General features: G+C 51.7%; 1 protein-coding gene across 4 annotated transcripts; it reads right to left on the bottom strand.

The window, feature by feature from the left end:
- Positions 1–744: 744 nt before the first annotated feature.
- On the bottom strand, positions 745–50,181 carry MMD2 (monocyte to macrophage differentiation associated 2). 4 transcript variants are annotated; one of them, XM_060033205.1, is made up of 7 exons: positions 49,999–50,181; positions 17,213–17,294; positions 15,163–15,323; positions 11,234–11,308; positions 6,336–6,437; positions 5,456–5,525; positions 745–1,794 (listed from the first exon to the last, which is right to left on the bottom strand). In XM_060033205.1, exons 1-7 carry the CDS (start codon positions 50,043–50,045, stop codon positions 1,591–1,593), a joined length of 741 nt encoding a protein of 246 aa, XP_059889188.1. In that variant the 5' UTR covers positions 50,046–50,181; the 3' UTR covers positions 745–1,590. The 4 variants fall into 4 exon arrangements, with proteins under 4 accessions (XP_059889188.1, XP_059889189.1, XP_059889192.1 ...); XM_060033206.1 differs by lacking the exon at positions 745–1,794 and adding an exon at positions 2,096–5,100; XM_060033209.1 differs by lacking the exon at positions 745–1,794 and adding an exon at positions 2,096–4,935.
- Positions 50,182–60,948: the final 10,767 nt, after the last annotated feature.

The following is a 60,948-nucleotide window of genomic DNA, read 5'->3' as shown; positions in this document are numbered from 1 at the left end:
CCCCCAACTCCAACCCTGACCCCAAATGATGAGAAGTACTTGGTGGACTCCACAGGGCAGGCGTGCAGAACAGAGGCAGCTTCCAGGGTCTGGGAGTGTCAGTGTAGACACACACACACACACACACACACACACACACACACACACACACGCAAGAGGACAGAACATCCCCAAGGCATCTCCCAGCTCAGAACCTGCCTGCCTGAGGAATGTGTCGGACGATTTAATACCGGCTTGGATGTGGGATTCCAGCTGCCGGAGTCCTGAAATACCCTGGAATGTACGAGAACTAAGCATAAGGCATCTTGTCTTTGCCCACTTGACTCTGGTTGGGAGTCGTAGAATGAAGCCTGTAGAATGAGACCGATCTTGACCCAGAGAGTCTGAGATTCCAGGTCAGACCCCGGATCTAGGCCTGGATCCCTCCCAGTAAACGTCCCTGTGCCGGGTACAGATCGCTGGCCCAGCCCTGGGAGGGGGCCGAGGATAGGCCCCTGGAAGCCTTTTCTTTGGGCGACTGGGGGATTCAGAGGCTGGGGTGACCCAGTCACTCTGCCCAGATCCCTATCAAATTAGCCGAGGCCTTCTCTCTAGGGCTCATCGGAGGAGACTCCAAGGGCCGCTGATGGGCACCCGGTAAGAATCTGAACCACAAACCCTAAACCGGGAGCAAGTACACAAGTTCTTGGGGTCTGCCTGCCCCTCCCCATTCCCACCCCACCCCCAGTGAATGGCTCTCATAATTTCTCTGGACTTTTCGGCATGAGAACAAATGGCCAAGCGACAGCTTTCCCATCCCCAGCCACCCATTCCTCTGCACTGAGAACCAGCTATGGTGCAGTAGAGCGACAGGGGCTGCTCTGGGTACACTCGGTCTCCCCCCACGGGCCCAAACCGGCCCCTCTAGGGGATAAGCCTGCTCCCTGACATGGAGACACTGAACTGGTCTGGCCATGACCCCAGTGCAGAGCACACGGGGCAAGCAAGGCCAAGAGGTGCCATCATGAGTGCCAAGTCGATTGGTAGTGGCTTCCCAGAGCAGTCTTGGGAAGGATCCTGATACCACGCCACGCTGCAGTTGATTGGTGATGTCTGCCACGGTCGTGGATCTTCACCAGCCCTGATCTACAAGCTGGGTGACTTTCCCTGAGCAGGGGACAATTCCCCAGCCAGGACTTTGGTAGCAGAGAAGGAGGCCCTGGCCACCCAGGTATAACTAACCCACTAGACTCCCTGATAGATTTCTCAGGACCTTATAGGAAGCTCATATTGGCCCATCATTCCTCAATTGGCCAGGACCACGTCTGCCCCCTTTTCTGACGATGTTGTATTAGGAAACATTTGTCTAGAATAGAAACACATTACAGGGTTAATTTCTCCTCTGTAAAAATGATTAAATGCTTTCGTTCTCACCTAGGACCCAAGGGGTGGTCTGGCTGTCACCAGAAGTAACCTTGGACCCATCAAAAAGCTCTACCCATAGGAGGGAAGACGGGGGGCCTGGGCGCTGGGCGCTGGGCTCAAGTTCACAGAAGCACTCCCTGTGATGCTCTGCTCCAAAAGCCTAAAAGTCCTGTGCAGGCTGACACCTCATTTGGACACCTTGGCCTGCAGGGTGCTGGGCAGATACAGGTACCTCCAGATGGCATAGTAGTGGGTACCAGCACCAAATGCCACAAAGAGATGCCAGATGGCGTGGGCAAAGGGGATCCTCCCGTCACTCTTGAAGAACACCGTGCCCAAGCAGTAGAAGACCCCTCCGGTCACCAGCTCCCAGATGCCCTCGGTGTTGGGCTGTCGGCAAGGACAAGGGTGAGCACAGGTCAGACGAGCAGCCAGCAAGACCAGAATCACCCAGCCATTCCCCCACCACCCAAGGCGAGAAGACGCGTGGACGGTGAGGCAGCCCAGAGCCCCAGGCGGGGCATCTCAACACAGTGACGTCATCAGTTCTCCCCAAATTCATTCTCCAGTGTAACGCATTTCTATCAAAATCTCAAAGAATATGTTCTAGCTTTGTTATCTTTTCTAAAAAGCAGTCTATCTGGGTGTATCCCCAAAGAAGTGAAAGCAGAGACTCAAACAGGTACTTGTACATCCAAGTTCACAGCAGCATTATTCACAGTAGCCAAAAGGTGGCAGTAACCCAAGTGTCCATCACGAGAAGAACGGATAAACAAAGCGTTATTCACGTTACTTTATACAATGGAATATTATTCAGCCTTAAAAAGGAAGGAAACTCTGACACATGATACAACATGGACGGACCTCAAGGATGTTATGCAAAGTGCAATCAGCCAGTCCCAAAAGGACAGATACTGTAGGATTCCATTTACGTGAGGTCCCCGGAGGAGTCAAGATCATAGTCAAGAAGTAGAAGGGTGGCGCCTGGGGGGCTGGGGGTGGGGGAGGGGAGTTAGTGTGGAACGGGGACAGAGGTTCAGTTTGGGACGATGAGAAAGTTCCGTGGATGGATCGTGGTGACGGATGCACGACAAGGCGAAGGTACTTCACGCCCCTGAATTGTACTTAAAAGTGGTTAAGATCATAAATCCTACGCATATTTTATCACGCTTTTTTAAAGTAATACATACTCACGGCGAAAAATTGTAGAGAAAAATGAAGTGCAGCAAGAAAAAGGCAGCAGTCCCAGCCCTCTGAGGTGCGCACCATTAACACCTGGGTTTCTGTTGGTTATGGGGGCTCAACGAACAGGAGGGACGGAGGGAACGGGGAGTAAGAAGAGCCCACTGCCCCCTCTCCCTGAGCCCACTTCCCGCAGGTATCACCGCTCACCACCAGTAACGGTGTCTGCCGGTATCCTTCCAGAATTGTCTAGACACGCACGATATACCTACGGTCTGCACTTCATATACATGTACGTGTGCAGAGGAACTAATCATTTTAGAAAAGGGGGCTCGCACCATCCCTGCCGTCCTGAGACATCCGTTCCACGACAGAGTCTTGTGGAGATCAGGCTACATCCCCACGCGGAGGTCCATGCCAGTCTTTGGAACAGCTGGGTAGTATTTCATTGAACATACGTATAGTCACGCACCCAGTTCTCAAGCGGTGATACCTGAGTATTAAGGACATGTTACAGTAACACTTCCCAGTGCTTACTGTGTGCCAGGCCTCGTACACAGCGCAAGGGGCCTCACGTGAGGTAACTCATGCCATCTTCACAGCAATCTCACGAGGCAGGGTGACTATGTGACAGGCACGGACACACGCCCACGACAACATGCCAAGTGAGAAAAGCATGTCGTAGAACAGTGTGATCCCATTTTTGTAAAAGAAGAACAAACAAGTCGATACGTCCGCATATCCACGTAGACTTGCCTATAGATAAAAAATGGAGGGAATTCTCTGGCGGTCCAGTGGTTAGGACTCAGCGCTTTCCCTGCCAGGGTTCAGTCTCTGGTCAGGGAACGAACATCCCGCAAGCCAAGTGGTGCAGAAAAAAAAAAAAATGTAAGAGATACACAACGAACCATTAATGGTGGTTGCACCTGGGGCGTCACATTGGGGAGGGGGTGAGAGGGGGATTTCAGCTCTTTTATACGTTTTCAGACAGGACTTATTTTTTGCGGTGAGTATGTATTTAAATATACACTTACAATATATGTATATATGTATTTAAATTATGTAATACATAATTTGATGGATATTATGTAATTAATAGATACAACTTAAACGTACATATTTAAACAAGTAAACTTGGCGGGGGGAAGGTAATCTGTAAAAATACATACAAATCGCAGGGAAAATGTTGAGTAGGAAAACTAACGGGGAGAGATTTCACTGCCAAGTATTGAGATGCAACAAAAGCTAAAATAAGTGACATGGTTTGGCACTAGTATAAGAATAGGCCAACTTGTGAAACGGGACCCACGTACACGTATATGAAGCTAACATATGATAAAAGGAACATTTTTAAATGGTAGATAAATAACTGCCTAATCGTTTGGGGAGGAATCACCACATACATAAGAAACGGCGGTGGGAATACAGAGTTTAAAATTAAAAATTAAACCGTAAAGGAAACAGGAGAAAATATAGGTAAATACTTATGTAAACTTGGGAAAGGGAAGACCTTCCTAACCATAACACTTAAGGTAAAGCCATAAAAGTAAAAAAAAAAAAGGAAAAAAAAACATGCTAGATTTGACTACATACATTTTCTTTAAGAGCTATGTATGGATGCTAACACACTCAGAAATTTTTCACTTCAAAATATTTTCAACTTTAAAATAAACCACTACTCATAGATAAGAGATTAATTTAGACAAAGATCAATGCCTCAAATATATATAATGTAATGTCATTTAAATTTATAGGATACGTTATTTATTGGTCATTTCAAACAGATAACAGTCAATTTTAATTTTGGGGAAAAAAAAGAAATATCTATTTAAACACAAATTCCTCCAGCAAGATCTATAGGACATACGTCCTTTCTTCTTTCGAAATAATTTTATTAGCTATAATTGACGCACCATAAAATTCACCCTTTTAAAGTTCACAATCTAGTGCTTCTCGACTACATACATTTTTAACATCTGCCAACAATAATCATTTAAAAGTAAGAAGCTGTTACCTGGCCTAGGGAGGTACCAGCAGGCTGAGTTGACCGTGCCCATTTGACAGAAGGGACAACTGAGGCTCAGAGAGGAAAGGGGATCCACCCACGGCCACACAAGCTGCTGCTCTTCCATGGCTGGGGCCCTGAGGCCTCTCCCTGCAAGGCTCTCCTGCTCACAGGGCGAGGTGGTGCAGCCCAAAGATCCCGATACTCGGGGTTGGAGGTTACGGGGCCACATCCCAGCTCAGCCCCTTGAGGGCTGCATGTCCTTGGGCCAGTCACCTTCTCTCTCAGAACCTGAGCATCCTTGTTCATAAAACGGAGGTGGTCACATCCATCTCCAAGGACGCCTGGGGCGGGGAAGTAAGGTCCTGTGAGCAAGCTTCCTGCACGTCACAAGGGCTCAGGACGCACAGTAAGGAGGTCAACCTTCACGTGTCAAGAAGCAGCTTAGGGTGTGGAAGCATCAGAGGGGGTGTCAGAAGTCTGAGACTTGGCTCTGCCTCCATGGCCACCTATGTTATTATTATAGATTTAGTTTAGCGATCGGGTGCTTACTCTGCTCCAGGCACCATTCTAATCACTGTCCATGGGTTTTTCTTACTTGAGCCCTAAATAGGCGGGAACTGGAGCCCCGAGGGACTAACGAACTCATTGGAGGTGAAGCAGAGAGAGGAGGTGCCGTAGAACCGGGGAGCCGAGCCCTGGGGTGACCTGCACGTTCTCCTGCCTCAGCCCGCAAGTCACGCTGACCCCGGGCCTCAGTTCCCTCGTCTGCCAGAGGAGAAGGTTCAACCTGACAATCTCCAGAGTCACTGTGAGTCCCCGCCAGCCAGACCGGAGGCCCCACGCCGGGTGGGGGCAACTTACCATGGAAAGGATGACCAGGGCGGGGAAGAAGCCCATGACGACGTAGCAGAGCAGCTCCACGAGCTTGTACCTGCCAGGAAGACAAGCCATCTTGGCCTCAGGACAGCCTCCCCACGAGGGACAGCTCCCCGCTCGGGTTAGGAGGGGACACCCTGGCCGGAAGCATGACTCCGCCCTCTGCCCAGCACTCCTGGGCCCAGATTTCATCCAGCTACACCCAGCAGGTGCTGGCAGAGTTGGGTGGCCATGGGAGGGTCTGTTTCCCTCTCTGAGACTTGGTTTCCACATCCATGAAACGGCATTTGAGGATTGCAAATGCTGGGTGTAGCATGCCTGTGGGTGCTTCCCATGTGCAACCCAGGGCAGACATTACTATTCGATCCCCGCACCTTTCCGCACAAGGCCCAAGCAGCCACTCTCCATCCATCTGAGTGGCTGCACCAGCTGACACCTGTTTGCTGTCCCTGGAGTTTCCAGGAGTCTGTTATTCCCTTTGGCTTCAGCTCTAGCTCTGCTTCTTTCCCACACTTAATCCCTCCCAGCTTGTCACTCAGCAGGATGGAAGGAAGTGGGCAGCCCTGAGAGCCTCTCCCCCTTATCCGCTAACACAGCTTCGGGAAGGCAGGTAATACCTGACATCACTCAGTGGGTCTAGGAACCTACAACGCCTTTTTTTTTTTTTTTTTTAACTCTTCAGATTGACCCTATGGGCTGTGGACCTGGTGGCCATCAATGGACCTGAACACAGGGATGCCAGGCACAGCTGAGCCCTCATTCTTCTGGGGTGACCCTGGGGTCTCGTCTCACTGGGGGCAGGGAGGAGGCCCTGACGGAGGCAGCCCCCCCCCGCCTGAGGCCGCTCCCCCAAGCCCTGGCTTACCGCTCATGGAAGAAGAAGACATAGACGGTGCCCACAGAGGCCATGACCCAGACCAGCCACCGCATGTGCGAGGCCCAGGGGCCCAGCTCGCGAAGGTTCAGCCTGGGGGGGAGAGCCGAGGGCACAGCCTGAGAAGGTTCAGCCTGGGAGGGAGAGCCAAGGGCACAGCCTGAGGCGGGCCCTGGGATCCAGCCCTCCACAGCCAGCCCGTCACAGGAACACCGACCCCAGAGAACCCCTGTCCCCACGGCCCCATGTGTGGGATGCGGCCTCTCACGGGAGGACACGTGGACAGACAGAAAGGGAAACGGAAACAACAGGCAATTATTAGAGCAAAATTAGCACAACTGATAACGTCCAAGCATTGAAAGAAAAGGGCATCTCAAGCCAGTGGGCATATAAACAAGTAAAGCCTGTCTGGAGAACGTATCGGACTCTGAAGGCCACGTAGCCCGTGGCCCAGGCACTCCAGGTTCAGGGGCTGGCCAGAGGAACGCTGTTTTGCGAGCACACAGAGGCACAGAAAAGGACATTCATCCCAGCATCAGTCCCTGTAGGAAACGCCTGAAAACCACTCAAACTGGCCACCGAAAGGGGACAGGAATATAAGGTGAGTGTCCCTCCAGGCTGGTTACTAACGTACTGACTCTCAGCTCTACGGTCACCCTTTTTGCCGGCTGGGTTATTCACTGAGCTGGGCCTCACGAAGTTCTTCCTTTGCAACTGGCACAGCATCAAGTCTGTCGGTAGAGGCTGATGGAGAGACTTTGCAGAAGGAATTCCTTCTTTCCTTCCGGATTCCTGTGACTCTCTCCCCAGGCTCCCGGAAGGTGGGCTTTTCTCTCCACTGCTTGGCACAGGTGGTATCTCCAGGGCCAGGCATCTGTGGGTCCCAGCCTCCTCCAACCTTTGGCCTCTGTGTGTTTTCTCCAGCTGTTGGCTTAGACACACAGCCGGGGGCCCCGGACAGTGCAGGCCTGTGCCCCGCCCCACACACATGCATTCCTGTCCAGCACGCCGACCGTCTTCAGCCTGTGCAGCCGTCTGCACAACTAAACTGCACGGAAACGCTCCAGATTCCTGCAGAGAGGGACCCTGGTTCCAGAAGAGGGTGATCTTTCTCTTGCCCACCTCAATATTTATAACTCTACTGTGTTTGTTTTCCGAAGCACTGGGGAGGGAAGATTCTGTGTCACACTTGATCCTGCCAGTTTTTTCCATCCTTCGTGACATGGTCCTGCTGGCCTCGTGAATCCCGTGAATGACGTCTGCGTCCTCTGATTCTCTCTCTCTCAACCCCACATCCGAGCAACCGCCGAGCTCTGCCGACTCTTCCTCCTACAAAGCCCGCGAGCCAGGGCACATCTCCCCACCTCGGCACCTGTACCCCTCCTTCACGGCACAGTTGTGGTTCATTCCTTGTGTCAGTATCCTTGGGACAGTCAACGTCTGCATCCTCCGTGAGACTGTAAATCCCATAAGGAGAGAGAGTCTGCGTCTTTGCTCATAGCCGTATCTTCAAACACCAGCACGGGATGGGCACAGAGCCGGTGCCCGAGTGGTCACAGCCAGGGATAAAGAGTAGAAATCCAGGCACTGAATCAGCCAGGCGGGGGACAGTCAGAGGGCTATTCTAGAAATCTACATCGAGGAGAGTTACAGCAGCTGAGCACAAAACCTAGCTTTAGGGCTTCCCTGGTGGCGCAGTGGTTGAGAGTCCGCCTGCCGATGCAGGGGACACGGGTTCGTGCCCCGGTCTGGGAAGATCCCACATGCTGTGGAGCGGCTGGGCCCGTGAGCCATGGCCGCTGAGCCTGCGCGTCCGGAGCCTGTGCTCGACAATGGGAGAGGCCACAACAGTGAGAGGCCTGCATACCGCAAAAAAAAATAAAAATAAAAACCTAGCTTTACTCTAACTGGCAACATCCGAAAAGAAACCTGAGATCACCTGGCTCCCAACAACTACAGGTGGTGCCTGGGGGTGACACGGGGCCATCAGGAGGCGGCCTTGTGGACTGAGTGCCCAGCCACGGCTTCTGGCTTCTCCCTCCTGCTCTCAGCTTCTCCCGTGGCTCCCACCTACCCACTCCAGCAGCAGCCCCTCACCCAGGACCAACACTGCTTCTCGGAGCCTCCATATGCCTGCCCACCTGGCATCCGACAACCAGAAGCATCCTGGTCGGCAGGACAGAAGCACGTCCCCTCCTCCCGCAAAGCCCAGCTGGGTATGGGGCTGCCTCTGACGATGTCTCCAGGCTGACGGCAGCAGGGCTGATTTCCTAACACTCCCGAGAGTCGCTGATTTCCTGGGGAAAGCTGATGCCGGAAACCCTGGCATCTGCCGCTCTATATCCCCTCTCCCCCACCTTCAGTCACGCAGTCCACTCAGTTTCCTGTAAATGTCTTTTCCATCCATCCATCCGTCCATCCATCCATCCATCCTCTCGACTTCAAGGCCGCTACCAGGGCCCCAGCCATCACAATCTCTCTCCCAGGTCCTTGCACCAGCCTCCTCACACCTCCCTGCTCCCAAGGCATCACCTTTAAGTCCAAAAAATAAAACTACATCAATATCCTGTTTCAAACCCCCAACCACTCCTCAGTGTAGACCAGCAGCTCCCGTCTGTACCCTGTTCACCACCACACCCGCACTACAATGACCAAAGGACCGTGGAGCAATAATCACCCTCAAACGCTGGTCACAGGAGGTGGAGACCTGTGGTTTATTCGCCCAGAGCACTGTCCAGCAAGCAGACTGGACAGTGACTCCTGCAATCATGACTCCACGACTCTCACCACATAATGTTGCCCGAAAGAAGCAAGATCGAAGGAACGATGATCCCATTAACATGAGGTAAGAAATCAGGCAAAACTACCCTATGATGGTAGATGTCAGGACTGTGGTTACCCCTGGGGGGCAGCGGACTGGGGAGGGGCTGGAGATGTTTTGTTTCTCCACCTGGGTGCTGGCTGCAGCGTATGGGAACTCACTGTGCATATCCCCCGGGCACGTTTCAAAAGCAGTTGTCGGGCTTCCCTGGTGGCGCAGTGGTTGAGAGTCCGCCTGCCGATGCAGGGCACACGGGTTCATGCCCCGGTCCGGGAAGATCCCACATGCCGTGGAGCGGCTGGGCCCGTGAGCCATGGCCACTGAGCCTGCGCGTCCAGAGCCTGTGCTCCGCAACGGGAGAGGCCACAACAGTGAGAGGCCCGCGAACCGCAAAAAAAAAAAAAAAAAAAAAAAAAAAGCAGTCATTTTTGTGCGCACCGACAAAACCCGTTGATTAGTTGAGATGATAAAAAAGAACGCTCCGTTTACGACAGACAAAAATGGGAATTCCCCAGGCAAAAATGGAACAAACCTCTGTGGCTCCCACTCCTCAGAGGCCAACGTGCAGATTCTCAGAGCAGCACACCTCCTCCAGGAAGCCCTCCTGAAGCCGCCTCTGCAGGGTGGTGCCTCCTCTGAGCTCGACAGCTGCATGCGCACAGGCCCGTGTCACCGTGTTGTCACTGTCCTGTCACAGAGCCCCTCTGCCAGCCAGAACCTTAGCGTCCTGACCCCCAGCACCGCCCAGCCACCCAGACACGTTCAACAAGTGTGACTGGAACGGCCCTTCTCCCCTCACAGGGGCTCTGCAGGCTTCCCAGCTTTTCGCGTGTGACCTGAGTGTTTCTTTATTCCAGAACTTTCGAAAACCCTGAGGCACTTGCTGGGGGAGTTTATTTTTTTGTTTTTCTTTTTTAATTAATTAATTAATTTATTTATTTTTGGCTGCGTTGGGTCTTTGCTGCTGTGTGCGGGCTTTCTCTAGTTGCAGCGAGCGGGGGCTATTCCTCGTTGCAGTGCACAGGCTTCTCATTGCGGTGGCTTCTCTTTGTTGTGGAGCACGGGCTCTAGGTGAGGGGGCTTCAGTTGTTGTGGCACGTGGGATCAGTAGTTGTGGCTCACTGGCTCTAGAGCGCAGGCTCAGTAGTTGTGGCTCACAGACTTAGTGGCTCTGCAGCACGTGGGATCTTCCCGGACCAGGGCTGGAACCCGTGTCCCCTGCATTGGCAGGCGGATTCTTAACCACTGCGCCACCAGGGAAGTCCCTTGCTGGGGGAGTTTAAACTGGTACAATCTGTGGAGGGTGACTTGGCAACAGTTAGCCAAATGAGTAAGGCCCACTCCTGCCCCGCAGCCGTCCAGTCCTCAAATTTACCCCACAAAGACCAGGCTTGGCCACGTGAACCTGCTGTTTCTGTAGATCAGAAAAGCTTGCCTCAACAATTTCACCTGATTCGAGCCAACAGAACCAAGCACCTATGCTGAGTGGTACAACAGCAAGGACTTTCACTCCAGCCCTGTTTGTTATAGCAAAGGAAGGGGGAGTGCCTACGTCATAAATATTCATCAATAGGGGTGGCCGGGGAACATTATACTGCTGTAAAAAAAAAAAAAAGAAAGAAAGAAAGAAATAAAAAGGAGTGGGGAAATCTTCAAGGTACTAATACGGAAAGATGTCCCCAAGTCCACGACTAAGAGAATGAAAGCAAACTGCAGTTTGTACGGTATCCTTCCTTTTGTATTAAAGTAGGAAAGTATAAGTATAAATATAAGGATATAAAATGTAGGCATGTGTGCGTGTATTTGCATATATACATATGCATATACGCAAATGTGTGTCTGTACATGGACTCACACATACACGTTTGCTCTTTCCTACACAAAAGCAGTCCGGAAGGATACACAGGAAACTGGTACTAAGTAGTTGCTTCCAGGAAGGAGAATGGGTGGTGGGTGTCTTTTTACCTACGCGCTTTTGTGCCAACACATCACCCAGCCAAACACGAAGAAATTCAGACAAAGGAAAGAGAGGGCGCCAGCGCTCCCAGGGACCCGCAGAGACACTCACCAGGGCGCGTAGGAGGCCGCGATGAAGAAATAGATGACCATGCGGTCGGACATGTGCAGACAGTGCTCCACCGTCCTGTGGCAGAGAAGGCGGGTTACGGACCCTGCCCTGGACCAACGGGCTTTGGGGGAGCCTGGGCTCGGGGCTGACGCACCTCCGTCCACCATGACCCCTCGGGCCTCGGTGTCCCCATCTGTGAGTGACCAGAGCAGTGGTTTTCCAACCAGGCTCCCTGTCACCCTAGGAGTTGAATGGAGACACCTCGGGGGTACCACCAAGGACCCTCCTCACCCTGACAGCCTCCTCCCATATTTTAATCAGAGAAAGTCTGCATTCTGTTTTATATTCTGGGCTTTTTGAAAGATTTCAAATGATAAAGAATTCAGTAGCTTAAAAAAAAGTGTGAGACACAGACTCACAGATACAGAGGACAAACTAGTGGTTACCAGTGTGGAGAGGGAAAGGGGGAGGGGCAACATGGGGGAGGGGATGAAGAGGCACAAACCATTACGCATAAACTAGGCTACAAGGGGGATTCCCTGGCGGTCCAGTGGCTAGGACTCAGCACTTTCATTGCGGTGGCCTGGGTTCGATCCCTGGTCGGGGAACTAAGATTCCACAAGCCGTGCAGCACGGCCAAAACACTAAATGAATAAATAATAAAATAAAATAAGCTACAAGGATGTATCGTACAATCCAGGGAATATAGCCAGTATTTTGTAGTAACTATAAATGGAATATAACCTTTAAAAACATTGTGAATCACCACGTTACATACCTGTAACTTATATAATACTGTGCGTCAGCCATACTTCAATTAAACAATGAAAGAAATTCAAGGACCTACTGTAGAGCACGGGGAACTATACTCAATATTTTGTAATAACCTATATTGGAAAAGAATCTGAAAAAGAATATATATATATACAAACACATATATATGTATGTATAACTGAATCACTTTGCTGTGTACCTGTTAACTAACACAACATTGTAAATCAACTATACTTCAATTAAAAAAATAAAATAAAAATAAAAATGAACTTTAAAATGCATACTCAGGGCTTCCCTGGTGGCGCAGTGGTTGAGAGTCTGCCTGCCGATGCGGAGGACATGGGTTCATGCCCTGGTCCGGGAAGAGCCCACGTGCCACAGAGCGGCTGGGCCCGTGAGCCATGGCCGCTGAGCCTGCGCGTCCGGAGCCTGTGCTCCGCAATGGGAGGGGCCACAACAGTGAGAGGCCCGCGTACCGCAAAAAAAAAAGCATACTCAATAGAAGTCTAGCAAGCAGAAGAAAGTACGGAAAATTAAATGTTTATTAATTCTATTCTATTCTCCTTTCATTAAAGAAAAATAAGTGCAAAACGAACAAACCTAGGTGCCCCCTGAAGACCCTCTGGGTTCTGGCATTCTGGTTCAGGTCCAGGCTCTGAAGCCATAAGACCTGGGTTCGAATCCCAACCCTACCACAGAGGGACTAGGGCCTTCAGCAAGTTACTTACCCTCCCTGGTCTCAGCTCCCTCAGCTGTAAAACAGGGAGGACACTGGCCACCTATCGGGGTCGCTGTGAGGACGAAGAGGGTCAGGACTCAGCACAGCGCATAACAGGAAGTGCTCATAAACGTTACTGTTTCCCTTATGACCTCCCCTTGAAGAGCAAATTACAGTCATCAATACCTCTGACCAGCGTGGTAGCCAGCCTCCAAAATGGTACCCAAGGAGCCCCACTTTCTGGTCCTCACACCTGTGTGCGGCCCCTCCCACAACAAATATGGCAAACATATGGAAACAACAGGAGGTTGCAGAAACGATGGTGTGTGGTTTCTAAGGCTAGATCATAAAAGAGATCACAGCCTCTGCCTTGTTCTCCTGAATCACTAACTTTGGGGGGGGACGAGCCATGTGGCCGAGGGGAGGTCCACGTGGGAAGGACTGAGCACCACCAAGCATCCAGCACTGACATGTCAGGCCTGGGAGGGAAACACCTTGGAAGTGACTTCTCCAGCCCAGGTCCAGTCTTCAGATGATGGCAGCCCCGGGCAGCATCACGACTACATCAGCAACCTTGAACCAGAAACACACATCTAAGCTCCCAAATTCCTGCCTCTCTGAAGCTTTGAGAAAGAATCAGGGTTTACTGTTAGTTGAAGCCTCTACTATGATTCAGGGTAATTTGTTACGCAGCAGTGGATAACTAGTACAAACTGTGATTCTATCTAGCGGCTGCAGCCTTCATTCAATTTGGCCGTGTTTCTATCTGATGCTGGCCTAACTGCAAGTCTTCCTAGAAATAAAAGGAATAACAACAGCTGATACATACAGAGCACATTCTATAATCAGAGCACTGTTCTAAGCTCTTTACGGGCATTAACTCTGTAATCCCACCTGGGAGGTAGGGACCATACTTTTCATCCACCACGTCGCAGATGAGGACACTAAAGGGCAGCACCGTCACACCACTGGTAAGTGGGCCCCAAACCCAACGACCGCTGTCTTTAGAAGAAAAAGGAGAGGGAGATTTGGACACAGAGACACACGGGGAGGAAGGCCTGCGAAGACAGAGGCAGAGATTGGAGTGATGGTGCCACAAGCCAAGGAACCATGGGAACCACCAGAAGCTGAAAGAGGCAGGGAAGGGTCCTCTCGTAGAGACATGGCCCTCCTGATACCCTGATCTCGGGTTTCTGGCCTCCTAACTATGAGAGGCTAAGTTCCTGTTGTTTCAAGCCCCCCAGTGTGTTGTAATCCATTACAGCAACCAGGAGCCACAGAGAGGAAAGAATGGGGACAGGAGGGGCTGGGATACAGCAGAGTCACAGGGCTTCTGGGGGCAAGAGGGGGCATTGGACATGGGGACCAGTGGTCACTGCAGCTGCTACAATGGACCAGAGCGTCCCCTCACTTTATGGGGGCCCTGGAAACCCAGAATCAACACTGGCTTGGACACAACTATGTGACCTTGCGCAAGTCACATTCCAGATTCAGTGTCATCAGCCACAAGACAGGGATTCTACAAGCTGCAACGTGGATGGGCCCCAGGACATCACGGTCAGTGAGAGAAGCCAGTCACAAAAGGCAGAAGCGTCTCAAGGGTCCATCAACAGATGAAGCGATAAACAACGTGTGGTCCACCCAGACAGTGGCATACGATTCAGCCTTGAAAAGGAAGGCGATTCTGACACCTGCTACAACACGGATGAACCCTGAGGACACTGGGCTCACGAAAGGATAAATATTATACGATTCCACTTACATGGGGTACACAGAGCAGTCAAATTCATAGAGACAGAAAGTAGAAGGGTGGGTGCCAGGGGCGGGGGAAGGGGGAATGGGGAGTTAGTGTTTAATGGCGACAGAGTTTCAATTTGGGAAGATGAAAAAGTTCTGGAGAGGATGCTGGTGATAGGTGCACAGCAACGTGAATGCAGTTAACACTACCGAACTGCACACTTAAAATGGTTACGATGGTAAATTTTATGTCCTGTGTATTTATCACAATTTTTAAAAAATTAAGAACAAAACAAATCAAAATTAAAATCCAGGATTCTAATGCCTACATTGTAGAATTATTGGAAAGATGCAGAGGGACATCTGCAGAATGCCTGGAACCTAGGGGGCGCCCAGAAGGGGGCGATTATCATGACGATGATGAGGGTCCCTCACAATGACCCTGGGAGCGAGGGGCTTGTTCTTCCGGACTCGCAGAAGTGAGCAAACGAGGCAAATGAGGGTGAGGTGGTCCGCCCACGTGGCAGTCAACCCCGCCGGCCCGAGGCCAAGACGGCACAAGGCCTTCCATCCAGGGCCCCTCCTGGCTCAGCCAAGCGTGGCCCGAGGCATCCTGCCTCACCCCTCAGCCCACCGTGGGTCCCAGCCCTGGTCACCCCTCCAGGAGCTCGCCCCCTCCCATGGGCTAGGCAGCAGGCACCTGAGGTGGCTCTTCTTCCAGGAGATCGTGTGGAACACGGTGGACACCACGAAGAGCCCACAGAGGCCGAGGCCGTAGATCCAGGCAGAGATGGTCTCCCAGTCATCGTCCGACAGGAAGTAGAGGTTGGAGCTGCCGAGAATGCTGGGAATGATCCAGAGCTGGAAGCAGGGTGGAGGGAGGTGCTGCAGGGCCAGTCTTTGGGGTGGGGTCCAGGCAGATGTGGAGGGAGGTGCTGCAGGGCCAGCCTTCGGAGCGGGGTCCAGGCAGATACAGAGCCCCTGAGCAACCCGAGCCTTTTCTCCAGACCTGCGCTGTCCAACAGAACTTCCCACGACGGAGGGAAGGTTCTAGACCTGCACCATCCAGAACTTCCTGTGATGGTGGGAAGGTTCTAGACCTGCGCTGTCCAGCAGAACTTCCCACGACAGAGGGAAGGTTCTAGACCTGCACCATCCAGAACTTCCCGTGATGGAGGGAAGGTTCTAAACCTGCACCATCCAGGAGAACTTCCTGTGATGGTGGGAAGGTTCTAGACCTTCACTGTCCAACAGAACTTCCCATGATGGAGGGAAGGTTCTAGACCTGCACCATCCAGAACTTCCTGCGATGGTGGGAAGGTTCTAGACCTTCACTGTCCAACAGAAATTCTATGATGGAGGGAAGCCTCTAGACTCTGGACTGCCCAACAGAACTTCCTACGATGGTGGAAACATTCTAGATTGGCACTGTCCAGTATGGGAGCCACTAGGCACACGCCGCTACTGAGCACTTGAAATGTGACTTGTACCACTGAGGACTTGACGTTTTCATTTTAATTGGTTTCAATTTCAATTCCAACAGCTACACGAGGCCAGAGGCTACCCTACTGGACAGCATAACTCTACAGAATATCGTGGTAAAACAGGAAGCCAAGATCTCCTCTCTGCAAGAAGCATCTCTGGCCACTGCCCCCGACCCCCTGGGTCCACGGATACCCCAGCCTCCCGGTCAGGGCACCCCGCTGCATGCCTCTGTGCTGTTGCACCTGTGGTTCTCTGTGAAGAAGGCATCCCTCCCTATCATGTCCACCTGGAAAACTCCTCACTCTTCGAATCCTGGTTTATCCATCGTTCCCTCTGAGAAGTCTCGGAACTCTCCGAAGCACTGGGGGTCCAGGGTCCCGGCAAGGGTTTGCCCAATTTCGTGTGTTAGGAGCCCTTTTTCTGGAGAGAGATTCTCCAGCAGCCCCAGCCAGCAGAACTCTAACGTGGGTGGCACAGGTGATTTTAGAGTTTGTAGTCACCACATTTTGAAAAGGAAATTACTTATAGGTGAAATTAATTTTAATATTTTGCTTAGTCCAATATATCCAAAATTTCATTTCAATGTGTAATTAATATGAAAAGTATTAAGAAGATACCTTACATTCTTTTCTTTCCATGCTAGGTCTTTAAAAGCTGGTGTGTATTTTATACCCACAGCACATGTCAATTCAGACAAGCTACATTTCAGTTGTATGAGGCCAGTGGCTACCAAGCTGGACAGCGTAGGTCTAGAGCTTCATTAAATCCTCAAAGGGGCCCATGAGCCAAAGGGTTAAGGACCACTGCCCAGAGAAGGATTTCTTACACAAGGCTGGGGTGGGGGAAGAGGGCAAGTATTCCAGGCAGAGGGAACAGCGTGTGCAAAGGCACGGGGTCATGCCTTCTATTACGGAAACAGCAGGTGTCTCAGAGCGCTGGAGCCTGGGGACAAGATCGTGGCAGTGGAAGGTGGGCCAACGTAACACAAAGGCTAAGACCTATCTGGGAGCTTGCTACCGAGCCTGGATGCTGTACAAGTACCAGGGAACCACTGCAGGTTCTTAAGGTAAAAGAGAGGCACGCTCAACGCCTCCAATTTCCCCAAGTGACCTTCCCCCGAGATCCCACACGCTCTTCCAAGGGCCATGGAAGCCTTGAGAACAGGCCGCTCGGGACATGGCCATGGAACCGAAACACAGTCTCTCCAAGGGCAAAGAGGCTGCGTCCCCAGACCCCTCTTCAGCTCTCAGCCCCCCAAGACTCACAGCATGGGTGGCGCAGTTGGCGGCATGCTCGTACTCCGTGGGCTGGTACCTCCTGTGGGCAGGGACTCGGTGGTTCATGAACCTGCAAGGAGACACACAGTTCCCGGAAGCTTGGCTGGGAAGCCGGGAGCGGCCCGGGTCACAGAATTCCCAGGAGGCCTGAGGACCTCGGCCCCTGCTGGTGGGAAGAGGGTCCCCCTCCCCTCCCCTGCCGCCCCCTTTCCCTCCTCCTCTCCCCTCCCCCTCACGCTCCCCTCCCTCCCTCCCTCCCTCTCTCTTTCCATTACACTTTCTTTGCACTATCCAACATTTTGTGCTTAATCCCCAAAGTGGTGTTTGCTGAATATCGGTTGCAGGGAATTCCCTGGCGGCCCAGCGGTTAAGACTCAGTGCTTTCACTGCTGTGGTCTGGGTTCGATCCCTGGTCGGGGAAGCTGCGCGGCACAGCCAAAATAAATAAATAAATATTGGGTTGCAGCATCCTCTTCATTTCTTACTTTTAATTTGCTTTAAGCACAACAGACATACAATATAGCTCCCCAAGGTACGGCTGGATGGACTGCGATGTAGACACGTGCCCACGTGACCACCAGAGCCTCTTTTGCACACCCAAGAAAGCGGCTTTGTTACTGAACCCAGGTCCGGCCGCTCGCCGCTCGAAAGCCAGTTCTCGAGAGACAAGTGTTGGTAGGAAAGGAAAGGTTGCTTTATTATGGAGGCCAGCAATCGGCGGGGAGGGCGGACGCCTGTCCAAAGGCCGACTCCACCCCCCGCGGACAATCAGGGGGCAAGAGCTTTCACAGACAGAGGGAGGGGGCTACAGGCAGGAACAGCACAGTCAGCTCCGACAGTCGTCTTGAAATTGGTCATCAGTGGTCTGACCAGCGTCATCACGATTATTTTAGGTACAGTTAATCTTCAGTTCCAGGGTCGGTTTGTTTCCATTTCTTTGGGCCAATTCTTGGAATTGTGGCAGCTTATGTCATGGCTACAGCCTGGTCATCATGTAGTTAACTTCTTCCACCTGGTGGTGTTTCAGTACCTATAAGACAGCTCACGGGATATGGCTCAGAATATTATCTCTAGCCCTTGAGGAGGAACTAAAGGTCCTTGACTTTGCTTAATGACTGAACTATTATTATTTGGTCTCCTTTGACTGTGTTCCTCTGTTACTGCATTTTCTCACTTCTCTGATTAAACTTAATTCTTTGGCTAAATTTTTTCCACAGACAAAAGGCAGGCGGAGGACATTGCGGAGGGAGGGGCAAGGACCATAGCGTCCTGCTCCATTTCACCTTTATACCCCTTCCCAGGGGTACTGCCCGCCAAGGACCCCCCCTCTGACACTGCCACCATAGACTAGTTTTGCCTATTCTTGAACTTCCCATCAGTGGGATCACACAGCACACACCCTCTGGGTCTAGCTCCTTGGGTTCAGCATGACTTTTGCCAGCCTCAGTAATTGGCTGTTTTCGTTGCAGTAGAGTATTCCACCCGGTGAGGGAACCACAAGTTATCTATCCCATCTCCTGGAGGCGGACATTCCAGCCTGGAGCTGTTATGGTAACTCTGCCACGAGCGTTCACTGTAGTGAACATATGCATTCATTTCCGCTGGGCGGAGACGTGTGGAACGGCCAGGTGACTCTATCTTGACAATGAACATTCCTTTTTTTCTTAACTTTTTTTTTCTTTTCTGGCTGCACCATGCAGCCTGAGGGATCTTTGTTCCCGGACCAGGGATCGAACCCATGCCCCTTGCAGTGGAAGCATGGAGTCCTAACCACTGGACTACCAGGGAAGTCCCAACAATAAGCATTCCTGATGCCCTGGTGTCTTGGAATCTTCCAAGCCCCACCCACTGCCTCCGCCCCATTCTCTCACCTGATCCTCACGGGAGCTCCTGGTCCCTGCAGGCTACCATGGAGCCACAGAGCCACCACCATGCCGGGTTTACGGAGGGGAAGCTCCAGGGCAGAGTTAGGAAGTGACATCACCCAGGTGGGATGGGACGTGGCCACACCTGGCTGACCAAACTCTCTGCAGGGGTCTTCAGGTCAGGCTGGCGGTGGGGGAGATGAGATCTGCAAACACCTGGCTCTCGGGCGGCAGGCAGGACCACGCCGGCTCAGAGTCAGGTAAGTGGACAGTTCACCTTGGACTTTGCCAAGAGTCATCCACCAGCTGGGGTTAAACTCCACTAAAACACACAAAAAACTTCCCCCACACCCCAGGAACCTGATTATTACTACAAAGACCCACACAAATGAGAAATGGGTGTGGTTCAGAACAAAGGGCACAATGCAGTACAGTGCACAGAGCATTTATGAAGTGCCCACTGTATGCTGTGTCTGTGCTAGGGGCCGTCCACTTAGCATTTCTTGAGTACCTTCTGTATGCTGGATCTATGCCAATAAAGCAAATACAATAACAACAAAAATAGGGTTATGGGTTGAATTGTGTCCTCCCCAAATTCCTATGCTGAAGTCCTAGCCCCGAGGACCCGAGAATGTGGGACTTATTTGAAAAGAGTCGTTGCAGATGTAATTAGTTAAGATGAGGTCATACTGGAGCGGGGGGCTGAGCCCCTAATCCAATATGACAGGTGTCAATATAAGAAGAGGAGAGACACAGAATGAAAACAAACGGCAGAGACTGGAGTGATGCAGCTTCAGGCCACGGATGCTGGCAGCCGCCAGGAGCTGGGAGGGAGACCTGGAGCAGACTCTCCCTCAAGTCTCCAGGAGGAACCAACCCTGCAGACGTCTTGACTTCGGACTTCTGGCCTCCAGAATGGAGAGAGACCAGATTTCCGTTATTTTAAGCCACTAAGTGTGTGTTCGTTTGTTACCACAACCCCGGAGACACTAACACAGGTACATACAGTGTTAGCTTTGATAGATTCTGCCCAAAAGCCCCCCAAAGAGGCGGTGCTAATTTACGCTCCTTCCACTAGGGCTGGGGGGGTGGGGGTCTGAGGCCAATCGTGAAGGGGGTGCAATGGACGCCTTTCTTCCCAGCGGGAAACCAAGTCTCCCCCACCTGTTACTGGGCTGCCCTCTCCCCTGCTCCTTTAACAAACAGCAACAAGCCACCCGTGGTACCAGCCCCTGGGATCTGAGGGTGACGTCATGGTTGCCGTGGCGACCTGGATGGGCAGTTATTTATTTATTTCTGGGTTCCACAAAACTTTCCTTGTCTCTCACCCAGCACTGCAGCTATTGAATGAGAGAGAGAGAGGGAGAGAGAGACAGGGGTCGGGGGCCAGGGCCCCAGGGCCAGGGGCAAACGCCCAAGAAACAGAGTTCCCACAGCCCTCAAGAAAGGAGAGCTTTTTCTTTCACTCCTTGTAGCCTAATTTCTTTCTTCCTAAACCTCTAGGCAGGCGTTTGAAGAGGACAATTAATTCACTGTTTACGTTTTTAATTTTCCTTTTAATTTATATTCAGTAAAATTTCCCTTTTTGCTACACATTTTTATGAGTTTTGACAAATGGAGAGAGTTGTATAGTTGCCACCATAATCAAGATAAATAAAAGGTCCATCACCGCCCCCCCATTTGCCCTCCTGCCCCCTGGTACCCTAACCCTCCCCGCAGCCCAGTAACCACTGCTCTGTTCTCTGTCCCCATAGCTTTGCCCTTTCCAGAACATCATATAAACGGGATCATATAGAAGCTCTACAGACCTTTTTTTTAATGTCTAAAGAGAACTGATTGCATAAAATCAAGTGTATTCTTAGGTGAAAAGAAACTGTGCTTTGAGTGCCGAACAGGGACTTAGTTATTAGCTCTTGTTTTCTGTGAGAAGAAAATGATGAACCCGCCTAACATTACTATTCTTGGCTGTCATCACAACCCTTCCAGGCTTCCCCCCACCCCACCCCGCCCCAGCACAGCCTTTTGAGTTTGGCTTTTCTCACTCAGCTTAAGGCAGGTGAGATTCATCCATGCTGTTGCCTGGGTCAATGGTTCCTTCCTTTTTATCGTTGAGAACTATTCCATCGTAAGGATGTGTAATGACTTGTTTATCCGTTGCCCAGCAGAGGGACAAGGGAGTCATTTTGAACAGCTGCAATTCAGAGATAACGTTTAGACTATCTGGAACAGAGCTGGCAGTCAGCTAGGCAGCCTTCAAGATTGTGGGAAATTTCAAAGAGTCGACATTTCTGCAAACTGCCGCTGGTTCAACGAAAAGAGGGAAATGGGCCTTCGGCCTGCTTTCTGGAGAACAGAATCCCCATTCTGTGGCCAACCCTTGCCACTTAGATAACCACGTGGCCACTGCATTTGATGGGGGTGGGGAGGGCAACTCCACGTGGAGGGCTCCCAAACTGAGCTGGCAGGGAGACAAGGACCGAAGGTTGCCTTCCACCCTGAGCTGGAGAGGGCAGGGCTTCGGAGCCAGGCATCGCTGGGTGGAAAGTCCCTGTATGATCACTTAGCTGCTGTGTGACATAGGGGAAATGTCTTAACGTCTCTGGGAAGCAACTTCCTTGTGTGTTAAAGGAGATAATAGTACCTAGCCTGCAGGTACCATGAAATGATACGGTTCAAGAGCCCATACGGGGATGTCTGACATACAGCGGTGCTCGGAGAATAAATGTTCTTTTCCCCTCTCCCTGGGGAGCTCCCCTACGGAGCCCAGGCACCATTTTCTTACTGGACCCATCCTGGTACTTCACAAAGAGCGCCCCATTAAAGCCCACAACATCCTTGCAAAGTAGTTACTATTATTCCAATCTGAAGAGAAGAGGTCAGACCAGCGTTTCTCAGTCTTGGCCACACATTAAGAATCATCTGGGAAAGGGATGGGTGGATAAACAAAACGCAGTCCAGCCACACAACAGAATATTATTCAGCCATCATACCTGCTACAATGAGGGTAAACCTCAAACACACGACGCTCAGCGGAAGAAGCCAGACACAGAAGGTTCCACATTGCGTGGCCCCATTTATATGAAATATCCAGCCAGGCAAATCCATAGAGACAGACAGCAGGTCAGTGGTTACCAAGGGCTGGGGGCAGGGGGAGAAACTGTTTAATGGGTACAGGGGGTCCTTTGGGGGTGATGGAGATGTTGGTTGTACAGCCCTGTGAATGTATGCATGCCACTGAACTGTTCACTTTTAAACGGTTCATTGTATGTCGTGTCAATTCTACCTCGATGTTTTTAAAAGCTAAGAAAACGAATCACCTGGGAAGCTTTTAACTATGCCAATGCCCAGGCTATACCCCAGACCAGAGAGGCTGCAATCTCTGGGGCTGGAACCCAGGCAGGGATATTTCTAAAGCTCCCAGGGTGGGACTTCCCCGGTGGTCCAGTGGCTAAGGCTCTGAGCTCCCAATGCAGGGGGCCCAGGTTCCATCCCTGGTCAGGGAACTAGATCCCGCATGTGGCAGCTGAGAGTCCGCATGTCACAACAGAGATCCCGTGTGCCGAAACTAAGACCCGGAGCGGCCAAATAAATAAATAAACATTTAAAAATAAATAAAATTCCCAGGCTGAGAAGCACTGAGGTAGGTTCATTAAAAACCCAAGATGCTAAACTGGCCTGTGACTAAAAGTTACACAGACCTGGACAGAAACTAGTAACAGGAATGAACCCGAATGTTTAACAGGTGAGAGGTAAATGCAGAAAAAGAGGCCTGAAAGATAAAGGAGAGGTGGGTGGATTTGGGGGTGCTGGTCACAGAGGACTTCCCGCATATTTTAATTTCCAGGATGAGGTAGAAGATAATTTGACCTGTATTGTTTGACTTTTTATGAGATTATATTCAAATTTTCCTTGCATAACTGAAAATAAGTCTTTAAAACTGTATCATGAAGAAAAATGGGGAAAAAAGAAAACTGAAAGAAAAAAGAAAAAAACCGTATAATGACATGGGAAATGTTTGCCATATAATACGAAGCGAGAAAGAGAGAATCTGTAATTCGTTATGATTATAATAAGGTCAAACGCTGTTGTGGATGGAAGAAAACACACATAAATGAAATACAGATTTGTGGTGAGGCAGTAGGATTCTTTTTTTTTTTTTAGTAGAATTCATTTTTGATGACATACTTCTTCTTCTTAAAAATTCTTTTAAGGGAGTTGACGGGAGATAAAGGTGGACTGCCTATCAGATCACAGTACCGTATCAAGGGCTGAATTTCTAGGAGAAGGAATACTGCGGTTACACGGGAGAATGTCTTTGCTTTAGGAAATACACGCTGCCGTGTTTAAGGATGAAGTGTCCAGATGTCTGCAACTTATCCTCAAAAGGTTCAAAAAGAAGAGAAGGCAGCGAAGTCAACATTGCAAAATGTTAACATCTGGTGACTAAGTGAATGACTGGCACCTAGATGTTCACTGAACTTTTCTCGCAACCTTTCTATGTTAGTTTGAAATTTTTCAAAATAAAATGTTGGGGGTGGAATTCTTTTCCTGTCATTATGCTAATGCTTTTACAATATAAAGACTTAATCGCACACGACTGTTGCCAGAAAAGGCAAGAAGGAAGGGGTGCGGGGCGTCCCAGAGACATGATGGTCAGAGGCACTGAAGACCGAGGAAACTTCTGGAAACCAGAAGGGCATCAGGAAAAGCTTGGTGGCTGGAAGGAGGAGGCATGTTTCGAGGCTGGGAGGGAACCCACGAGGCTGGAGTGGGAGCTGGGGAAGCGGCAGGGGGTCACAAAGCAACACCAGTTCCTATATCCCAAGGTTCCAGCTTTCCAGAGGGGGCAGGGGGACAGTCATCTCCCAGCACCCATTCTCCCCTCCTTCCCTGGGAACGCTGACCTTTAACTTGGCACACGGATGCCCAGAATAAAGGAAGTCGCCGGAGGAAAACATCTGGAGGTAGGCTGTCTTCCTACCGTCACCCAAGTACAGTACGACTGTCGAGCTTTCTGGCAGCAGGGGAACTTCAAGCTTATGCCCATAACTCCCTGAAGACATCATTGATGTACCTTGGTTTTACAGATCCCACAATTTGAACTTTCTTAATGGATCATGAAAAGCAGAAAATAATATGACTTTATTTTCTACTTTTCATGATCAATTAAGCTTTTTCATCGGCTCTCCCACTGGCCACAGGACAACAGCCATACTTTCCAATATGCTTCCAATTTACTGATGGTGCCACTAGATGGATGGGTAGGTGGGGTAGGTAAGTAGAGAGAAGGCAGGCAAATAGCTTTCTAGACAAATAAGTGGATAGTTGGATAGATGTCTGGATGGATGGATGGATGGATAGAAGGAAGCAAGGAAGGATGGATGGATGGATGGATCAGGGGTGGGGGATGTTGGGGTGGAAGGATGGGTGGAGGATGGAAGATTGGCGAGATGAGTGCAGGTGTCAGTCATTTGGGGTGCTATAACAAGATACCATAGATTGGGTGGCTTAAATGAGATACATTTATTTCTAAGAGTTCTGGAGGTTCAGAAGTCCAAGATCAAGGTGCCAGCAGATTCAGTGTCTGGTGCAGACAGCAGCCTTGTTGCTGTGTCCTCACAAAGTGGAAAGATAGCTCTGATGTCTCTTCCTCTTCCTGTAAGGGCACTAATCCCATCATGAGGGTCCCACCCTCATGACCTGATCTAACCCTAATTACTTCCCAAAGGCCCCACTTCCAAATACCACCACATTGGGGGTTGGGACTTCAACATACAGATTTTAGGGAAACACATTCTGTCCACAGCATGCCACCACTGGTCCCTCAAACTTATGTACTTCTTGAATGTAAAATGCATTCATTCCATCCCAGCAAGCCCAAAAGTCTCAGCTCAACCCAGTATTACCTCTAAAGTCCAAAATTCAAAGTCCCATCTAAACATCATCTAAATCAGACATGCGTGAGACTCAAGGTACAATTTATTCTGAGGCAAAATTCCTCTCCAGCTGTGAGCCTGGGAAACCAAATAAATTATGTGCTTCCAAAATACAATGGTGGGACAGGCACAGGACAGACATACAGACATTCCCATTCCAAAAAGAAAAAAAAAGAAAATATACCAAAAAGACGGAAGGGGTGATGGGTCCCAATGAAGTCCAAAACGTAGCAAGGCAAGTTTCTTGAGATCTTAAGGCTCAAGAATAGTCCTCTTTGATCCGATGCCCTGCCCTCCAGGCCCCCTGGGGTGAGAGCAGAACCTCCACAGCTCGGCAGGTCACCCCACCTCTGAGACACTGGGCAGGGCCCCACCCTTTGAACCAGAAGCAGCCAGCCCCGCCCTGAGATCTAGAAACTGCGTTCATCATCCTCCTTCCCTTTTCCAGGGAAACAGCACATGTGTGCAGCCCTCCTCCATTCCTTTGGTCCCGGCTTCAGAGGGAGGCTGACTCGGCCCACGGTCCGCATCAGCACTAATCTCTGTATGAATGGTCTGTGCGCCACACCCGTGATGCTCCCTTCTGAACACGTGCTCGTTTTTACACTATCGATAGGCTGAGAATTCTCCACATCTTTACATTCCGGTTCCTTTTTGCTTAATAATTCCTTCTTCGTTCATTTCTCTCCTCCCGCATCTCACTGTGAGCAGCTGGGAGGACCAAGCCGCCCCATCAACACCGGGCTTAGGCAACCTTCTCAACGCATCACCCAATCCCACCACGCGCAAGTCTTACCTTCCCCGGAACATGAACACAACTCGGGCAAGTTCTCGGCTGCGCTATACCAAGGATATTCTCTCCATTGTCCAGTAACATGCTCCTCATTTCCACCTGAGATCACACCACACTGGCTTTTACGGTCCATATTTCTGTGAACATTCTGTTACCGATTGCTACGCATTCTCCAAGAAGACGAACGCTTTCTCTACCACTCTCCTCTTTTGCTGAGTCCACACCAGAATCACCTTTCAAAGTCCCTTCTCGGCTTTTTCTGGCACGAACTTCAAGACCCTCCCAGTCTACCCTCCTTCAATCCCAACTCCACTCCTTACCAGCCGCGTGTCCAGGGACAAGTTACTCAAGCTTTTCGGGCCTCAGTTTTCTTATCTGAGCAATGGGGATGTTATCAGCCTCCACCCAGGGGGATTCTAAAAGGATGGAATGGGTTAATCTGTGCACAGCACTCAGCACGTGTTGACACGTGACCGAAATTGATGATTCTGTTACTATAAATCCTCCATCCTATTATTGAACCCATTTGACAGCTGAAAAAACTGAGGTCCTGAAAAACCAAATCACCTGCCTAACACATGACAGCTAGGAAAGGATGGAGCCAGGATTTAGGCCCGGGATTGTCCAAGCTTGAGACCTGGGCTCCAGGGAGGTAGTACACCTGCCTCGCAGAGGAGAAGACATCATGTGCCAAGTGCCCCACGCACAGTAGGCACCTGTACATGTTGATCACTCTCTGCCTCCTCCATCACCTCTGGAAGAGATGCTATGACGTGTCTAAGTAAGGAAAGAAGAAGCTTTGCTTTAAAAATCAGGCCTCATCACTGCACACCCATTAGGGTGGCTATTATTTTAAAAGAAACAAACAGAAAACACATGTGGAGAAGTGGGAACCCCTGTGCACCGCTGATAAGACTGTAAAACGGTGCAGCTGCTGTGGAAAACAGTATGGAGGTTCCTCAAAAACCTGAACATAGAATGACCGGCAATTCCACGCCTGGTTCTACACCCAACAAAGAACTGGAAGCAGAGATTTGAAGAGATTCTTGCACACCCATTTTCAGAGCAGCGTTACTCACAGCAGCCAAAAGGTGGAAGTCACCCAAGTGTCCGCTGACAGCTGAGCAGATAAACAGAATGTGGTTCGTCCACACAATGGAATATGACTCAGCCTTAAAAAGAAATGCAATTCCGACACATACGATGACATGGACGAACCTCGAGGACATGATGCTGAGTGAAATAAGCCAGTCACAAAAAGACAAACACTGTAGGATTCCACTAGTACGAGGTCCTTGGAGGAGTTAGAGTCATAGAGACAGGAAGTAGCAGGGCAGCTGCCAGGGGCTGGGGGAGGGGGAGGGCGTGTTAGTGTTCGATGGGGACAGAGCTTTAGTTTGGGAAAAAGAAAAAGTTCTGGAGATGATAGTGGTGACGGTTGCACAACAATGTGAACGTGCTTAATCCCACTGATTTGCACACTTAAAAATGGTTCAAAGAGTAAGTTTTATGTTATGTATAGTTTACAAAAAAAAGAAAAATTCAGGCCACAGGCAAAGCTGTGTGCATACGAAGACCCTCTGTTAACATGTCAGCAAAAAGTGACACGAGCTGAGTTTCAGGTTGTGCCGTCGTTACTCTCGCCCCAGAATCCTGCGCTGCCCAGGACCTAGCAGGGTGGAGAAAGGGGCCAGAGCAAACGTTACTGCACAGAATCACTGGGGAGGGACTTCCCTGGTGGCGCAGTGGTTAACAATCCGCCTGCCAATGCGGGGGACACGGGTTCGAGCCCTGGTTGGGGAAGATCTCACATGCCGCGGAGCAACTAAGCCCGTGCGCCACAGCTATGGAGCCTGAGCTCTAGAGCCCACGAGCCACAACTACTGAAGCCAGTGCACCTAGAGCCCGTGCTCTGCAACAAGAGAAGCCACCGCGATGAGAAGCCCGTGCACCGCAACAAAGAGTAGCCCCCGTTCGCCGCAACTAGAGAAAACCCGTGCGCAGCAACGAAGACCCAACGCAGCCAAAAATGAATAAATAAATAAATTTATAAAATTAAAAAAAAAAAGAATCACCGGGGAGATCTGAAAAATCCCAATGCCCATGCCACATCCCTGACAATTAAAACAGAATCACGGTGTGGGGAGTGGTGTCCAGGAATTGGTATTTTTTAAACTTCCCACGCGATTCCAGTGGACAGGCAAGCCTGAGAAGCAGTGGGCTGGGGGGAAGAGCCCAGCAGGGAGGGGATGATGGGCCCCCCCAGATGGTGCCAGGTGCTACACAACGGGAATGTTCCTGGACCCCAGGACCACAAAATGAACACCGGGCTCAGCAGGGGCAGCAAACGGGCCTCAACTCACACGGCAATTCTGGTCCACTGATAAGAGGCTGCCTGGAGTGCTGTGCTAAAAGGATTCTGCGAACGAATCTAGATGATGAATTAGCAATGTCTGCCATGAACGAATCTAGATGATGAATTAGCAATGTCTGCCATGAACGAATCTAGATGATGAATTAGCAATGTCTGCCACGGGTACCAGGCAGGCGAGAGGCAGCCATTCCCTGGTGTAAGAGTTACCCAAATGCTTTCACTCCCTCCTCCTCTCGGAGCCTCACAAGGACGCTGGAAACTGAGCAGAGCCGAGATGATGCTTGTCATTTTATACAGGGATTCGGAGAAGTGAAGCCACTAGTTAGAAGTGGTGCAGCTAAGATGGCAACCCAGACCTTCTGACTCCTTGTTGAGACCGTCCACTCACTTCCCCTTTCAGCCCTGTCCATGGTTCTGATAGGAAAGGTTCTGCCACTAGTCTTTCACGTTGTAGTGGAAAGTATCTGACCATCCTCTCCAGGATGGAGGAATGGCTGTGGAGCTGGAGGCGAAGGAAGAGAAGGGACAGGGCCCTTTCCCAGCTCCTGAAACCCACACCTCATTGGCCAGTGGTTAGAGCAGCCCTGGCCACAAGTTATCCGTGACCCCAGTCCCCCTGAACCCTGGCTTTGTCAATCCCTCCCATGCTGGACAGTCCACACCAAGACTCCCGGATCCCAATGACCAAGGCAAAGCCCTGGCGGACCCGGAGCATAAACGCCTGTGCCAAGGCCAAGCACAGAAATGCCAGGCAGCTTCTGCATGGGCTAAAAGACCCTGTGCTCCAGGGGGATCTGCTTCCTTTGTTTCCCTGACTCACTCCCTTCAGTTGCTCCTCACCCCAGGAAAGCTCTCCCTGCGGCCCACAGTCATCACACCTCTGGGCCTTCCACATATTGTTCCTTCTACATAAAAGCCCCTTTCCCTCTTCTCCAGGTGGTAAACTCCTATTCAGCCTTCAGAGTCCAGGTCAAAAGGCCCTTCCCCTGAAAATTCTTCCTTGATCCCTACCTTCACACCCCATCCAGACTGGGTTGTAAACTGCCTTCTCTCACCTCAACGCCACTGCTTAAGTTGCCTGTTTGGAGTCTCCTTCCCTCTTTTCTCTTCCTGGAGCATTCCTAGGCAGAGAGAGTGGCTCTCCCCTTTGGACTCCCAGAGCTGCCTGTGCGACCCCTACTGTAGCACAATTATACATATTTGGGTGCCCTGGGTCTGCCTCGGCCCCGAGACTGCAAACCAGGGGACTGGCCCTGATTCCGCTTCATCTTCCTGGACCCAATGCAGAGCCTGCACACAACAGGTGATGCTCGGCAAACAACCTTATGATCAATCATCTCCGAGCATTTACGAAGTTGTTTAGACTCGAGGTAACAAGTTGGGAACAGTTCCAGTCTTTTAAAACCTTCAGAATTTTTGGAATAGACAGACTCCAGAGACATGGGTTAATCCAGCCAGGACCCTGGCCACTCAAGGTCACACGATTCCAGGGGCAGGGCCAGTTTGCTGCTTTAGAAAAGCAGGAGGTATGAATGGAAACCCCACTGGAGAGCCTGGGGAGAAGGGGGGAAATATTATTTCTTTTCTTTCTATTTCTGGGCTGCCTCACTGGCTACAATGTTCATTTACTACTTCAATAATTTTGTTAAAATCTAATAAAACAAAACGTTTTAAATATGCAGGTCTATGTCTGAAATCAATATTCGAGACCAAACGTTCCCCAACCTACAGCATTCGAGTTGCGAGAGGGGAGAGGCTGTTCCCAAAGAGAGTTCCGGTAACCACCCAACTGCCCGTCCGGGGCAGGATGCAAACACACTGCGGAGGGTCCCACGTGGAACCAGACTGCAGAGAGAAGCGGCGAACGCCCTGCACTCAGAGACGAGGGTGCATCGCAGTCATGGTGCCAAACAGGACAGGCTCTCCGACTCCATTTCTATAAACTTCAAGAACCGGCACCAGGAGTCTTTGAGGATAAAAGCCAGGACAGTGGTTACCCTTGGAAGCGGGGAGGCAGTGACCAGGGGGCGTGACGGGGTTCCTGACAACTTGCGACACTGAGTGATCTGCTGTGGGTGCTGGTGCCAGGAGCGTGTTCGGTTTCCCAGCCATAACGGAAAGGCACACACTTTCCTGTAATGACACTTCGATAAAAGGCTAAAAGATGGAGTAGCCCCAGGCCCCTACCAGCCAGGTCTGGGAGGGGTCTGTAAAAGGTGTGCTTCCGACACCCCCCCGGGGCCTCTATGGCAGCCCCGGGCACGGCCCAAGCTTGCTGACCACCTGCCCTGTCCCCACCACCTGGGCCTCCCTCCAAGCCGAGCGCACCCCAGATGCTCCTCTGCCGTCCCGCTCCCCGGCTTGCAGTCCGGAGCAGCCAGGCCCAGGCTCAGAGCTTCTGCCATTTCTCCCTCCCCTTCTGGCCTGGGCCAGCCTGGGGTGCACAGCGTCCAGAGAGAAGCAGGCCCGCTCTCCCAAATGAGCCCAGGCTCAGGAAAACCGCTGCGGCCGCCCCTTCCGGGCTGGGCCAGTGCCTGGCAGCGGCAGCCCTGAAGCCCCAGGACAGAGGACTGAAGAGATTTGTCCAGGAGACAAAGCGGGGGTCTGTCCGTCCCACAGAAGCAAGGGCAGCCCAGGGCAGAGCTGGCCCCGGGCCCTCTGAGCCTCTCCCTTTCTCCAGCTTGGTCCCGGGCTACTTCTTTGTGTCCATTCATGAACTCACAGCTCCTCCTGGACGGCAGACAGCATCTTGGCTCCGTCTTTGGGAAACAGAGTCGGGGAGAAACAGTCCATGGGCTGGGGCCAGCTCAGAATTGTGGTGAGATCAAAATCCCAGAGGGGAGACAGGAGGGGAACAGGAGGGGAAGCCAAGGAAGGAGGGGAAAGGGCCAGGGTCTCTGGCAGGTCGGGAGCAGAGAACACGTGGCATTCCACGTGAATGGCGCCCCCTGGGGGTGCGTGCCTGGTGGTACTGACCCAACACAGCTGGGGCCAGACACCCCTAGCCCTGCACCCTCCCCAGGGCTCCCTGGGGAATCTCTTCCCCTCTGGCATAATGAGGGTCCACGCCTCTGAAGCAGGGCCCACCCCATCCTGCCTGCCTCACCAGGAAGCTCCCAGAAGATAACAAGATGAGGAGATGCCATGGGAACCCAGAAGCCCGGGGTGGGCCTCCATCTCCACAGTCCTTGTAACCAGGGGCTGATGCAAGCCTGGTGGTCGACCCACTGCCTCCGTGCTGTGAATGCCCATCCCCCTCCCCGGCGTGCAGACCCCCAGCCCGAGAGCTCTGACCTGGGGGATTTGTGCTGCAGCTGCAGGAGCCCGGGAGCTAGCGCTCCGAGAAATCAGCCTCCACCAGTGACTCGGGGGGGAGCTGACGGATGCCCCCGCTCCCCTGCCCTCAGCGGAGACGACTCCAAGCCACGTCCCCCCGTGTCTCCCAAGCAGAACTAATTAAGCTCCGAGTGCCTACAGTGCAACCCGCTTCGTACAAACCCTTTAGCGGCTGCGTGCCCTGCCCTGTGCTCACTTCCGCACTCCCCTATTGCCGTATCTTGGGGTCAGCTCCCAGATACACCCCTTGTCCCTGCATCCTCGTCCCCGGGTCTGATTCTGGGGAAACCACACGAAGGCAGATTCTCGGCAGCTAAGAGTAAAACCCCGAAGGTACCAGCCACAAGCACTCTGGGCAAGAAACAATATTGCTTCTGAACGATCCCAGTCCCAGCTGAGGCCGCTGCTGACCCCAGGAGGCTTATCTGCACAGCACTTCACAGTTTGCAAGGCTCACGCACACCCGCCGGCTTCCACCGCCTCTGAAAGGGACAGGCCACTGCCCCGTCCACCCACGACCCCCTAAACCAGGGGGATCTAGGGGATCTGCAGCTTTCCCCTCCCTGAGGCCAGGATGGGGTTACAACCACCTTCCTCATCCCGCAGGGGCCACACCCGCAACACGCCTTCTAGGAGACACGCCCCGAACCGGAATCCACCAGGAGGAACTTTAAGAAACTCAGCAAATACCTCCCCCTACCCACCCCCACCGCTCCCAAGGGACCTTCAGCCCTTGGCTCGCCGTATGGAGCCCAAAGCAGCTCTAACTCCAGAGACGAGGGCGACCACCCGCCAACAGATGAGCCGTTCCCTCCGCCGCCGGCACGACAGGGCACGCTACGATGGCGGGTCCTCTCACGGGAAATCATTCTCTCCACGCCAGTACTATTCCCCGTGAAAGGAGGGGCCGCTCGAGGGCTCGTGGAACGTGCAAGAGGCCTGGGAACGTCCCATCCCCGCCGACACAGCGCCACACACAGCCTGGCCCAGCCCAGCCCTGCCCGTGGCCGAGCGTCCAGGGTACCATCACAGGGCAGGTTTGAGCCCAATTCCCAATTCCCTGGGGTCCCCCAGAGCTGGGCCCCAGCCCAACTCCACCTCCCGTGACCCGGACTCCCGTGAGCAGGCAGCAAGGCAGCTGCCTTCAGGTAGAAACAGATTCCCCCAGAGACGCACACGTTTCTGGAGCAAAATGCACGCAGGTGCACGCACACACACTGTGCACACAACCCTGAAATACCGTCCGCACATCCTAAGAATACCTCCACTACGAACAGGGGCTGATCCATTCCTTCCCCCAAGGCCTTTCTTTGTAAGAAATGAATCCCCTGGTTCTGTCTTAGATAATAATAAGATCCCACCACTTTGGTCCACCAAGTGCAGAGGTGCTTGGGGGGACGATCTTTTTCCTTAAGAGCGGCTCCTGAAAATCACAAAACTAACCACTAATGAAATCATTGATTCAGACAAGGGTAACCAACGGATGCGGAGAAGGCTGGTGAGAGGCTGCTGAGCGACAGGGTGGTCAAATCCGGGGAACCCAGCATCGCTTTCTTGTCCCCAAGATCAACCTCAGCATCACCAGAAATGGGACAGTCAGATGTCTCCTGCCTCCTGGGGAGATGCAGTGCGAAGTTTCTCGCCTCTCTTGCCAAGGTCGTCACCCTGTGTGTGATAAGGCTCTGCAGCTGTGCAGGGTACCCTGGCAGTCACCGGCCATATGCGGCTAAGTCAAATCTAAATAAAATGTACAATTCAGTTCCTCAGCCACGCCAGCCACATAGCAAGTGCTCGACAGCGCTAGGAAGTTTTGCCCATGTCGTCAGGTGTGATGGGGTCTGGTGGTTACGGAAGAATTAATCCTCGCCAGTTAGAGACGTGGACTGACACGTCATCTGGGATTTGTCTTCAACTGTCGGCAGAGAAAAAGCAAAGAGATGAAGCAAGCGTGGCAAAATGGTCATAAATGTTAATTAGAAATTGTTAGTCATTGTTAGGCTATGGGGTTATTACATTATACTAGTCTCTACTTTTTGAATGGAAGTTTTCATAATAGGAGGAATGCAATATTTGCATGATCTCAAAACACTCCCCTTCCCGCAATGCTCTTCATCACCAAAAGGAATGGTAACTTTACAAAGAGCAACGTGGTGGATACCAACTGAACCAAGGGTCAAGGTTAAAACACCACAGTGACAGGACGGTCATCCTGCTGCCGGCAAGCGGCCACTGAAACAGTGATACGGCAACCGGTAAAGTCTGCAGGACACCTATTAAGTAAGACTGCATCAATGCTAATGTTCCTTTATATTTTAGTTTCCTCTTACACTTAATAAATGACCTGCTTATGTCACCATTTTCTTTTTTTTAATTAATTAATTTATTTATCTATTTCTGGCTGCTCGGGTCTTCGTTGCTGTGCGCGGGCTTTCTCTAGCTGCGGAGAGCAGGGGCTACTCTTTATTGCGGTGCGCAGGCCTCTCATTGCTGTGGCTTCTCTTGTTGCAGAGCACGGGCTGTAGGCGCACGGGCTACAGTAGTTGTGGCACGCGGGCTCAGTAGTTGTGGCTCATGGGCTCTAGAGCGCAGGCTCAGCAGTTGTGGCGCACAGGCTTAGCTGCTCCGTGGCATGTGGGATCTTCCCGGACCAGGGCTCAAACCCGTGTCTCCTGCATTGGCAGGCAGATTCTTAACCACTGCACCACCAGGGAAGTCCCAAGCCCACCATTTTCAACTAGCTTTTATTTTTCATAAATTTTCTAATGGTGGTAAAATACTCATAACATAAAATTTACCATTTTAACCATTTTTAAGGGTGTCCTTTTGTGGCATTAAGCACATTCACGCTGCTGTGCAAAGATCACCACATTCCATCTCCAGAACCTTTCCATCTTCCCCAGCTGAGGCTCTGTCCCCATTAAACTCTGACTCCCCAGCCCCCTCCCCCAGACCCTGCCATCCGCCTCCATGAAATTGACTCCAGGGACCTCATGTAAATGGAATGACACAAGGTTTGTCCTTTTGTTTGTTAGCTTATTAGCAGAAGGCAGTAATAGCATTTTCTTTGTTATGCTCACTAGCATAACGTCCTCAAGGTTCATTCATGTTACAGCCTGTATCAGAATGCCCTTCCCGGGACCTCCCTGGTGGTGCAGCGGTTAAGCATTCGCCTGCCCATGCAGGGGACACAGGTTCGAGCCCTGGTCCGGGAAGATCCCACCTGCCGCGGAGCAACTAAGCCCGTGCGCCACAGTTACTGAGCTGGCGTGCCACAACTACTGAGCCCATGTGCCACAACTACTGAAGCCCGTGCACCTAGAGCCCGTGCTCCGCAACAAGAGAAGCCACAGCAATGAGAAGCCCGCGCACCGCAACGAAGAGTAGCCCCCGCTCGCCACTAGAGAAAGCCCGTGCGCAGCAACGAATACCCAATGCAGCCAAAAATAAAATAAATAAGTAAATGTTAAAAGGAAAGAATGCCCTTCCTTTCTAAGGTTAGATTTCATTTTTTAACCTCATTCCATAAGCGAGTACCCTGGGACTGAGGAAATACGCACTCAAGGCTTTGGGGTAAAGGGGCATATGGGCGAGCAACCCGCCTGTAGCCAGGAAATGAGATGAGCAGCCCTCCCCAGTAAGCTCCGGCAGCCCAGTCCCTTGGGAATCCCAGGAAGCTCCCCACTTTCATCGCCACAGCCGTCTCTGAAGTAGCCTCCCTCCCTTGAATTCTTCCCCTTCCGGAACCCAAGTCATGACACTCTCAGCATAAATCAGCCTCAACGGTGCCACGGAGCCCACTGGAGAAAGGCCAGCTGCTGGGCGCACCCCAGGGCCCTTGGGGACCAGAGCTGGCAGCCTCCCCACCCCATGGCCTGAGGGCCAGCCTCACCAACTCTCCCCTGGTGCCCCTGAACCTCCCCCTCCATGCTCTGCCCTCTTCCAGGAATGGCCTCCCCCTGCATCACCTCCTCTGCCTTCCTGGAGAACTATTCATTCTGAAGGGTCCACCCAAATGCCCCAACCTCTCTGCAGCCTCTCCTGCCCTACGGTGGGTACGGGTGGCTTCTGCCTGTCTAGCATCTATCCCTCACGCAGTCAATGGCCCCACTTCCGTCTGGGGCCGTCCCTTCTCCGCTAGCACTCCATCAGGCTCAGGTGGAGCTGCACCCCACCTCGACCCCAAGTCATGGCTGACTCCTCATCTCCAAGCTCCAAAAGAGAGGCTGTGACCTAGCTCTGGCATAGCCTTTCCCCCAACCTCAGCAGCAGGTCCGAGAACGGGCACGAGATCCAAGCCAGGACAAGAACACTCGACTCCAGGGCCATGGTGATTCCGAAGGGTTCCGCAGGAAACTCTCCATTCGTAAGCACTGTGGGCGGTCCAGAGAATGGAGCCACCAGAGGAAACAGAGCCCAGAGATGGAGAGAGGCAGCCTGGTCGTCTTTGAGACCCTGGATCCAGCTGTACCTGAACCCACATGCTTTTCACTTCTGAGTACCAACCTTTTTTCTCTTCTTTTCACTCCCCCACTGCCCCTTCCTCCTCTTTCTCCTTCTCTCTCTTTGCTTTAAGCCAGTTCAAACTGAGGCTTTGTTACTTATAACTGAAAGTGTCAATGTCACCCTCAAACCCTTTCTTACCCAGGCATTCAAGCAGAAACCATACTGACATTTCCAGCATATTTATCAGTATCTCAATTATGCACTTGTTCACATATTATTAGCAGACCGAGTCCTCCCCTAAACGATGAGCTTCTGGAGGGGAGGGGGTAAGCTTTGCATAGGACTCATTTTGGTGCCCCAGCCCTGGCTCTCAACAAGGTTGTTGTTGGTTTATTAATTTATTAATTTATTCATTTATTCATTTTTGGCTGCATTGGGTCTTCATTGCCGCATGCGGGCTTTCTCTAGCTGCGGCGAGCGGGGGCTACCCTTCGTTGCAGTGTGCAGCCTTCTCATTGCGGTGGCTTCTCTTGTTGCAAAGCACGGGCTCTAGGCACGCGGGCTTCAGTAGTTGTGGCACGCAGGCTCAGCAGTTGTGGCTCGCGGGCTCTAGAGCGCAGGCTCAGTAGTTGTGTCACACGGGCTTAGTTGCTCCACAGCAAGTGGGATATTCCCGGACCAGGGCTCGAACCTGCTTCCCCTGTATTTGCAGGTGGATTCTTAACCACTGCACCACCAGGGAAGTCCCTCACCAAGGTTTCTGAATGAATCAGTGAACTACCTAACCAACTGTGGGTGCCCAACCAGTGGACAAGTCAGGCATGCCCGCCACATGCCAGACCACGCTGGCCCCTCAGGGGACACAGGGTGTCTGAACAGCCCCCAGCCCACGCCTGCTCCAAGCAGCTTGCAGTCTGGCTGCGGAAGGGCGATCAATGACACGGGGCCGGCCGGCCTCTCCCCTGCTTGAGACGGGGACTTAGGACAAACCGGGGGGGGGGGGTGCGCTGGGTCTGGATGAATCTGAAGGTGCGTGCCTGCACTGCTGGGGGCGTGGGGTCTCTGGACAATTGTCACTTCCTAAGTCTCCCTGCACATCTGTCAGCTTAGGTTTGCAGTCCAGGCACAGGGCAATGAACGGAGATCTGCTGGTGCTGAAAGGACAGCTCCCCTGGGAGCCCAGCACAGCTGCTGGCACCCCAGTCCCGCGGCACCAAGCTGTCATGTAATCGGCACCCACCGTGCCAGTTTAGACGCATTTCCTCCAAACTGTCCTATGAGGGGAGCAGCATCCCCGTGTCACCCGGCCCTGCCCCCACACCCGCTCCTGGCCGCATCACCACCTGAAATTCTAGCATACGGTTATCTGTCTGTTGTCTGTTTCTCACACCAGAATGTGAGCTCCACGAGGACAGGGTCAGCCCTGTATCCCCAGCACTGGGGACAGCGCCCAGCACACCACAGCACGCAGCAATTATTGCTTAATCAACGAACAAATGAAACAGATTTCCATGCGGTGCAGCCAGGTGTCCACGGCAAGGGCAGGGCACGTGCTCCTGGCTGGCCTCACCGTGGCCCAACGCCACACTACAGACCCAAGCTCCCTCCCCTCCCTCTCCTGCCCCACCTCCAACTACAGACCTCCACCCAAGCGGTAATTATTAAAATCGGGGCCACACAACCGCCAGGGCTCCTGCTCCCTTCAAGCCCCCTCTTGGCCTCCAGTACTTCCGCCTTCTGGTTGGTGAGATCCGCCCACATGGCAGGGTCGTGGCGACTTCCAGACAGCCCCAGCCCAGATGCCCTTGTGCCCTTGGTGACTCCTTCAGCTGGACATTTGCGGAGGAGGGGGAACTTCATCATCGGGTGGAAGATGGGAGCTCAAGGGCAGACCACACCCTGCAGGTCTGACCTTCACCATCTGGCAGCTCCTGCTTCCCTAAAAAGCAGGACTGAAGGTGCAGGGACCTGGTCCCAAGACGAGACTTTCTCTTAGTGTAACCCTAATGACTCTGCTTCACTCAGAGTTATTCACTGTCCATTCTGCGGCCAGAGGGACACACCCCACACCCTGACACGTGTATGCACCTGGGCCACCCCTCCTGCAGCAATGGAGGACCTGAGTCCCAGGGAAGCTAAGTGACCAGCCCAAGGGTGCCCGGTGGGTGAGTGAAGGGACCAAGACGAACGGTACACCATCAGAACACTCAGTCCATGCTGGGCTCTGGGCCAAGCACTTGCCATGCTCGGCATTTAGTTCTCCAACTCTCTGATGAGGGTCAATTATTTTGTCCGTTTTACAGATGAGGAAACGGAAGCTCAGAGACTCAATCAACCCTGTGAGATTAGTACTACTATTATTTCCCGTCTTTCAGAAGAGGAAGCCAAGGCACAGAGAGGCCATGTAACATGCCCGAGATCACACAGCCATTAGGGGGAGGGGCCCCGAGGCAGACCCAGGCGGTCCGACAACAGAAGTCACCTGTGGTGAAATTCCACTTTCCAATTCTCAAGTACGTAAGTCCCCTACACACGAACCTTCAAGTTGCGAACTTCCAAAGATGCGAATGTGCTACTACCCAGACATCACTGGATCGTGTTTTCAAGGGGGTAGATAGCATTGAATCCAGCAAGGAACCAGAACCTGTGCCACCAACGTCAGGCGAGAGTGACATTGCAGCTCGCCCTCCGTCTCCTACTGCTGACGACCCTTCAGCTCTGCCATCTCCCACCTCCTCTCCCCACTCCAGTCAGTACCTCTTCTTGCCTGTTCCCTCGATGCCAGCCCCTGTGTGCCAGCTGTTGTGCTGCGCTGCTGTACTTGCCAAGGTACTGTACTGTAAGATTTAAAATGTTCTCTTGGGACTTTCCTGGGGGCGCCGTGGATAAGACTCCGTGCTCCCAATGCAGGGGGCCTGGGTTCGATCCCTGCTCAGGAAACGAGATCCCACACGCATGCCGCAACTAAGAATCTCCATGCCACAACTAAGGAGCCCGCCTGCTGCAACTAAGACCCAGCACAACCAAATAAATAAATATTTGTAAAAGTTTTCTTTATTTGTTGTGTTTCTTTTTTATGTACTATTTGTGTGAAAAGTATTATAAACCTATTACAGTACGGTACTATGTAGCCAATTGTTAGTTGGGTACCTAGGCTAACTTTGTTGGACTTACAAACACACTCTCGGGGCGGGACTCATTCTTCTGTAGGGGACTTACTGTATTTACTATGTGCCATCCACTCCCAGGTAACGTGGAGAGGACATACCTGCTCTCTCCACTGCCCCAGGTTCGTGGGGAGACAGCCAAGGGAGCAATTCAAATGTGGGGCAAGATGGAGACAGCAAGCAACAGAGGTGAAGGAACTGAGGTTATGACAAGGCAGAAACTGGGAGGCAAAGGAAACCAACAGAGACAAGGGTGAGGAAAGGAAAGGAGATGGTGAACGCGGAGAATAGGGTAAACACCCAGAGAGTCACTGAGGCATCTATGGGGGCACCTGGCCTCCGGCTCCGGCTCCCTTGGAGCCCTACACGCACTAAACTCTGTAACAAGCTCAGGTGCCCTGCTGTTTAAGAAACGACTTCACTTAGTCACGGTGAGCACTGTCCACACTCACACTTTCTGTGAGCTGAGCCAGCACTCCGTGGTCAACTCCAGTGGCCCTTCCACTCATCTGGCTACGGATCCCCGGGGCTGCCAGGGAGGGGTGTGAAGAGGTCTGGACCTCAGCCTGGGAGCTCTGACAGCACGGGGATCCTTGCAGGGAGGGCTGGGTTCCCTGCAGGGAGGAATCGGCAAAAACTCAGACTGTAGGTCAGACAGATCTGAGTTTAGAGCTAGCTGTCCCTCTCACCTGCCATCAGACCAGCCTCCCTGTCAGCCTCATCTGTACCATGGGGCCAATAACACTTATCTGGCAGGGTAAAGAATGGATTAGAATCAATGCACACGGCATCTAGAGCAAAGCCTGGAACATACAAAATGCTCAGAAAAAATAACAAGAAAAAATTAGTGGCAGAGAAGCAGTCTGAGACACTGAGAATTAGTCCGCCCAAATCTCGATCCACACTTCTTATTGCACCTACCTGGCCGTGTTCTTGATTTGCTTCTCTGTTGGCCAGGAGTCCCGGGTTGAGGCATCAGAGGCTCCCTCTGCTCAATGGGAAGAAAGATTTTGAATCCCATGATCGATTAGTGATGCCTGCCCTGGGTACAAGGGAAGGCTGACAGTAGGTGTGCTATGTATCCTACCCTAATAATCCTATTAATGTTCAGGCAGTACTACCCTTAAACAAGAGGGACTCTGTCCCTAAGCCTGTGCCTTTAGATCCATTACTTCTCCAACTTTCATGCACACATGAATCACTGAAGGATCTTATGAAAATAAACATTCTGATTCCATAGGTCTGGGGTGGAGCCCAAGATTCTGCATTTCTAACAAGTGCTAGCTGACGCCAATGCTATGGATCTGTGGAGCACGTGTGGATCAGGGTTTAGAGGTCCTGCTCTCACAAACTCAGACTAACTTGTTAGGGAGACTTTGAGCACCTTGGTCACGGGGGATGCAGCCCTCATCGCTGGCAGTGTGAGCTGTCATCCTGGACGTTCACTTTGTGAATAACACGGGCAGGACCAGGCAAGTACTGCTTCACATCTCCTGTCCTGTGTCCTTGGAACAAAAGGTGGGTGCAAATCCATACAATGGAACATCACTCAGCCTTAAAAAGGAAGGTACTACAATGAGGTATCACCTCACACCGGTCAGAACGGCCACCATTAAAAAGTCTACAAATAACAGATGCTGGAGAGGACACAGAAAAAAGAGAACCCTCCTACACTGTGGGTGGGAATTTAAGTTGGCACAGCCACCATGGAAAACAGTATGGAGGTTCCTCAAAAGAAGTAAAAATACAGTTACCATATGATCCAGCAGTCCCACCCCTTGGCATATCTGGACAAAACTATAATTCAAAGAGATACATGCACCCCTATGTTCACAGCAGCACTATTTACAATAGCCAAGACATGGAAACAACCTAAATGTCCATCGACAGATGAATGGATAAAGATGTGGCATATATATACAATGGAATATTACTCAGTCGTTAAAAAGAATGAAATAACGCCATTTGCAGCAACACGGATGGACCTACAGATTATCATACTAAGTGAAGTAAGAGAAAAGAAAGAGAAAGACCCTATCATTTACCATATGATATCACTCATATGTGGAATCTAAAATATGACACAAGTGAACGTATCTACAAAACAGAAACAGACTCACAGACATAAAGAACAGACTTGTGGTTGCCAAGGGGGAGAGTGGGTGGGGGAGGGATGGCTTGGGAGTTTGAGCTTAGCAGATGCAAACTATTATATATAGAATGGATAAACAACAAGGTCCTACTGTATAGCACATGGAACTATATTCAATGTCCTGTGATAAACTATAACGGAAGAGAATATGAAAAAGAATGTATATATATATATGTATAACTGAATCACTTTGCTGTACAGCAGAAATTAACACAACATTGTAAATCAACTATACTTCAATAAAATTAATTTTTTTTAAAAGAGGAAGAAAATTCTGACACTTGCTCCAACATGGATGAACCTTATGCTGAGTGAAAGGAGCCAGACGTAAAAAGGACAAGTATTGTAGGATTCCACTCACACGAGGTCCCTAGAGTAATCATATCCAGAGGGACAGAAAGTAGAAGGGTGTGGGTCAAGGGCTGGAGGAGGGGGACGGCGGAGTTAGTGATTAACGGGGACAGAGTCTCGGTCTGTGAAGATGAAAAACTCCTGGAGACGGATGGTGGTGACGGCTGCACAGCAAGGTGAATGTACTTAATGCCGCCGAGGTGTACACGGAAAACTGGTCAAAATAGTACATTTTACATTAGGCATAGTTTACCATAATTTTTAAAAAACTGACTGCATCCAAATGCTGTGAAGGTTTGTGGGTGATGCCACTGCCGGCATTGGCAGCCAGAAAGATGTGAGCAGCAGGCAGCCTTGGGTAAGAGAGAAGACAAACCACAGTCACGCTCCCCGTCCGTGGGTTACACATCCCAGGGATTCAACCAGCCGGGGATGGAAACTACTACGCGATCCGCGGCTGATTGAATCCGTGGATGGTTGAATCCACGGATGCAGAACCCGCGAATACGGAGGAACACCCGCAAGAGATCTGAGCATCCGCGGACACGCCAGCATTCGCGGGAGTCCTGGAACTAAATCGGCTCCCTGATCCCCGCTCCCCGCCCCCGCGGGTACGGAGGGACGACTGCCGTTCATCCGCGAAAGCCTTGCTCTGAAGACAGCATGAACGCCATAGGCTGATGCCCAAGAAAGAGTCACAGCCCAGTGACCTCAAGCATCCATTTGTTTCTCTTCCTGTTTCATTTCCAGGTTTCAAAGACACTCATGAATTGCCTTGGAATTCCCAGTACGGGCACATGGCAGCTGAGAAGCATGTGAAATATTAATGAATTCATATCACTCCTGAACTTGTATATGTGCAGGACTAGAGGTAACTTGCATTAGACATAACTCCTATTCTTTTCTTTTTAATTGAAGTACAGTATAGTTGACTTACAATGTGCGCCAGTCTCTGCTGTACAGCAAAGTGACTCAGTTTTACACATACAGACATTCTTTTTTCAATATCCTTTTCCATTATGGTTTAGCCCAGGACACTGGATATAGCTCCCTGTGCTATGCAGTAGGACCTTGCTGTTCACCCATTCTAAATGTTGATAGTTTGCATCTACCAACCCCGAACTCTCAGTCCACCCCTCTCCCTCCCCCCAACCCCTTGGCAGTCATAAGCCTGCTCTCTACCTATTCTTTTTTTTTCCCTACCTATTCTTTATGTTGGCAACGAGGTGGACACTGAACTCCAGATGTGAGCAGTTTCATTTCCATATGATAGGTTTCAATCACATTTTCAAAAAAAATCAAATAAAATATTTCAGCTTTACTTAAATACTGTTTAACTTTAAAATGTTACACTTATTCATCTTAATCTGTATTTTGCCTTTTCAACTTAATAGAAGTTTCTGAATATTTTAGAATTAAACATCATTTAACTTTTTTCAGTTTCTGACATTTGCTTTAATTTACATTTGTGGGGTTTTTTTAATTACATTTTTCATTTGAATCCTTTAGACTAGTGCTCTTCCAGAGAAACTTCTGCAATGATGGAAACATTAAATGTCTGTGTTGTCCCATACAGCAGCGCTGGCCACATGTGACTATAGAGAACTTGAAATGTGGCTGGTGTGACTGACGAACTAGCCTTCTAATTTTATTTTAATAAATTTAGATTTACTTTTTTTTTTTTTTTTTTTTTGGCCGCATGGCATATGGGCCCTTAGTTCCCCGTCCAGGGATCAAACCCATGCCCCCTGCATTGGGAGCACAGAGTCTTAACCACTGGACCTCCAGGGAAGGTCCAAGATTTACTTTTAAACAGCCACAGGTGGCAAGGGCCACAGTCCCCGACAGAACGCCTTTAGATGATTACTGTTAACAGAACCCAAATATAAGTGAAAATCTTGACTATAGATAATGATTTTGCTGCAGTGAAATCAATCAAATAAATCACATGACATACATAATAATTAATAAACTATGTCTTTATTACTCATCCAAGCAAGGCTGCCCAGCAACGAATGCCAAAGACGCGTGTAAAAATTAACTACGCTCAGCTGCCTTTCTATTTATTTATTTATTTTTTTGGCCTCGCCACTCGGCATGTGGGATCTTAGTTCCCCGACCAGGAATCGAACCCATGCTCCCTGCAGCAGAAGCGTGGAGTCTTAACCACTGGACCGCCAGGGGAGCCCCTTCAGCTGTCTCTGATGCCAGCCAGTCTTCAATCAGATGACGGCCACCGTTTTACAGAGGGTTCAATGTTGTCACCACAGAAGTATAGTTGTCGGAAGGAGGACAGAACCCATTTTGTTGAGAAGCTTGTTAGCCTGGTTGTTTTACTTTAAATAACCAGACATAAGGCAGGTGGGCTTCCGCGGGGACATTGCTCTGGCCCGACTGCGTTTGGGGCGGGGCTGTCAGTGAATGAACAAAGGCGGCCGGCGCACAGACAGTGTGTTCTCAGAGCCCTTCCAGTCCCGGCGAGGGTGCAGGCAGCAGGGAGGGCTCGGAATTCTAATCCCCGCGTCCAGTGGGGAGTAGAGACTCGGCGTGCGAGACACGTGCCCTGCAGCTGCGGGTGATGACGATGATTATTCCCCAGGGTCGTGGGGGGTGGGGGGGATGCAGACAAGCAGGGCCCAGACAAACCCAGGTGTGAATCCTACCAACTGCTCGACGGCCTCGGGCGAACCAAACAGGACTAGAAACTGCCGCTACTCCCAGGACGGCCAAGGATCAGAGGAGACGATGTACAGGAAGTGTGGGTCATCTATCTGCCCCTCCTCCATGAAGCCCTGGGCCGACCGTGCCCCAGGTAGCCCGGCAAGGCAGAAGCACCCATGAGCCCCAGCTCCCCTCCCACCCCTTCTCCAGCCATGCAGATACCTGCTGACGTCGGAGAAAGCTCTACCAAGGTGGAAGGGTCTCTCCGACAGCCCCGTGGATGTTGAGAAACTTGCTTGTTACAAACTGCTTCGAGTCCTCTCCGGAAAGAGACAGACTGGATAACAATAACGACATAAACAGCCACCACTCTGGAGCACCGGCTGTAGAAGGACCTCGCCAGATGCTTCACATGCCTCATCTTCATCACCTCAAGAAGCACAAACGTTCACAAAGCCCGTGACCTTCAGAATTTCAGAGTCCCGGCTGGTGCAGGACTGGTCCTAAGTGGCTGTGAAGGGACCTCAGATAGAAGGACGGGACTAAACCTACAGAAGGCCTCCCAGGGCCACTGCCACCACCCCACCTGTGAACCTCACTTACAAGGAGGAAAGCAAGGCTCAGGGGAAAAGTCCCCTGCACAAGAGAAGACGACAAAGAGGAGGGTGGAATCACAGCACAGGCTCCTGGCTCCTTCTATGTTTCCCAAGGACCCCGCCATGGAAGGAGTGGGACCCGATCTTTTTTTTTTTTTTTTTTTTTTTTTTGCGGTACACGGGCTCCGGACGCGCAGGCTCAGCGGCCATGGCTCACGGGCCCAGCCGCTCCGCGGGACGTGGGATCCTCCCAGACCGGGGCACGAACCCGCGTCCCCTGCATCGGCAGGCGGACTCTCAACCACTTGCGCCACCAGAGAAGCCCAAGGGGCCCGATCTTTGGCCTTAGGAGCAACTCCAAACACCATGGCAGGAACTGCGCTGGTGGTGGGGCAGGTCCCCAACCAAGTCATCATAGTCTGGGCTGTCGGTGAGCCTCGGCACCCGGCCAACACCCAGAACTGACAATGGATCAGGTATGTGCTGCAGAGATGCTCCTGCAGCGCTGTGCACAGAAGCGGAATCCAGAAAGCAACTTGAGTGTCCAAAAGTGGGAAATAATAAAATAAAGCAGGGTGTGATGACGACATGGAATATTAAGCAAAAGCCCCCCTTAGGCTGAGGTTGCAAAGCAATTATGAAAGACAAAGGAGACTGGATTGCGGCAGGTCCACTTTCAAAAATTAGAATACAACGCTAGCTATAGAGTATCTACAAAAAAGCCTGGAAGAAAAGTCAACACATCTAACAGTGATGATCTCCAGACCATGGGATCAAAGGTCTGCTGCTTTCGTCTTTATACCTACTTCCCATAATTGAAAAACTTTTCTCCAAGGAGCATGTGTTACATTTATAACCATAATGTTAGTTTACAGTGGCCCACGTTTAAGGTCACGTTGCATTAAGCGAAAGAGGGTACCTATGTCTTCGGAGGTTAATTCGCTCATCCTAAGTCACACAGCCAGTATTACGCACGGATTTTGATTGGTAACTGCTCAGGTGCCGTTCTGGACATGGAAGCGGCAGGGGGCACAGACAGACAGGTGGACTACACTTCCCAGCTTCCTTGCAGTGAGGTGGAGCCACGTGGGGCTCACCCAGGAAACGTGAGACCTCGCTGCCTTCTAGGACACGCGGAACCCAGTTTATTTTTCTTCTCAAGTTAAGAATTACAAGGACCCACAAGCCCCCTGTGTATCTTTCCCTCCCTCCCTTACAGGTAGCCACTAACCTGATTTTGGAATCATCGTCGTCTCACTTCTCACGTACTTTTCTCTGCATTCCTAAATGACACAGTTTACTGGGATTTGAGTGTGACATGATTGGAGTCATGCTTTCTTCCGTGTTTTGCTACTGTTCAAACACGTCTGTGAGATTCATCCATACGTTGCCTGGGACTGGACTTGTTTTCCTTGCAGGATTACTGCTCCATTGCACGGATACATACGGTTCCATCAACGTGGACCTCTGGGCTGATTCCAGCTCTTGCTTACCTTGAACAGTGCTGCTGAGAAGATCCTGGGCCACCTCCCCCGGCATACATGTGCAGAATTTCTCTAGCGCAGACACCCAGAAGAGAGTAGCCGTGTCCAAGTTTACATGGTAATTTCTGTTTTCCGAAGTAGTTATGATAGTATTGTCAGACCTCTTATATATTGAATACAAGAATGGTGTCCCATGGACTCTTATTTCGCATTTCCTCGATCACCAACGCCAGCGAGCAGCTGTTCCCATGCTTTTGGCTCATCTGTGTCCTCCCTTCCTGAAATGACTCTCTTTTTACATTTTCTATTGGGCTGTCTTTTCCTTATTGTGGTTCTTTATAGATTCTGGATATTATTATTTACTTAATTTTTTTTTTTGGCCGTGCCGTGCAGTTTTTGGGATCTTAGCCCCCCGACTAGGGACTGAACCCGTGCCCCCTGCAGTGAAAGCGCTGAGTCCTAACCACTGGACCTCCAGGGAGTTCCCGATTCTGGATATTAATTACTTGTTGGTTAAATATGTTGCAAATGCAAATATGTCCTTCAAGTTCGTGGCTTGTCTTCTCCTGTCTTCCTGGCATTTTGTGGTAAATAAAAATTCATCATTTTTAATGTAGTTGAGTTTATCAATCTTTCATGGTTTGAACTTTTTGTGTCTTCAGAAATCTTTACCTAGCATGATAGCCAAAAGATATTGTTTCAAATTTTCAAAAAGTTTTCAATTTTTTTTTAAATTTCACTTGCAAATCTTTAATCCATCTAGAAATGCTTTTTCTGTATGGTGTGAGGTAGGACTCTAGTTTCGTTGTTTCCATCTAGATTATTGTCTCAGTACCATTTATTCAATAGACCATCCTTAACTGGGTTCATCAGCAAGGCAACCTTTGTCAAAAGTCAAATGCCTTTATATACATGAATCTGTTTCTGGCCTCTCTGTTCTGTTCCATTGGTCAGTTTGCCTAGCCCTGAACCAACACTACAGTCTTTAATTCCTAGAGCTTGATGATAAGTATGTTCCTGGATGTAGATAAACCATTCAAGGACTCGAGATTAGAACCTTAAAGATCAGCTGGTACAACCACCCACTGAGAAACAGAGGCTCAGAGACGGAAAGCATCTTTTGCAACGTCACACAGGAGCAGTGTTAAGAGCGGAATGTTTGTGTCCCCCCTCCAAAAAAAAAATTCATATGTTGAAATCTAACCCTCAGTGTGATGACATTTGGAGGTAGAACCCTTGGGCATAATTAGGTCATAAGGGTGAAGCCCTCATGAATGGAATTACTGCCCTCTGTCTCTTTCTGACCTATGAGGATACAAGAAGTCGGCAGTCTGTAACCTGGAAGAGGGCCCTCACCAGAACCCGACCTTGCTGGTACCCTGATCTCAGACCTCCAGCCTCTAGAACGGTGAGAAATACTTTTCTGCTGTGTATAAGGCACCCAGTCTACGGTACTTTGTTACGGCAGCCTGAAAGAACTAAGACCAACACCCATCTCTCACCCTGGAGGACATTCCTGTCCTGTTCAATATGACAACCACTGACCACATGTGTTTATTGAGCACTTGAAATATAGCTAGTTCAAACTGGGATGGGCTGTGAGTATAAAACACACCAGATTTTGAAGACTTGTGGTTGAAAATAAACTGTAAAATATCTTATGAATAATTTGTTTATATTGATTACATATTGAATATCCTTTGGATATAAAGTGGTAACTAAAATATATTCTCATAATTAATTTCACCTGTTTCTTTTCACCTTATGACAGTGAGATGGGAAATTAGCCACACATTAAACTGAACGGCTATGAGAAAATTTAAAACTACCTCTGTGGCTTGTATGCTATTTCTATTGGACAGGTCTGGGTCATACTATTAAATTCACTCAATCACAAAGCCTTGATTAAGGACCTAATATGTGGACTGGACGGTAGTAAGGGCCGCACAAGGAAGAAGGGAACAGAAATAGTTCTAATCAATGCATTCCATTTCCTCACTGGACTCGTCACCTGTAGAAGCGTCATCAGCCCAAGCATGAAAGAAATGGTTCATGGTCCAGCCCTCAGCCCAGCTGGAGAGCCCTATTCCAGTTACAGCGGGAGCAGCACCAGTGTCAAAATCTAGAGATCATTTAGACCAACCCTCCCGTCTAACGGATTAACCAGTAGAGGTCCAGAGAGGTTGAGACGCCTACCCAAGGTCACACAGCAGGTGTGGGACAGAGCTCCTTCCCCGCATCTGAAGTCTCCAGCCCCGGGTTTCTCCCTTCCCTTCGAGTGAACACTCCACCAACTTACATCTCACACCAGCACACAGGACCCTCGAGAACAATCCTCTGAAAGTCCAAGTTCCCACACCAGACGAGACTGCCTCGCAGATCTGTGCAGCCAGCCCCTCCCACCTTCCCGCCAAGAGAAACACCACAGGAATTCCTCCGGGCCTTCCCACCAGCAACCCCTTTCCAGCGGGACTCCCCAACTTCATGAAGGAGACACAATGCCCCCCCCCCCCCCCCGCCACCAGAGGAAACAGAGATGAGACTGAGAGGGAAAGGACCCAGTCCTGCCTCCCCACTTTCCCGCCCTGAAGCCGAGCTCAGCCCGGCCTCTGGGGTCAAGCTGTGCTCCATCTGACAGCAACTTGTGGAGACTTCATGGGACCAGGGACCCTCAACAATTGCCAGGAGACAATGAGCTGTGTAGGTGTGACAGCAAAAAGGATGCCAACCCAGCTCAACTCACCACCTGCCCACTCCACCCACGGAGGCAGGAGGCCTGGCGGGAGGGTAAGAGCAGGTGAAGGCGGGCTCCCCGGGGCAGGAGGCCGACGCCTAGGGCTGCACACCCAGAGCAGTGGGTCCTCCCGCAAGCCTCCTAGGGGCGAAGGGGCAATCCTAGAAAAGGGTTTTCATCCAGCTTTCAGGCAAGCCCACCCCGCCAAAATCTTAGAGGAACTTAATATTCCCTCCCCTCCCCCCAGCCCCTTAATTGGGAATCAAAGCGACAAGACCTTGGCTTCCACTCGGCAATCTGAAATCACTTTAGAAGAAGAAACTGAGGTTCAGGTGGGACCACAGACTTCCCACTATGAAAAAGCCAAGATGTATAGGTCCTGGTCCTGTGCCTCAGTTTCCTTACCCATTCCTCCTGCTTGCTATGAGGGTGGTCAGGGGTGGTGCGGGGGACAGGGGTGGTCGGGGGTTCGCTGGGGCGGTGCGGGCCAACGCCTTTTATCATTAGCAAAAGCGCCGAATAGCGATTGAGCCCGTGCAAAGTGCTTTCAAGAGATCATCTCACTTAATCCTCGCGGGGACCCCAGGGGTGGGGACTCTCATTATCCCCGCCTTTGAGACCTGGAAATTGAGGTTCAGAGAGGTGAAGCGACTCGCCCCAGGGCACCACGCTAAGTCGGAGGCGCGGGGAACCCGCGCTCCTCCCGGGTCCAGGGCGCAGAGCTGCGCGCGGAGACTCACAAAGACAACGACGTCTCGTGTCCGGTTTCTTCCGGCCGGGGACAGGGTCCATTTATCACCCTGAATTCTCGGGGCGGCGGGGGGAGCGCGCTGGCGGCGCAGGAAGCCGGACCCGCCGCCCGCGCTCCCCACCCCCGCTCACCTCGCGTACTTCGTCTTCTGGAAATCCAGGAGCCGCGGAGCGAACATCGCGGCGGTTCCATCAGCCTCCAGCCCGGGGCTCCGACCGCGGCAACTTGAAGAGGCCGCGGCGCCGGAGCAGCAGGTCGGCGGCCGCGGGGCGGGGGCGGCCGGGGGCGCGCGGAGCCGAGCTGGAGCCGAGCCCGGAGCCGCCGACGCCAAATCCCGAGCAGCTGGTGGCGGGCGGGGCGGGGGGGCTCCGGGCCAATCGCCTGAGTCCCCGCAGCCCCGGCCCCCTCCCCGCGCGGGGCCGACCCCTCCCAGCCTCGCTGCGGGAAGGGAACCCTGGGGGAGGGGTGGAGGCCTAGGGGGAGCTTCCGAAAGCAGCCCCTTCTTCCTTGCTCCCCGGGCCCCCTCGTCCCGTAGTTTTTCCTGCGAGAAGACTGCCTGTTAGACGGAGCCCCGCTGTCCCCCGCGGCGGGGGCTGGGACGCCAGGGGGTCGGACCCTGCCCGCGTGCCCGCCCTGCGACCCCTCTCGTGGCCGGCCCCAGGGCGCGCCTGTAGCTCACACTCCCCCCTCCGCCCCCGCCTTGCGTCCCTGCGAGGTGCGACGGCCCCAAGAGGATGGCGCAGTCTCTGGGGAACCCCCTAATTCCCAGAGGCTGTGACTCTGGGGACCCTCACGACCCTGAGACAGGGGCACACGCATATGGGCATTTGGTCGCCAGGTACCCAGGATGTGCCCACCACCACCCCAGCCCCCAAACCCTGCCCCTCATCTTTACAAAATTCAGCTCTTCTTTAGGGGACCTTGGCCTGGGCGATGGGCTATGTGAAACCACCTACTGGAAGAGGTGACACCCTGGGGGCTGCTGGAAGGCAGGACGGCCTTTGATGTGGAAAGACAGGTCCCCGGGTAGATCAGGTCCCTCCTTCCCACGCACACACCTCCCCCTCCTTCCCTCTCCTCCCTTCCCTTCCCAAGCCCCAGCTCCCTGCTACTTTTTATAATAAGATTTATTTGAGATCCTACTACACAGTCAGAAAATAATCCCACCCACGTTCTCTGCCCCAAGGTAGCTAGAACAAGATGAAGGAGAAAGACAAAAGGACTCCATCCAATTCATTTCTGCACTCCAGATGCTGGGCACACGGTGGGCACACACACCTGAAATTGGTGAGGACCAGAAGGGTTGCAGGTAGATGTGTTCAGAGGCCACTGCAGGGCCAGGGGTGGGATGGTCAAGAGAAGCGATCCAGGGATGCTTAGGAGGTAAAAATCCACCAGACCCTGTTGATGGAGGACTAGAAGTGGGGGGTGACCCCTGGGATTCTGGCTGGCCCTGCTGGGTGGGTACTGGTGTCACCTAGGGATGGGGGCGGTGACAGGAGTAGGGGAGATCGTGAGTCGGGTTTTGGCCAGGTGAGCTTGAGGTCAAGGTTGGCATGGGTGGAAGGCCAAGGGATGGACATGTGGGCCAGAGGGTCTGGCAGGGTCCCAGCCCAGCCGGTGAGGAGGGGCTGGGAGGGTCAAGCTGGAAAGATCCCTTAGCGCCGTGGGTTTCGAATTGCTCTCTGGACTTGCTAGCGCTGTGACTTCCAATACAATAACCACCAGCCTCGCGCAACTACTTACGTCTACGTTGAGTTAATCGAAATAAAATTGAAAATTCAGTGCCCTGGTTACTAGCCGTATTTCAAGGGGCTACCTTATCGGACCATTGCCAGCATCATGGAAAGTTCCACGGGCCAGCACGACACCAGAAGATCGCGGAGTCAACCTAGGGCATGGTGAGCAGCATTTAAAAACAAAGTGGAGTAGAAAAGATGCAATGAGAACACGTCACGTTCAAGAAACTTCTGTTTGTATACATCTGGGTCCTGGTTGCGATGGAAGATCTATTTCTTACTAGGAGTCATGGTTAAGAAGGACGAGGAGGGCTTCCCTGGTGGCGCAGTGGTTGAGAGTCCGCCTGCTGATGCAGGGGACGCGGGTTCATGCCCCAGTCCGGGAAGATCCCGCATGTCGCGGAGCGGCTGGGCCCGTGAGCCATGGCCGCTGAGCCTGCGCGTCCGGAGGCTGTGCTCCGCAACGGGAGAGGCCACAGCAGTGAGAGGCCCGCGTACCGCAAAAAAAAAAAGGAGGGCGAGGCTCACAGATGTGGTGTTTATAGCACCTCCTGTCCCCTCATATAGAGGAGGGAAAGGGAGGCTGAGAGGGGCCAGGGCACCCTCCCAAGGTCGCACAGCCTGAGGAGCAGGACCTGCCCCAGAACCCAGCCCTGCAGGCTCTGAGCTCACTGCCCGCCACAAAACCCCTGTTCTAACGAGTTCTTAGATCTCCAGGAGCCCAAAGTCAAACTGAGTCAGGTAAGGCTGAGCCCTGCATATCATGGCTTCTTTCCTGACCTTGACCTCCAACACCATTGCTCTGACCCCCAAACTCTGCCCCCAGCCTCACTGTCAGCCGCACCAGGACACACCTGTCCCCAGACACAAGCCAGACCTCCTCCAAAGCCCTCAACCCCAACTTCCAGAAAAAGGGCCCTGCTGGCTTTTCAAAGCTGAGAGCCCCACACTTTCTGGGGTGGCCAGGCCAGGCTCAGGGGGCCTGCCGGTAACCACAGCTCCCCAGAGGCCGAGCAGAGACACACAGAGAGGTGGCCTGGGCCTCCCCCGGGTTCCTGGGCCTCCCCCGGGTTCCTGGGCCTCCCCAGCTCCTGGGCCTCCCCCGGGTTCCTGGGCCTTCCCCGGGTTCCTGGGCCTCCCCAGCTCCTGGGCCTCCCCCAGCTCCTGGTCCACTGGCCTCCTCCCGGCCCCCACCTGCGGTCGACCTTCAAGCAGCTCTTGGCTGTGGGCTCAGCAGGGCCCCGGAGGAGACCCCCGAAAGGAAACACAAGCCTAGAAATGGATTTTCTTTTCCTCCCAGAGCAATAGAAGTTGAATAAAAAACAAGTTACTATTTTTACGGCTGGGATCCAGTTGTTATAGCAACCGAGGGCCTGACTCCTGCACGGGAGCCAGGGTTGGACTGCGTGTGACGGAGAAGACAGGTGGGCTCCGGGGGCAGCAGGGACTGGGGGACAAGCCTCAGGCCCCTGACCTTGGGGCCTGCCTGGGGTCCAGGTCTGCCCCACCCGCCCCCCCGATCGGAAGTCTGGCCCTGCTCGCTGCTGACCCACCTCACCATGGCAGGTGGTTCTAACATCCTCTCCCTTTGGTGCAAGCCCACCTCCTACTAGCGCTGTGGTCCCAGACTCGGCCCAGCCTTGCTCCCAGAGCCTTACTTCACCAATCCTGGGACTGGGTGACATGCCCCATCTCCACCTGCGGCCCTGCCACAGTGGCAACTCTCGGGCAGAGGAGATCAGATCCTCGACCTCACCTGGCCGAAACCCCACTCGCGATTCCCCCCTCCCTCTCTGCTGTTCCTCCTCTGGTCCCCTATCTCCCAGAGGTGGTACCAGCATCACCCCACCGGGCCAAGTTGGACGGGGGTTGGGAAGCCCTGAAGTGGCCTCCCTGGGACTCAAGGCGAGGCGCTAGCTCTCACGCCTCCGTCCCGTCACTTGTAAAATCGGGGTAACAGCACCCACCTTGCCAGGTCGGCGGGGTAACAGCACCCACCTTGCAAGATCGGCGAGGAGCAAAGGTGGCCCGGGGCTGACATGATTATGGAAAGTTTGCTTCCCCGTTAATCCTCTCTGTAACTCTACGTGGCAGGCGTTGGCGTTGCTAATATACAGGTTAGGACACGAGCTCAGCCAGGTTAAGCCACGCAGCAAGCCACACGGCTAGATTGAAAATCAGACCCGGGGCTGTCTAAGCCTTAAGCCCCTGCACTATTGAACAGACGTTGATTATGCACTTACCGTATTCCTGGCTCTTCGGAGGTGCAGGGCGGGAAGTAGGCGGGTGAGATAAAGGCTGCCCACCCACCCATGCCTCTGTCCCCTTCCCTGGAGCCCTGAGCACCTCACCAGGCTCTCCCTGCCCCGCAGCGAGCCCCGACCTGATCCTCAGCCTCCTCCCTCTTGCTGACGTTGATCTCCAACCGTAGGTGTGAAAAGGGCACCTACTGTGCGCCTAGCAGGGTGTGGGAGCCAGAGGGAGCCACAGTCCTGGCCGCCTAGAGCTTGGGATCTGGTGTGACAGAAGGGACGTGGGACAATTGCAAACCATCTGTTCGTTCGCTCAGTCGGTGAATTTGAGTAAATGGCACCTGCCTGATTCTTCACGTACATCACCTCATGAATCCTTTCAGCAGCCAGACAAGGATTCCCACTCAGCTGACCGACTAAGGCTTGAAGAGGTGGCTGGTGGCAGGTAGGAAAGGTGGAGTCGGGTTTCATACCCAGGCTGACCTCACAGCAAACCCCCTGCTCGTTTCCAGAATTTCTCTTTCAGCATCCCAGCCTCCCTGCTTGGGGCACACAGGTGAATGGGGGGCAGGCCTGGTGAAGGCAACAACCCAGGGGCAGACAAAGTCTTGGGGGGTTGGGGACCAAGGAGGGGGAGCAACTTTGCCTGGGGGCTCAGGGCTGAGAGGAAGTTGGGGAAGCTTTCTCAGCTGAGGCTGTACGATGGCTGGAAGGTAGCCAGGAGGACGAGGGGCAGCCAGCGGAGGAAGCGTCTTCCAGGCAGAGGGAACAGCATCTGCAAAGGCTCAGTGGCACGGAGCAGCCTGAGTGAGGGGTCTGGACTCTACCCTCTAGGCATTGGAGAAGCAAAGCATTTTAAGCAAGGGGGTAGGCGAGCGGCACTCTCCACGCTACGGAAGCTCTGATGCTCGTGGAAGATGGGCTGCCATTTAGGGCAGGAGCAGAGACACCCAGCTGAGCTGAGGGAGCAGAGACTAGAGATGCTGGAAGACAGAATCTACATGTCTTCAAGTGGAAATGGGGGGAAGGAAGGCATTGGAGTGGCCCCCCAATTCCAAGCTGGGGCCCAGCTTCTCAATGACAATACCACATTTCATCAAATCTAAGACAGCATCCAGGTAAGGTGCACTTTTGTGTACCACTCAGAAAGATAAATCGCTAGCAATTAATTCTGCCGACACGGTATTGTGAACTTTTTCAAGCACACAGAGCAGTTCAGAGAATTGTACGGTGAACACGCATATAAACACCACCCGGAATCTACTGCTAACATTTGGTCCTATCACGAATCTATGCCTTGATCCATCCATCATTCCACCTTCTTTTTTTTTTGAGTGCATTTCGAAGTAGCTTGGCGACATCATAATAAACGCTAGCATACATATCTATTACGGTCCTCTTTTTAGGAGGAAATCAAAGAGTGAAATACAAGTCTTGAGCAAATATTCACTGATATACTAAGTGAAGTAACTCGAAAAAGAAAGAAAAATACCATATGTGGAATCTAAAATATGACACAAATGAACCTATCTACCAAACAGAAACAGACTCACAGACATAGAGAACGGACTCGTGGTTGCCAAGGGGGAGAGGGTTGGGAGACAGATGGCGTGAGGGGCTGAGGTTAGCAGATGTAAGCTTTTATATACAGAATGGATAAACAACAAGGCCCTACTGTATAGCACAGGAAACTTATTCAACATCCTGGGATAAACCATAAGGGAAAAGAATTCTTTTTTAACTTATTTTTTTGGCCACGCTACGCGGCATGCGGGATCTTAGTTCCCCAACCAGACATTAAACCCGTGCCCCATGCAGTGGAAGTGTGGAGTCTTAACCACGTGACCAGCAGGGAAGTTCCCTGGAAAAGAATATTCAAAAGAATGTATATATGTGTATAATTGCGTCACTGCTGTACAGCAAAAATTAACACAACATTGTAAATCAACTATACTTCAAAAAAAAAAAAGAAGCACATTCACTGACATTTGACAAATGCATACGCATATGTAAGCAAAATCCTATAAAGATGTAGAACCCTAGAAGGTTCCTTCATGCCCTGTGCCGGTCAACCCCCAGCCCCACTCCCAGAGAATACCACTCTTCTGGTTAGTTTTGCCTGTTCTAGAACTTTCTATAAATGGAATCATACAGTCTGTATTCAGCATAATGCCTTGGATGTCTTTTGATATCCTTTGATCCTCAGCATAATGTCTTTGAGATCCATCCAAGTGGTTTCGTGGGTCAGTAACTCATTCCTTTCATCACTGAGTCGTTCCCCAGCGTGTGGGCGTAGCAGGGTTAGTGCAGCCATTCCACTGTTGATTGACGCCTGGGCTGTTTCCAGTGTTGGGCTGTTACCGCCGCTAAGAGGTCATCAAATGTTAAGACACATCCTGATTTCAGGGCTAAGCTGGGAACTGCAGCTCGAGCCACTGGGAATTGAGCATTTATTACCTGCAAGGTGTGGGCTCTGCACATATTCGCTCATTTCATCCTTCCAGCATCCCTCGGTAGGTTTCTCCCCCTGTTTTACAAAGGGGGAAACTGAGGCAGAAAGAGGTTAAATCACATGCCTAAAGGCAAACAGCAAACAGAGCTGGAGTCAGGAGCCAAATCCGGGGAGGATGGGTCCAGGGCTTAACTTCTGTGCCAGCCGCCCTGGAGGCGAGAGTGGGGCTGCCTAGTGTGCCTGGGTCCTACCCCAAGAGGGCACCACTGCTGACCACTTGTTTCCTCAGGGCCCTGCAGAGATCCAGGCCTGGTGAGGGCTGCTATAGACCCCCAGGTGGGCCAGGCGGGCCCTAGAGTGGAGGGAAGACGCCGAAGCCTCCTGAGGCAGAATTCACAGGCCCATCCCAGCGCCCCAGGAGCAGAGACGGGGTAAGAACAGGGGGCCCGGGACCTGTCCCTCCCCCACCAGCGCTTCAAGGGCCCAGCGAAGTCCCTGCCAGGCCACGACCCCTCCCTCCCGTCCACCCCCTCCCTTCCAGAGCAGTCTCTCTAAAATGCAAACCTGATCAAGATACTCTCCCCATTGCCCTCAGGGCGGAATCAGGATGAAAGGGCCTCACCCACCATCACAACGGTAGATGACTCTAGACCCCCCCAAACACTCGTGCTTTCTCCCACTCTGTGAGTATGCAGATGCTGTTCCCCGCCTGGAATGCCTTTCCACCTGGCAGGCCTCTATTTGCTTTTCCAGATTTAGACGGAGAGCAAAGGGCTCTGCCAGAGCTTTTGGGAAAATAGCTTCTTCTTCCTTTTGTGCCACCTTTGAGCCACGCATATCTTATCTATGTGTGTGTGTGTGTGTGTGTGTGTGTGTGTGTGTGTGTGTGTACATGTGTGTGTGCATGTGTGTATACATGTGTGTATACACGTATGTGTGTGTATATAAGTGTGTGTGTGCGTATATACGTGTGTGTATATATACGCGTGTATGTGTATGCATGCATATGGATGAAACTATATAAAATGGTTTCTATATACATATATCTCTCAGATTTTATAACGTATTGCAGATTTTACCATGTACATGTTCCATGTTTTATTTTATACGTGTGTATGTAACTACTGGAGTATTAGTCTAACCAGGCTCCTCCATCCTCTGTCATCGCCCACAGCTGGGACCCCGACCATTCATTCCTTGTTCAGGCTACCACGTGCCAGGGCCCGGAGCCTGATGGAACTGCTGGGCCAGGGAAGCCAGGGGCAGGGGGCGGGGTGGGGGGGGGAGTCTTCCTCCTTTACACCCTTGACTCCCTTCCCCCACCAGCCAGCTTCAGATCTTCCCAGAAAGGAAAAGAGCGGCTCCCAGGAGCCAGCTCCAGCCCGGTTGGGTTCCCCGGAAGCAGGCTCTGAGATGAGATTAGCCTGAGGGGATTTAGTAAGGGACTATTTTTGGGGTGGGCAGCAGGGGCAGGGGGAAGAGGCAGGAAGGGGCGGAGTGAGCGGCTGGGCTGCAGGGCACTCTTTTTCTTTTTTTTTTTGCATCTCAGTCTATTTTTTTTTTAACATCTTTATTGGAGTATATTTGCTTTGCAGTGTTGTGTTAGTTTCTGCTGTATAACAAAGTGAATCAGCTATGTGTATACATGTATCCCCATATCCCCTCCCTCTTGTGTCTCCCTCCCACCCTCCCTATCCCACCCCTCTAGGTGGTCACAAAGCACCGAGCTGATCTCACCGAGCTGATCTCCCTGTGCTATGCGGCTGCTTCCCACCAGCTATCTGTTTTACATTTGGTAGTGTATATATGTCCATGCCACTCTCTCACTTTCTCGCAGGGCACTCTTGACAGTGGCTTCCGCAGATCTCAGGCGAGTTCTGGAGCTGGGGAGACCCTCCAGGAGTGAGGGAGTTGGGCCTTTACACCCTATCCGTCAGTCATCGGATGCAGCTGCAGGAAGGGGCAGGGGTGGGCGAGGCAACCTCGGAGGGCCAACAGCCTGGAGGGTAACTCCCCTCGTTCCTGCCGAGAGCTTCCCCTGATTGGGAACCTTACTGCTCCAAACTGTCCGGCTCTTCCTGAGTCCCCTTGACTCTCTTCCCAGCCTCCCACCTCCTCCAAACACATCTGCTCCACTCCTGACTTAGCTGGGAATCCAAACCCCAAACTTCCCAAGCAGCAGAGACCAGGACAGGAGGAGGTGCGTGGGTCTGGATCCCATCATGGGTCTGGTCTTTGTCCTCCAGACACCTGCTGTCTCTGCACAGTGTACCTGTGCCCAGGAGTTACTGCCCAAATCCTGTAGGAGGAGAGACTCGGTAGTGCTACATCTCAGTTTGCAAGGTGCGAAGGGCACTAATTCAAGTGAAACCGGTCTCATTTTCAAAGAGGGCACTAGGGCTGGAGAGACCTCCTGAGAGGATGAAGCCAAATTCAAACCTATGGTCTCCAGTGACCTGGGGGCTTAGATGGAGGAGGGGGAGGGGGAGAAGGTATTTCAGCTCTAAAACTGTAAAATTAAAATATAGCAACAGCAAAAGAAGAGCAAAATTGGAGTAATCATACTATGTGATTTCCATTTACTGTAAAGCTACAGTAATCAAAACATTAAGAGGACTTCCCTGGTGGCGCAGTGGTTAAGAATCCACCTGCCAACGCAGGGGACACGGGTTCGATCCCTGGTCTGGGAAGATCCCATATGCAGGGGAGCAACTAAGCCTGTGTGCCACAACTACTGAGCCTGTGCTCTAGAGCCCGCGAGCCACAACTACTGAAGCCCGTGTGCCTAGAGCCCGTGCTCCGCAACAAGAGAAGCCACTGCAGTGAGAAGCCCGCACACACCACAATGAAGAGTAGCCCCCGCTCGCCTCAACTAGAGAAAGCCCACACACAGCAACGAAGACCCAACGCAGCCAAAAATAAATAAATAACTATTTTTTAAAAGACATGAATACAAGGAAAGAACAAACATACAGATCAATGGGATAAAACAGACCCTTCGATTTTTAACAAAGATGTCAAGGCAATTTAATGGATACTCAGGATAGTCTCTTCAACAAATGGCGCTGGGAAAAATAGAACATCCATATGCAAACAAAAGTGTTGCTTCCATATCTCACATCGTATACAGAAATTAACTCATAGGCGTCAGTGGCTTCCAGGGGTTGGGGGGCAAGGGTAGCCAAAGTTGATGACCAAGGGACGCAAGGGAATTTTGGGGGGCGATGGAACGGTTCTATATCTCACTTGTGAGGGTGGTTACACAACTGTATAGATCTGTCAAAACTCATAGAACTGAACACTTCATGCAAGTGAATTTTGCTGTGTGTAAATTATACTGTAATTAGACTGAAAAGACTTAAAATACATATAATGGTACAGGGGGAAAAAGCCACATCTTTGTACCTGTTCTGTGTGTGTGTGTGTGTGTGTGTGTGTGTGTGTGTGTGTGTGTGAAAGGTAGAGAGTAAATATGTGGTGTTCTTGCGCCCATTTGCTGCTGTAATTGATGGTTATCAACTTTAACTTACATGCATTTTCTTTTTGTTCTGTTTTGTTTTGTTTTTTTGCGGTTCGCGGGCCTCTCACTGTTGTGGCCTCTCCCGTTGCGGAGCACAGGCTCCGGACGCGCAGGCTCAGCGACCATGGCTCACGGGTGCAGCCGCTCCACGGCATGTGGGATCTTCCCAGACCGGGGCACGAACCCGTGTCCCCTGCATCGGCAGGCGGACTCTCAACCACTGCACCACCAGGGAAGCCCTACATGCATTTTTAACCATGGAGATGTTCAGTGCTCAAATTCCCGGGAGCTGGCCACTAGCCCTGACGGTCAGGTCAGCCCTTCTCTCATCCAGGCCTCTCTGACATGCTTAGCCCCTCATCCGTACCTGCCCCATCCACCCCACTTACCCATCTCCTGGTTACTGGACATCCCTGATCCCAGGCCCTTCAAGAGGATCCAAAGCCCAGGATCCAGACTTGGAGGGTCCCTTGGGTCCAAAATCTGGGCCTTGCTGGCCTCTTGTGGCCAGTAGAATTATCACACGTTAAAAAGTATGACAGTCTGGGAGTTGACTCTGATTGGGACTGGGGTAGAGAGTGGGCGTGAGGGGGGTGCGGGGGGAGTGTAAGTTGAGAAAACCTTCTCAGCGGCACATCTCGAAATTTGAAATGCGAAGACTCTTTGACCCATTGACCCCAGCTCTGGGAATCAACGATGATATTTTCTTGCCGAAACATACTTCCTCTCGTTCTCAGTAAAAAGTTAAAAGGGGGCTTCCCTGGTGGCACAGTGGTTGAGAGTCCGCCTGCCGATGCGGGGGACACGGGTTTGTGCCCCGGTCCGGGAAGATCCCACATGCCGCGGAGCGGCTGGGCCCGTGAGCCATGGCCACTGAGCCTGCGCGTCCCGAGCCTGTGCTCTGCAACGGGAGAGGCCATAACAGTGAGAGGCCTGCGTACCGCAAAAAAAAAAAAAAAAAAAAGAAACCACAGAACCCAGAACGTGGGGTGCCTGCAAGAAAAGTGATCCTGTCTCTTCAACAAATCCCTGGCATAAAAACGGGGAGGGGGAAGATTCTTTTGATGAAAATGAGACTTCCAGGCGCATCATGAATGTAATGCAGAGCCGTTGTTTGG

Source organism: Delphinus delphis, chromosome 15 (genome assembly GCF_949987515.2).
Source record: "Delphinus delphis chromosome 15, mDelDel1.2, whole genome shotgun sequence".
In the NCBI taxonomy this organism is placed as follows: domain Eukaryota; kingdom Metazoa; phylum Chordata; class Mammalia; order Artiodactyla; family Delphinidae; genus Delphinus; species Delphinus delphis.
The sequence above is the reverse complement of the archived record's forward strand: the minus strand, read 5'-3'. Positions and strand labels throughout refer to the sequence as shown.

What these genes read in the sequence shown, in the direction of transcription:
- MMD2 (XM_060033204.1), bottom strand. Translation starts at nt 50,045, where the DNA reads ATGTTCGCTCCGCGGCTCCTGGATTTCCAGAAGACGAAGTACGCGAG. An exon ending in TGGAAGAAGAGCCACCTCAG is followed by an intron (nt 11,309 to 15,162) that starts GTGCCTGCTGCC and finishes TCTCTGCCACAG; the next exon opens with GACGGTGGAGCACTGTCTGC. An exon ending in GTCTTCTTCTTCCATGAGCG is followed by an intron (nt 5,526 to 6,335) that starts GTAAGCCAGGGC and finishes TCTTCCTGGCAG; the next exon opens with GTACAAGCTCGTGGAGCTGC.